The sequence below is a fragment of the Euphorbia lathyris genome, chromosome 9 (assembly GCF_963576675.1).
Source record: "Euphorbia lathyris chromosome 9, ddEupLath1.1, whole genome shotgun sequence".
NCBI classification, from domain to species: domain Eukaryota; kingdom Viridiplantae; phylum Streptophyta; class Magnoliopsida; order Malpighiales; family Euphorbiaceae; genus Euphorbia; species Euphorbia lathyris.
Window position 1 is genome coordinate 74721822 of NC_088918.1, and position 72089 is coordinate 74793910.

Here is a 72089-nt window from a genome sequence, read left to right on the forward strand (position 1 = left end):
ACGAGTATACTTCGGAGTTCTTAAGGCTTTCGGTAAGGGCTAACTTGTCGGAAACCGAAAGCCAAAAGACTTCAAGGTATCTAGAGGGGCTACTGTATAATATTCAAGACAGAATTGGGACACAAATGGTAATTCGAATTCAAGATGCAAGGAACCTAGCTTTGAAGGCCGAGTCTCAATTGAATGTTAAGGCAAGTGACGGATACCGGAGGCCGAGAATTGAGGAAGTTTGTGAAGAGGGGGAAGATTCCAAAGAGGTGGGCAAGGATAAGAATGGTGCTAGTTCTAGTGGAACCAAGATTTTGAGTGGGGGAAAATCACCTAGCGGAGATATGCGACCCTTTAGGACAGCCGCCCTTCCTAAGGGCAACAACCCGTACATAAAACCGGCTCCGTTTAAGTGTTTCCGATGCAACGAACAGGGCCATCGTTTGAATGAGTGTCCAAGGAGGAGGAGCGCTAATATGGTTGAGCGATGTGATGATGGTGATTATGGAGGTAATGATGAGTTGTATTGTGAGCCCATTGATAGTGGATCCTCCGGGGATGAGCGGAAGGTCCATGTAGTGAAGAGGGTACTGATGTCGGTTGAACAAGAGCATGACCCGAGGCACCAATTGTTTAGAACTAGAGGTCTAATCCACGGATTGAAATGTGAATTGATTGTTGACAGTGGAAGCCAAGAGAACATCCTTAGTAAAGCCGCTTTGAGCAAATTTGGCTTAGTACCCGAGCCACACCCGAAGCCATACCGAGTGGGCTGGATCAAAGAGGGGGAGAAGCTCAATGTCACTCACCGGTGCAAGGTTCCTATTTCTATTGGGGCCTACCACGATGAGGTTATGTGTGATGTGGCTGATATGGATGTGTATCACTTGCTTCTTGGGAGGCCTTGGCAATTCGACCGTGATGCCTCACATGCGGGACGGGACAACACGTACACCGTTTTCAAAGATGGGGTCAAGTATATTCTCATACCGTTGACGGGTCCTACTAAGGGAGAAAAGAAAGCGGCTTTGATTGCGTACCCTAGTCGGGAACCGACGCCGCTAGAAGAGACCTGCGTTGAGCAGCCCATCGGGTTGTTAGGTGTGGGTGAGCCAACCCAAGAGACGAGCATTGCTAGTGGGGAGAGCGGAGCATCAACCTTGGGGGAGAGTCATCCTTGTACTAACATTGAGTTGGGGTCCAACTCCTCTAAAGAAGGAGAGTATGATGAGGACATCCGGTCCCTAAAGGTTGAACCGGAGTGGAAGGATGGGACCCGTAGAAAGCTAACCGAGAGGGAGGAAGGAAAGAGCGAAGAACAGAGCACGCGGGGCGTGTCCGCTGGGACGCGAGGCGTGAAGGACTCGAAGTCGTGGGAACAACCCAAGAGGTCATACACGCAGGGCGTGTATGGCGAGGCGCGGGACGTGGAGCCAGCCTCGGATGAGAGTTCAGATCGGGAGGTCGAGTACGCGGGGCATAGGTCGCAAGACGCGGGGCGTAATCTTGACGCAGGGCGTAATCTACTGGGCGCATCGCGTCTTGAGTTCGAGCCAGCAACCCCAAGTTCAGGAACACATCCACGCGAGGCGTGAGGGAGGCCACGCGGGGCGTATCGGACTTGGAGAATACTTCCTCCCCAAGTTCTTCTTGTTGAGGACAAGATCTGCCACCTTCTTTATTATTGTTTTGCCACTCTACTATTTACCTCTTTGCCATTGAGCTTATTTACCCTAATATCTATCCTTATGCATTTCCTATTTTACCCCTAGGGCTCCTTAGTTGTTGGTAACCCTAGGGGTGACCTTTTAGTCTTTATCTTTTATTTAGAAGGAGTATATATTCTCCATCTTTTGTAATGTTGAGTAACTTTGATGAATATTATATTTTGAAGCCTCCATTGGAGCAAGAATTCATTCCTTTTGGGTTTATTCAACCTTCAAGTTAAGCTTGAGAAGTTTGTAATCTTTATTGGTTTACGATTAAAACCTTCAGATCGATTTAATCTACATCATTTTATCTTATATTTAAATTATATTTATTTAATTTTTTTGAGAAAATTTAAATTATATCTTTAATAGTTGAAAATTTAGTCATGTTTTATATAGAAAAATTATAATTTTTTTTTATTTCAAGTATAAAACAAAATAAAAAAATTCACACATAGAAAAAATGTCATTGAACTAAGCTTGATTTCCATAACTAGTTAACAATCATTTCATTGGAAGGGTATGTATAACTATTTTAATTAGTTGGATGTATTTTTTTTTAATATAGTAAAATTTATTGGTTATTACGTATAATGGAGACGTGAAATTTCTGTTCACTGCCTAGCAGTTGGTTTCCAACTGTATCGAGACCGGTCCCCTAAAAACATTCTGACAGTCGAGTAGAGATTATAAAGAATGACAATTAACGAGTGAGTGAGTGAGAAAGAGACAGTTCAAAATCTTTTACCATAAATGAGATTTTACTATTTATAGGGGTTGTGCATTTGTTCTAACGTCCATAGTACCATTGGGCTTTGGCCAAGAGGGTCTATTTCCTATTGGGCTTGCCCTTTGGACCCATATTCTTCATCATTTAGCCCCCAATAACATGTGGCGGCCGAACCACTTGATGTGGAGTCCTGAAGGGAGAACAGAGTGTAGTTGTTGATGTCGTTAACAAGGGTGCACCCAATGTGGTGCCTGGTTATGAGTAGTTTGTGTGTTTTCAGCGTTAAAGTTTATGGTTACTAGGTGATGAGGCATGCTTGTAGAACGCATGCGTCATTAAGAGGAAAAAATAACTGATGTGGTAGAGAGACACGAAAAAATTCATTATTGCTAGATCCTCTACTGAGAGCGAATACGAAGCAGTTGCTAATACCACCAAAGAACTGCTATAGATTCGTTCTCTCCTACATGATATACAATATTCGATACCTTCTCCAATTTAATTGTTGTGTAACAATATTAACGTTATTAGTCTCTATGTCAATCCACTATTTCATGCTCGAGCCAAACTATTGAATTGAATTATTATTTTGTTCCGAAAAAGGTGGTTTGTAGTTTTCTACAGATTCGGATAATTCCTATTGAGGATCAGATGGCTGATGTTTTAACCAAACCGTTACCGAGTACACGTTTCTCTTAACTTTGTAGTCGTCTCTCGATGTGTTCTCGATAATAACTTGAGGGTGTAGTTAGAGTTACTATCTGTCTCAACCTCTTTGTAATTATCTTGTTGGTTATAACTCTTATCCTCATCTCACAATCTTTGTATTCTTCTCGGTTTTCTTTTTGTATTAGAGTTTATATACATAAGATTTAAGAGAACCTTTTACTTTACAACTTGTAATGATTACATTCAATATAATAACCCTAATTATACAAAACATATACAACACAGATTCATCTTACCATGTGTTGAAATTTAATCACCAAATGAGGTTGTCGTGATCTGAACCATCCACCACTTGGTCTAAGAGGCTATAATAACATGTCAAGAAACTAATTGAACGAAAAGTTTAGGGCTCAAGAACACTTTTATTATTATATCTAATTACAACCAACACATCCGATCACCTTAATTATAACCAAAGACGCATACAAACTTCAAAAGTAGAAGGTACAAATTTGAACACCGACAATCCCCTTTTATGAAGATCGGGGAGTTTAACCATCCCTCGCAGAAGTGGTTTTCAAATGGATCTACTCCCACAACCAAGCACCTATTTAACCGAGTTTTGATCGAACTAAACTCACAGCTTACAAACTACCCTGACTTATTAACACCTCTGTCTATGACACTCCGCACCCAAACCTCCTATCGAGCCGAGCTTTGTCCAAACAAAACTTGAACAGTTTACGAACTACCTTGAGTCATTAAGACCTCTATACGTGACACTCCGCACCTAAACCCCATATCAAGCTGAACTTTATCCGAACGAAACTCGAACAGTTTACGACCTACCCTGATTCATTAACACATCTGCCAGTGACACTTTGCACCCCAATTAGCCCTTATAAAGCCGAGCTTTGACCTAACGAAATTTGGACAATTTACGAACTACCTTGACTCATAAACACCTCTCTCCGTGACACTCCGAATCTAAGCCCCATATCAAGCTGAACGTTAACCGAACGAAACTCGAACAGTTTACGACCTACCCTGATTCATTAACACATTTGCCCATGACACTTCACACCCAATTAGCCCTTATAAAGCCGAGTTTTAACCAAACTAAACTCAAACAGTTTACGAACTATCTAACTCATTAACACCTCTGTCCTTAAGACTCCACACCCAAAACCCCCTATCAACCCGACCTTTGACCGAACAAAACTCGAACAATTCTCAAACTACCCTCCCCCATTAACACCTCTATCCGTGACACTCCGCACCCAAACCCCTATCCGGTCACAACCGAGCCAAACACTTATAGAGGTCATCATGATCACCCATTTAAATAAACAATTTAAAACGCAATGAGCACATTATATATACTACAAACAAAACGCATTTAATTCATCACCAACCATTGAGATTCGATGCCGTTTCATAGTTTTTCTCCCTCCTATACAAAACCCAACTCACTCCTCTCTGTCAACACAACACACTAAAACCCCTAATTTCTCTCTCCTCTTTCTCTCTCTACCTCTCTTCACTTCTCCACACCATGATCAGAATCTTCATTCCAACATGTTGTTTTCTGATTCTCCTTTTCCCCCAAATCGTTTTGAGCGAATGCACCTGTGAAATCGATTCAGACAACAACATAGACAGCAACGAATTCTCCTCAGTTTCTAAGTACAAGGTAAGTTCAATTGCTGCAATTCTAATCTGTGGTGCAGTCGGTGTTAGTCTCCCATTATTTGGGAACAAAATCGAAGCTTTGAGACCTGAAAATGACATCTTTTTCATGATCAAAGCTTTTGCTGCTGGTGTTATTCTTGCGACGAGTTTCATCCACATACTTCCTGAAGCTTTTGATCATCTTACTTCACCTTGTCTGGATCAAAATCCGTGGCGGAATTTCCCTTTTGCGGGGTTTATTGCTATGGTTTCTTCGATTGGGACTTTGATGGTTGATTCTTTCGCGACGGGGTTTTATAAGCGGCAACATCGTAAGCAGGTTGTTGCAGACGATGTTGATGTTGAAAGAAGTAGTAGTGTTGTTGATGATCATTCACATTCACATGTTCATCTTCATCCTCATGCTTCTGCTGCTTCTCTTGATAATCAAGATTTGAGCTCTTCGGAACTAATACGACGTCGTATTATCTCACAAGTAAGATTTTTTTTTTTCTTGACAAAGGGTATTTTTGTCGGGTAACTTTGCACTCGTTAATATCAGTGGCCACTCAATGTTTTGAAACGATGGTTGATAGTTTTAAAATAAAAAATTCAAATATGTAATGATATTCTAAGAAACTTTAATTCTTATAAATTTTTCGTTTTGAGGTCATATAAGTGTTATTTGATCAGGAAATCGAGTGAATATTTAGAGAAAAAAAGCTCCAAAAAATGATTTTGAAAAATAAAAAAGTGATTTCATAATAAATGTCTTTTTGAACAACTTTAATTCTTAAATATTTTCATTTTGAGATCTTTAACGATCATTTTAAGGAGTTAGTTAAAATTGCGTAGCTATCAATGTGAAAAAGTGCAAAGTTCAATATTAAGAATTGAAATTCAATAACCCTAACTACAATATTAAAAAAATAAAATTCAATGGCAAGTAAGTAATTTATCATTTTTCTTCTAAACTTGACTTTTACTTAGAGATGTCGTCATTTCTAACGTAATCTATCAGATAAGTTTTTGAAAAATAAAACATATACAGTATTATTAATTTTTTATACGTGTAAAAATTTAATACTAGCACAGGTAATTAGTATTGACAGTCAGAAAAATTTGGACAATATACTCCAAAAGTCACAAAAGTTTAATAATTTTAAAGATAATAACTACTATTATTTATATTTTATTTTAAAATATTAGTTAAATAAAATTAATATTCTGATCTAAAATTTCATCTCTTTATCATTTTACGTCATTTCTTCAAATAAATTTATTGATGAATATTATTTTTTAATAATAAAACACAGTATCAATTTTCACATTAGTTTCATCTCATTTCTTCAAATAAATTTATTGATGAATAATATTTTTTAATAATAAAACACAATATCTACTTTCACATTAGTTAGTAATTAAATATTACATTAGCAATTTCGGCGAAAAGATAATCGAAAAACATAGTAACGAATGGTTTGGTGAAGTGCAGGTGTTGGAGTTGGGAATATTGGTACATTCATTGATAATAGGAATATCTTTAGGTGCTTCAAACAGTGTTCAAGTTATAAAGCCTCTCTTAGTTGCTTTGTCTTTTCACCAGTTTTTTGAAGGCATGGGTCTTGGTGGCTGCATTGCTCAGGTAATTAATAGTTTAATTTAATTTAATTAAGTAATTGCATGTTTATTTTAGATTAAACTATAATTTTTTTTTGAAAATATCATACTGTATAAATTAATTCATAAAGTTTCAAAAAATTCATTTTAGCCATCATTTTATTTATTTATAGTTATTTTCCTACATGTATAAGAATATAGTAATAAATTAAATGCTAATTTTATTTATAATGTTAAATATGAGATTAATTTAGTTGGGAAAGTAAAAGGACATGCCACATAAAAAATGACAAAATTGACCATGAATTAACTAACTATTTTTTTTGCCAACTTTATGTCTAATTTTACTATATTTCTCCATTTTAAGATATAAAGTAATATTTAATTAAAAAATTATTTATATAAGACTTTTTTATTTATATATATAAGACTTTTAAATTATTGGGAATCCCTACCAAAAAATTATTGAAATCATGTCAACATATATAGATCTATTGATACATATAAATAATAAAGTAAATATATAAACAAACAAGGCATAGATTAGAATGTTGGAATATGTTGACATAATGACAACATCCCTTCCTTAATTATGTTTTAATTTGCCAACCTAACTTTATTTTAAAAAGGATAACTACAACTTTTCAGGTATCAATTTTACCTTTATTTAACCAAAAAATAAAAATAAAACTAATTAAATCTATTTGATATACCATTTAATTGTCATATCAAATATAAAAAATATAAAAAATATTTATGTTATTAGCACATTTATAAATAATATATTAAAATGTCAATATTTAAGTTGTGGTGCCTTCTATAGTTACTTTGTTTTTGACAAAGTACCATTACTTGGTGTGTTTTCACCATTGGATGGTGGAACATAAAATTAATCCAATGGTAAAATACACGAAATATTTACTATGTTATTGAAATTTTTATAAATAATTTGTCAAAATACACGAAATTATTTTAGTTTATTGACAATTTATTTGGAAGATCCTATGTTGAGTCGAATAACTATCAAATAAATAGGTTCAAATTTTATGCTTAATAAGGTAAATTGATGTTGCTTGGTAATATTAGAATTGAAATTGTACAATTTCATATGTTAGAGGTAACGGACAGTTTTTAAAAAAACGATAAATATAAATTTAGATCATATCACTTTAGAAAATAAAAAATAAAAACTCATTTATCCAAAAATAAATTGTTTTTTTTAAAGCATCTGTAAATAAAAATATGAACTTTTGGGCTTTCAATACATGTTTTTGGGTAAATTATAGGGAAAATTACACAAAAATTCATCTTTTAACAACTATTTATAAGCATGTCAAGTCATAATTTTTCCTTAAATCAAACTAGTAAAATCAGTATTTGTAATATATTTTAAGGATTATAATTTATAAATTAGAAGTCTCGAATATATTTTCTAGGATTTATAATTTATAAATTGCAGTCTGGAATTTTTAAATTGTGGTATAAAATTATAATATATAGAGAATAATAACATATTAAGAATTAAGTTTTGATGATATGACTTAGTTGTAATTTTGTGCTTAATTATGATATTCATGTATTTAATCCTAAATTATACATGACCATTGAGTTTTACTCATGTTCACGGCATGACCACTAAATTTTAAAACATAACAAAAAAATTATTTAACTTTACCCTTTCTAATATTATGGTTATTAAGTTTCAATCAATACTTCAAATTGACCGTTCACAGCCTCAAACTAATTTTTTTTTCAAGAATTTATGTTCTAAGCAACTTTAATTCTTGAAAATTCTCATTTTAAAGTCATTTAAGTATTAATATGAAATTCGGTTAACCTGATATTGTTCATTCTATCTGTGTTTGGAATATACATTTTTAACAGTTTGAAAATAATTTTTTTATACGTTTGTTTATAGAAAAACCGTAAAAAATCTTATGTCAAACCGTAAAACATATAGTTTCAGACACAAACGAAATGAATAACGCTCTGTTAACCGAGTTTTATGTGTATAACGTGAAATCTACTATGATCTCAGTTTATTGAACCTTACCAATTGAAATATGACAAGTGTACGTTTTTCCCATTTCTTTTTTCACTGCATCCTGTCTACTGTAGAACTTCTTACGATAAAAATGAAATAATTTTTGTTGGTATTTTCAGGCAAAATTCAAATCAAAATCAACAGCAATGATGGCAATATTTTTCTCCCTGACAACACCAATAGGGATTGGAATTGGAATGGCAATATCAAGAATATATAAGGAAAACAGCCCAACAGCTTTAATAGTTGAAGGAAGTTTGAATTCAACTTCATCTGGAATATTAATATATATGGCACTTGTTGATCTTTTAGCTGCTGATTTTATGAACCCTAAATTGCTCAACAATTTCAGAATTTTATTAGGTGCTAATGTTTCTCTTCTTCTTGGGGCTGGTTGTATGTCTGTTTTAGCTAAATGGGCCTAATTCAACTCATTTCACATCAAAATAAAATATTATTCTGCTCTTTCGGTTTCGGTTTTGGTTTCGGTTTTTACTAAACTAAAGTATCTAATAGTTAGTCCCGATGTAATAATAAAATGGTGAGTATCGAGTATCGAAAGATATACAAGATAACACTCGTTTTATTCCTAAAATACATAGAAATTGATGTAGATACGGATTGAGAGAAAGATTGTGAATGTTTTATGTTGGAATTAGATCCACAAACACAACTAGAAAACCGTGATAAGACGTTTGGTATGAGGGATAAATGAGGTGGGATAGGGATAAAAAAAATCCAAGAATTAATTATTTCACATTTGTTTTAGCGATAGAGCAATGAGATAAAGAAGGGATAACTTATCCCTCAAATTTTATATTTGGGAGGGGTGAGATAAGCCCTGCAATTTTAATGAGATGGAAAAATCCATTTTAACCCTAAAATCTTATTTAGATTAAGTAGGGGTAATATAGTAAAATATATTATTTTTATCTCTATCACATCTCTATCCCACAAAACAAAATGGAATAATAATTCTCAACTATTTTTTTTATTATTATTATCTTATCTCTATGTTTTATCCTTATGTGTATTCCAACATTTATCCTTGTCCCTATCCCCATCAAATACCAAACTTCCTCTAAATTCATGTTAATTTATCGAGATCAAAAGTGGAAATGTACCTGAATCTATAGCGCAACAGATTGAACATAATCGAAAACGCTTTTGTTGATTAGTCTTCTAATACTAGAAGCAACTAGCACATCTATAATTTGATGGAGGGACACTGTAAATATGGAATGTTTTTGCCCTAGGAACCACAACTCTCAATTTATAGATGAAACATAATTGGTGCAGTTACTAATCTGTCCATCCTAAAATTAGTATGTTACAACTCAGTATCTACTTATAATACCTAGACATGTTTGTGGGCTGGATCGGGCCAGGTTCGAACCGAGCATAATCAGGTTTGATATATATTTACTTTATCCAAGCCCAATACAACAACTATATTCATATCGGGCTGGGTTGAGTTAAAGATTCTAATTCCTAAACCTAGTCTAGTCGGCCCAACTAATTTATAAGTTAAAAATAAAATTAATTATAATTATAAAAGATAAAAATGCAACTAAAATTATTATAAATTAATAAAGGTGAAAATTAGAGTTTTACGTAAAACCTTTGAACTTTGCGTAAATCTTTTATTTTTAGATATAATTTACGTATAGTTTGACTAAATTTACGTAACTTTTTTATTTTAGGAGAAAAAAATTCACAAACCTTGTGAAAATAGAGTTTTACGTAAAACCTATGGATTTTACGTAAATCTTTTATTTTTAGACATCATTTACGTAAGGTTTGACTAAATTTGCGTAACCCTTTTACTTTAGGAGTTGTGAAAATTAGAGTTTTACGTAAAACCTTTGAACTTTATGTAAATCTTTTATTTTTAGATATAATTCACATATAGTTTGACTAAATTTACGTAGCATTTTTATTTTAGGAGAAAAAAATTCACAAACGTTGTGAAAAATAGAGTTTTACATAAAAAAAAATTTGAACTTTAAGTAAATCTTTGATTTTTAGACATAATTTACGTAGAGTTTGACTAAATTTACGTAATCTTCTTACTTTAGGAGATCAAATCCAGAAACCTTGTGAAAAATAGAGTTTTACGTAAAATATTTGAACTTTACGTAAATCTTTTATTTTTAGACATAATATAGGTAAAGTTTGACTAAATTGACGTAACCTTGTTATTTTAGAAGACAAAATCCACAAACCTTGTGAAAAAAAGAGTTTTACGTAAAACCTTGAAACTTTTTGTAAATTTTTTATTTGTAGATATAATTTACTTAGATTTGGTTTAAATTTACGCAACATTGTTATTTTAGGAGTTAAAATCCACAAACTTTGTGGAAAATAGGGTCTTACGTAAAACCTTTAAACTTTATGTAAATCTTTTTATTTTTAGATATAATTTACGTAAAGTTTGATTAAATTTACATAACGTTATTTCGGAGATAAAATCTAGAAATCTTGTGAAAAATAGAGTTTTACGTAAAACATTTGAACTTTACGTAAATCTTTTATTTTTAGACATAACTTACGTAAAGTTGGACTAAATTTACGTAACTTTGTTACTTTAGGAGATAAAATACAAAAACCTTGTGAAATATAGAGTTTTCTGTAAAACCTTTGAATTTTACGTAAATCTTTTATTTTTAGATATAATTTACACAAGGTTTGACTAAATTTACGTAACTCTTTTACTTTACGTGAAAAATCCACAAATCTTGTGAAAAATAAAGTTTTACGTAAAACCTTTAAACTTTACGTAAATCTTTTATTTTTAGATATAATTTACGTATACTTTGGCTAAATTTATGTAACCTTTTTATTTTAGAAGAAAAAAATTCACAAACCTTGTGAAAATAGATTTTAAGTAAAACCTATGAATTTTACGTAAAGTTGGACATAATTTATGTAACCTTGTTATTTTAGGAGAAAAAATCCACAAACTTGTGAAAATTAGAGTTTTACGTAAAACCTTTGAACTTTACGTAAATTTTTTATTTTTAGTTATAATTTACGTATAGTTTGACTAAATTTAAGTAACCTTTTTATCATAGGAGAAAAAAAATTCACAAACCTTGTGAAAATAGAGTTTTACGTAAAACCTATAAATATTACATAAATCTTTTATTTTTTGACATAAATTACGTAAAGTTGGACATAATTTACGTAACCTTGTTATTTTAGAATGAAAAATCTACAAACCTTATGAAAATTAGAGTTTTACGTAAAACCTTTGAACTTTATGTAAATCTTTTATTTTTAGATATAATTTACGTATAGTTTGACTAAATTTACGTAACCTTTATATTTTAGGAGAAAAAAATTCACAAAACTTGTGAAAATAGAGTTTTACGTAAAACCTATGAATTTTACGTAAATCTTTTATTTTTAAACATAATTTACGTAAGGTTTGACTAAATTTACGTAACCCTTTTACTTTAGGAGAAAAATCCACAAACCTTGTGAAAATTAGAGTTTTACGTAAAACCTTTGAACTTTACGTAAATTTTTTGTTTTTAGATATAATTCACATATAGTTTGACTAAATTTACGTAACCTTTTTCTTTTAGGAGAAAAAATGCACAAACCTTGTGAAAATAGAGTTTTACGTAAAGCCTTTGAATTTTACGTAAATCTTTTATTTTTAGACATAATTTACGTAAGATTTGACTAAATTTATATAACCTTGTTATTTTAGGAGAAAAAACCCAGAAATCTTGTGAAAATTAGAGTTTTACGTAAAACCTTTGAACTTTATGTAAATCTTTTATTTTTAGACATAATATAGGTAAAGTTTGACTAAATTTACGTAACCTTTTTATTTTATGAGAAAAAATTTCACAAACCTTGTGAAATATAGAGTTTTCTGTAAAACCTTTGAATTTTACGTAAATCTTTTATTTTTAGATATAATTTACGTATACTTTGACTAAATTTACGTAACCTTTTTATTTTAGGAGAAAAAAAAATCACAAACCTTGTGAAAATAGATTTTAAGTAAAACCTATGAATTTTACGTAAAGTTGGACATAATTTATGTACCATTTTTATTTTAGGAGAAAAAATCCACAAACCTTGTGAAAATTAGAGTTTTACGTAAAACCTTTGAACTTTACGTAAATCTTTTATTTTTAGATATAATTTACGTATATTTTGACTAAATTTACGTAACCTTTTTATTTTAGGAGAAAAAAATTCACAAATCTTGTGAAAATAGAGTTTTACGTAAAACCTATAAATATTACATAAATCTTTTATTTTTTGACATAAATTACGTACAGTTGGACATAATTTACGTAACCTTGTTATTTTAGGATAAAAAAATCTACAAACCTTGTGAAAATTAGAGTTTTACGTAAAACCTTTGAACTTTACGTAAATCTTTTATTTTTAGATATAATTTACGTATAGTTTGACTAAATTCACGTAACCTTTATATTTTAGGAGAAAAAAATTCACAAACCTTGTGAAAATAGAGTTTTACGTAAAACTTATGAATTTTACTTAAATCTTTTATAACCTTTTTACTTTAGGAGAAAAACCCACAAACCTTGTGAAAATTAGAGTTACGTAAAACCTTTGAATTTTATATAAATCTTTTATTTTTAGATATAATTTACGTATAGTTTGACTAAATTTACGTAACATTTTTATTTTATGAGAAAAAAATTCATAAACCTTAGGAAAATAGAGTTTTACGTAAAACCTACGAATTTTATGTAAATCTTTTATTTTATCAGTCTCTATGTTAAATATCTAACATATTGTTTAATTCTCGTATTTTGATAATATATTGTTTAGTTCTTATTTTTTATTTTGATCTACGGTTTTGTCACTTAAATTTTTAAATTATTGAACAGATTAGTCCCTCTATAAGGGACTAAACTGTTGAATTGAGCTAAAATTAAGGACTGAATAGTGTATTATTAATATATAATGACTAAATAGTGATTAGATTAAAATATAGGGACTCATATATTATTTACCTTGTAATTAATAATCTTTAAAATTTTCATAATTAAATATTACCTGCTATAGCAGGTTACCCTTTTTATTAATTTTAATTAACATTATTTTTATTAACACATGTCCAATTACTATTGGATACTAAAATAAAGTATGATTACTTTTTTTGTTTTCCAACAAAGTAACCATAGAATTTACCAAGTCTATATACATGTGAATAAAGAAATAGAAAATAAGAATATTTAGTAACTACTAGCCTATTTATTATAAGTCAAAGAAGAAACAGAAAATCAAAATATTTATTAACTACCAATGCTTACGAACAAGGCCATCTGGACTGTCTAGCCACTCAAAATTGAAAATCCATTTCAATTTTCCTTGTCTAGACCCCTTAGGCGTTTTTTTGGCCGATTTGAGACTGTCTTGGCAGTTATTAAAACAAAAAAAAAAGTTTTTCATTATAATTCACTTTTAAACATTGTGACATTATTTTTTATTAATTGTGTTTATTATTTTTGGATGTTTTTGTTTAATTGCGTTCTTTACTTGTTTTCATGGTATGGTTGAAGAGTTTAAGGACACTATTTCATAGTTTTCGCGTCTTTATATTTTTTTTTCCATTTTTAGTGTTTTCATGTTTTATGAGTTTTCCAGGTTTTTCAATTTTTCGTGTTTATATCATTTTAACCGTTTTTGCTTTTTAATCGTTTTTTCCGTTTTTCCTTTTTTTACCTTTGTACATTTTTCTTTAAATAATATATATTAAATGTTTAAATAATTAATGATAATAATTAAAATTTAAAACAAATAAGAAATTATATTTGAGGGTAAAGTTCTTTTTTTACTATAAACTAGTTATTTCATCAACCAAATATATAAATAAGTATTTCTAAAAAATACATATTATATACTCTCATATTCTATTACTTGATAATACGTATTCTATTCCATTTCATTAATCAAACTAGGATGTCTCAAAGTTTTTTTTTTGTAAATTATTTGTTGATTTTCTTTAAAATAAAAAATAGTCATTGTTTTCTCAATCATATTGAAACATCTTTATTTTACTTTTTGAAGCTAAATGTACAATAACTACAAAAAAGAAGAACCAAACAAACACTAAAACCGTCAAATTTAACTTTTTCTCTCTCTAACTACTCTCTTCTTCACACTATGATTTATAATTTTGAATCAACTTTCTTCGTAATCTTGAAAACATATCTTGTTGTAACTCTTCGTCGCTTCCCCCAAATCATATCCAGCGAATACACTCGTGAAATTGATCCAGACAACAACATAGACAGAAACAAAGCCGCAATAAGCTGCAGTTTCTAAGTACAAAGTAAGCTCAATTGCTCCAGTTCTCGTCTATGTTGCAATTATTGTTAAACTGTCATTATTTGGTAACACAATCCCAACTTTAAAGCCCGAAAATGATATCATTTTCATAATCAAAGCTTTTGTTGTTGGTATTATTCTTGCAATCATATACTTCCATGAGGCTTTCATGATCTTACATTGCAAAAACTGTCAAGAAGCAAAAAATCATTCAAGAGTCAATTAAATATCTTGTAGCTAAAGAAATTTGACTCTGGACCGAGACTAGTATTAGTTCATTCACTCAGATAATGCTACAGTAGCAGTTGGAATGACGAGGTATCATCTGAGCAGAAGAGACTAGTACTGGTCTCGGTCTATAGTAGAAATTTTCCTTACAAAGAAAAAATACTTACAAAATTTTCCAAGACTTCCAATTCTACGAACAATGCTATAAAATTTATAGCATTTGGATCTTCCTTTTCTTCAGATTCCATAGCTATAGCAAAAAGGCCTAGCAAATTTTTTTTAGTGTTTTAGTGAAGAAGAGAAGGATGGAATGTTATGCATTGAAGATTGTTTGAAGGCCAATTTATACAACACAAGAAACAAAGGTATGAAGGAAAAATGACAACATTTGGTTGAAAGCTTATAGCAGGTCTGTTTGGTTTATCTGCTGTTTGTTGTTTGCTGTTACGGTTTGCAACTGTTTTTCTAAAAAGTAGAGGTTTCCTGCTTTTGTAAAAAAACTGCTTTTCAGTTATGAAAGACAAACAGAAGGTGTCTAATCGAACGCTTAAAAGGCAAACAAGAGCAAAAAATGGAGTAACCAAATACCCCTTAGTTATCTCATATTTGATATGATATATTTACATCTAGTGGTAGTAGAGTCAGCTTTGAAGGTTAGGGGTGCAATTTTTTTTTTTTTTTTTTTTTTTGCCAACATGTCTGTTTATATTTTTCATCGTTTGGGATGTATGACAATAATCGGGAAAGGTGGTTTCAATAATCGGGAATACAATGACACCTCATACCCCATCCCATTTTACAGAGATGAAAAGAAGATTGTCAATTATAAAAGAAAGAAAATAGCATATTAAAATTATTTTTGGATATATGAGAAACTAACATGTACAGGTGTATATCGGTTTAAAACCGATTTGAATTAATAATTAAATATCTTAATACTAAAATAATTAACATCAACACTACCAACCGAATAGCGTGTATAGACGAAGTAAAACTATATATGTATATCAGTTTAGTTTATTTTTCCTCTAAAAACTGGACCGAAGTATACTTAAAAGTAAAACCGATTCTCAATCGACAACGAAATAAAAACCCGAATTGAGTTAGTTCGGTTCGGTTGGATAAATCCCTAATTCATGGAATATATTGAAACTGGAGATGAAGACATGATTACAAGATGTTGTTGGTGTTGAAGTAGCTTCTCATTCTCATGATGCCACAAAAATCGAATATGTTGCTTTTGAAAATTCACATTTGTATGCTTGCACAAGTATCAAACTTGGACTTCCACTCAATTTATACAATTTATATAATCACCCCTCAATTATTGCCTTACTAACATTATCATCCCTAAAAATCATTAAATTACAGAGCTACTATTAAAAAAAATTGATTCTAAATATATTATTATTTTCTGAACGTCATAAATAAATAAATAAAGTATATTTTTATATCCTAATTTATAAATTCTAAACTTAAATTCATAAATTATAAATTCTAAAAAATATATCCTAAACTTATAAATTATAAACCATAATCTTTAAAATAATGATTTTTTTAATTTTATATAATTAAAATTATTGATATAATTGTACATAATTTTTAAAACTTGTATTTTCATGTAAATTTCCTTTTTTAAGTCACTCGATAATATCTCTATTTTAAGGTGTCCATACTCTTAAAAAGCCCAAATTTATTTGCATAAATACCAGCTGGGCTTAAGCCCATGTGGACAATCTATTATGTCCATTAATATATTTACAGGATTTATAGGGAATTAGGTGATATTTTCTTTTTTAAGAAAATATAGAAAATATAAACTAATTTTTTTATTTTCCATTTTTTATTTTTCTTTTGAGCATAGGTGTAAAAAGCAAGTCAGAGATAAACAAATAAATATGAACTGTAATTCTCTGTATTTTATTGAGCTTCAACTGATGGCTATAAATAGCCTTTACAGAACAGAAAAGAGAAGAAATAGCAAGCCACGTAAATAGCTAACAGCAAAATAAAACAAAACAACTCAATCTGTAGTTCCCTTAAGAATAGGACAACTCAGACTAAGTAAACCTTATTAAACTGAAATTCCTAAAAAACAGGATACTAAACTTATTAAACCCTCCCTTAAACTAAACAATATTGCTTAGTTTACTTCTGGCATTTCGCATACACCTAGCAGACTTCTAAGTCTCTGAAACTGCTCCAACTTGAGAGGCTTTGTCAGGATATTCGTCAATTGATCTTATGACCTGCAATGCACTAGCTGAACCGCATTCTGTTTTGATAGATCACGTAGAAAGTGATAACGCACATGAATGTGTTTGCTCCTTGATGGGTGTCGAATCCACCAAAGATAAATATAACTTTACTTGACGGAAATATGGATTTGTAACAAGGGTAAGCAAAGGTCGAACCCAAGGGAATATTACTGACTCAAAACAATAATGACTTGATAAATAAACAAAGTGAATAAACATGGGGTATTGATTTGGAGAGTTAACCAATTGTGAAGAGAATTTCAAATAAAATAAAATCAGCAAGAGTAAATATGTAAACAATGTTTGGAGAAATCCGGTCATGGGGGTTCACAGGTAGGTAATTCACTCAGTATCGATCACAGACAGATAAAATAGACTCTTATACATCGGTTTGGAGTATTCTTCCTTAATATTAAACTGGTCAAGCACGCGCGAATAACCAGTTCCTAATCAATAAATAATCTTGCCTCAGCGGTCAAGATTTAATCTATTGACAGCCTGATGAATTAGAAAAACCCGACCTTAGCCAACCGACACTCAGCGTAGACGATTCAAAAACTAAATTACTTGTTCATTCGACTGAAATAAACCTAATTAATTTTGTATTAATGTCACATGAAAGACAATCTCAGGTTGTCAAATCTGAATCTATTCTTTCAAATACAAAACTAACCTAATTTATATCATTGATTTCTACTATGATTGGTTCATTTAGGTGAAACTCTAACTTTACCAATTCAGCCGTATGACAATCCAATTCAAAGAACGACTTGCAGTTATCATTCGAAGATTGAATAATCAATTGAGAATAAATCCCTAAATGCAATGAACAAATAAACGGTACATTAATAAGAATAATTAAAGCACAACGGTCTCACGATAATGAAGAAAACCTCCTTTGAATTAACCCTTAACCGAATATAGAAGTTTAGCTACAAATAGCCATGGAAGAACACATGTTTCTGTTTCAAAAAGAGAACAAAATGATACTGAAAAATAAAACCTAAAAAGAACCTTTTTTCCAAGAACGTAAATCAGACCTTTTGTAGAGAAAAGCCTCTCCTAAAAATTAGCTAACAAAAAGATAGTTTTTGTTTTTTAAAATACAATCAATATCTTTTCTAATCTATCATATCTCCTAATTTCGTGCATGCTTAGTCATTCCCAACTGTCCAGGTTCATTCTTGATAGAATAAGGGAGAGTCCTGAACAATTCTGGAATCTACAATTCCCAAAATCCTTAGTCTTGGGCAAGACTAACTTTATCTTCGTTTCAGCTCTTCCGAATCAGCTCCAAATTCCCTTCTGGTCCAAATTTGCTTCAATTAAGTCCAATTCTGCTCCTTTTAATCGTTTGAGTCATGTGGAGGCAAATCAAACCAAAACAAGCAATAATATCCAAAATAACACCAAATTAATTAAATAACCTAGCACTAAAGTGGATATTTGAACGTTGAATTGGACACTTATCACTCCTCCCATGTAAAACCAAGTTTCTTGAAAGCTTCATTGTTGAACTGCTGTCACAGAATATTATTGTGCATTCATTGCCTTTACTGCCAAGTATCTCAAGAACTCTCTTCATCCATATCGCTTGACAAGCACAAGCAGCAGTAGCTACGTATTCAGCTTCGGTAGAGGATAAAGCAACAATTGGTTGTTTTCTGGAAGACTATGCCACTGCCCCAAAACTTATCATGAATGCATATCCTGGAGTTGATTTTCTGTCATCCACACAACCAACAAAATCACTATCTGTATATGTAACCATTCCTTCGCTGCTCTTCTTCTTGTATAAGATGCCATATCCTATGGTTCCCTTAACATACCTCAACACTCTCTTGGCTGCCATCAAATGAGATTCAGTAGGTTGTGACATATATCTGCTAATGAGACTCACTGCATACATTAAATCCGGACGTGTAGTAGTCAAATACATTAGGCTACCAACCAGCTGCCTGTAGTAAGTGCTGCCAACTTCAGTTCCACGCTCAATTTTGAAACATGGAACTATTGGATTAAGAACCTCATTACACTCCTCTATACTAAACCTTTTAAGTACATCTCTTGCATATTTTTTTGACAAACAAAAATTCCATCTTCTAATTTTTGCACTTCTAGCCCAAGAAAATATTTCATGGTTCCAAAATCTGACATCTCAAACTCCTTCACCATCGAACTTTTGAAATCTTTCATCATTAACTCACCACTTCCAGTAAAAATAAAATCGTCGACATATAAGCTAACAATTAAAAGTTTACCTTCACCATTTGATTTCACAAAGAGAGTCTGCTCACCGTGACATTTTTGATATCCCTCCCTTGAGAAGTAGCCCTCTATTCGACTGTACCAAGTGCGAGGAGCTTGTCTCAGTCCGTATAGAGCTTTTTGTAATTTGTAAACTTTGTGGGGCTGCTCCTTTTTCTCGAATCCCTTGGGTTGTTCAACATAGACATCTTCCGCCAATTCTCCATGTAAAAATACTGATTTGACGTCTATTTGATAGATTTTCCATGCTTTTGCAGCAACTAAAGCAAGGATAATTCACACCTTATCCATTCTCGCTACTGGTGCAAAAAAACTCAGAATAATCAATTCCATATTCCTGGACATATCTGTTGAAACACCTTTCCACAAGATTTTGATTTGACAAAATCATCCATGATTAAGAGACAATTAAATTTAAGTGCTTTATTTTAATTGTACTAATCCGTTTGTTCAATGTTGAGTATAAATATAAATAAAGATAAATATAAAAAGCAAGACAGGACGAAGTCAGCATGAGATGAACAAATCAAGCTAAGTGGAATGAAGGTCAGCATAGTATCAAGCTGAGTGGAATCAAACTTAGCATCAAAAGACTAAGACATAAAAGCCCAACAAAGAGAAGCGAAATAAAGCTCAGCATAAGAAGCCGCAATAACAATTGTCTTACGAAGCTGAGCTGACTAAAAATATACTCAGCTTGGAAATTGCCGAAGACAAAGACTTACGCAGTAGAAGCTGAGTGATTCCTCAAGATAGCATGAAAGAGTCGTTCGCTACAAGACAAAGATTGCCAACCCTCTGCACCAATAATTGAAACCTTGGAATTACACAAAAGATACATTCCGAGATGTATGGGTCAATGGATTATTGGTAAAAGACAACTGGCACAAAAAGACAAGTCTGATGCAAGAAGACAACTCTGACGTCTGAAGGAAAACAGAGGAAGGGAATGGCCAGAACAGTCTGAAGCTAACCAGAAGCTGTCCCCTAAAAGAGCCGTTTTAACATCAACGGCTAAATCATTTCAAAATGATCCAACACAGATTTTCCCCTATATAAGGACAATCAAAATCCTTGGATCAATTGCCGATTGAAAAAAAAACAAAAGTACAAGAGAGAAAAGATAGAAAAGAAAGCACTTAGATACAAAAAGAGATCTTACACCCATCTTCCATTCTTTGTGTAAATGCTAGAGTGATTACCTGTAATCTTTTAAAGTGTTCTTTATTTGAAAAGGAACAAGTGATTATCAATTGTAACATTGAGAGCGTTGTGCTGAGTGTTTGGTTGTAAACATTCAGTGGTAGAGAAATCTAGGTGCTGGGTTGTAGCACTTAGTAGGAGTTGAGTAGACGAATAGAGGAAGGTACTCTTGCATATTCAACTGCCTTGTAATCGGTTTGTGCTCTACCGTTAAAGAGCTCAGTATTGGATTCAAAAAGCCCGGAGGACTCTGGGGACTGGACGTAGGCAGAGAGGCCGAACCAAGATAAGTGATACTGAGTAATCTCTAAACTCTCTCTCAAAATATATATATACATTGCATGTGTTGTTTGACATATTTACTCAGCATATAAATTGCCTAAACTGGCCCTGAGTAAATTAAGGTGCTGAGTTAGAAGTTGACCCCTTAAAGCGTCAATTCCTAACTCACAAGCTTGATAGCCTTAGTCAACATCTGACTAAAGCTGTTTGGCACTAAGCTCGCCCAAGCTGACCAAAAGCTGAGTTGACCAATTCATCTAAAACATACAAGTCAACATAAATAATTAACGAAAAAGATATATTAGTTCCTAACCCCCCCTTGGAACTAATTACACGGGACCAACAAGTGGTATCAGAGGCCAAGCTCACTACTCAAAGATCTAACAATCTTGAGCTGATCCCGAAAAATGGGTGAGAATAGCACTCGTTTCCTTCCAGGAAACCAAGCAACACAGATACTCCCTGAGGGATTATCAATCACTAGACCTCCCTTATTCTTTGGGTCTAATTATACATTCTGAAAGAATAGAATGAAGAACTTTATTCAAGCCACAAACATGATGGCTTGCAATTGTTCAAGGTCCACATGTGCCGTACAAAACTGTTAACAATGAGAAAGTTGTTAAGAGTGAAGCTGAGTGGAAAGAGGATGATCTTAAAAAATTACAAAATAATGCTTCGGCTATAAATATGCTTCACTGTGCGTTAGATGCTGCAGAATACAATAAGATTTCAGGTTGTGAGTCAGCACAGGAGATTTGGAAAAAGCTTGAAGTGACCTATGAAGGCACTAGTAAAGTTAAGGAGTCCAAAGTCAATCAGCATATGAGACTCTACGAGCTGTTCGAGATGAACGAGAACGAAGACATCTCTGAAATGAACTCAAGATTCACAAATATTATAAATGAGCTTAAAAGGCTTGGAAAGAACTTCACTGAAGAAGAACAAGTGAAGAAGATCTTGAGAAGTTTACCTAAGAGTTGGCAAGCAAAGGAAACAGCTGTAGAAGAAGCTCAGGACTTGACTACTTACAAATATGATGAGCTGATCGGATCCCTGCTGACCCATGAGATCTCTATGAAAAATTTTGAGGCAAAAGAAAAATCTGAAGATAAGAAACAGAAATCTTTAGTGATGAAAGCTGACTCCACAGAAGCTGAGTCAACTGATGATGAGGAAATAGCTATGTTCACTAGAAAGATGAAGAAGTTGTTCAGAAGAAATGACAAAAACGGTAAAAGGCCATTCAGAAGAAGTGACAGGTACAAAGCTGAGTCCAGCGACAAATACAAGAAGGACAGCTCCAAGTCTGTCACTTGCTTTGAGTGCCATCAAACTGGGCATATCAAGTCAAGCTGTCCCAACCTCAAGAAAGAAAATAAGGGAAGCAAAAAGGCTATGGTAGCAACATGGAGTGATAGTGATGAGTCAACCTCATCTGAAGCTGATGCAAATGAAACAGCCAACATATGCTTCATGGCTGATGATGCTGACCACTCTCAATCTGAGCAAGCTGACCTCTCTTATGAAACTGGCCAGGAGGTACACAACAATGAGGTAACACCCTTACACTTGTTTAGAAATGAGATGGTAAATGCCCTGAGTGATTTATATAAGCTGACTAAAAAATGCAACAACAAAATAAAATCACTCAGCAAGCGATGTGACGAGATTGAAGAGGTCAAGCTGAGTGACCTCCGATATCTCCTCCAGGACAACTCAGATTTACATACCAACATGCAAATAATGCATAAGCTTATCACGGAGGTTCAATCTGAGTCAAAGAAACTTAGAAAGGATCTCACAATCTTACAGAGTCAAATAAAAGGCTCAAAAAGAAATAAACCACATGCTGAGTATGCAAGTACTAGTCAGCATATGCAGTTCACTCAATGTGAATGTTGTGGAAAAAGGGGACACACAAAAGAGGTGTGTTGGTTCAACAAGCGGATTGTCCAATGTGACTTCTGTGGAAGAAAAGGACATACCACTAAGGTATGTTGGCACGCTCAGCATAACAATGCTGACCACACTCAGTATCACCCTCAAAGGGTAACTTTCTGTGACTTCTGTGGTAAATTAGGCCACACTATAAAAGTATGTCGTCTCAAGTTAAACTATGATTTTGCACCTGTTTACACTAACAAGAAAGGACCCAAAAAGAATTGGGTACCTAAAAATGAATAGTTTAAAATGCAGGTCGTCTTGACATGCGTGGAGAAGTCAAAGCTTTGGTATATAGACAGCGCATGCTCAAGACACATGACAGGTGATGAAACTCAATTCATCACACTAGAACTTAAACGAGGGGGAAGTGTAAGTTTCGGAGACAATAAGAAGGGTAAGATAGTCGGCTCAGGTACTATCGGAGGTAACCCAACTATTGAGTCTGTCTCCTTAGTCAAAGGTCTCAAATACAATCTACTGAGTGTAGCTCAGCTTTGCAAGAGCGGCAGAAAGATTATATTTGATGATACTAAGTGTCAAATACTCGAGGGAAATACAAACGAATTGATATTAATTGCTCCTCGTGTAGAAAATGTATACATGCTGAGTCTGGAAAAACAGTTTTCTAAAAATATATGCTTGGTGTCTAAAGAGGATAACTCCTGGCTATTGCATAGAAGACTTGGTCATGTCTGTTGAAACACCTTTCCACAAGATTTTGATTTGACAAAATCATCCATGATTAAGAGGCAATTAAATGTAAATGCTTTGATTTAATAGTACTAATGTGTTTATTCAATATTGAGTGCAAATATATATATAAAGTTAAACAGGACAAAAGTCAGCATAAGCCAAGCTGAGTGGAATGGAACTCAGCATGAAAGAATAGAAGCTGAGTGGAGTAGAACTCAGTCTCAGAAGTCTTTTTCAAAGTTGCTAGAACGAAGCTGACTAAATTAGAAGACTCCTTCAGAATTGAATAAACAGAACGGAGCTGACTAAGAAGGAACTCAGTATGGAAGTTGAACATTCGAAGATAACGAGTGAAGCTGAGTGACAGTCAGGACAGCATGAAGGATCCGTTCACTAAAGGACAAAGTCTGCCAATCTTCTGCACCAATAATTGAATCCTCGAAAATACACAGAAGACTAATTCCAAGAAACATGGGTCAATGGATTATTGGTAAAAGACAACTGCACAAAAAGACAAGTCTGACGCAAGAAGACAAAGCCTGACGCCTGAAGAAAACAGAGGAAGGGAATGGCCTGTACAGTCTGAAGCTGACCAGAAGATGTTCCCTAAAAGAGCCGTTTTGGTGTTAACGGCTAAAACAATTCAAATGATCCATCTGCAGATTTCCATCTATAAAAGGACAATAAAGAACCTTGGATCATTGCCGAATCACAAAAAGAAAAATCCAAGAGAGAAATCTTCAAAGCACTCAAATACAAAGATCTTACACCAAATCTTCCATTCTCTGTGTAAATGCTAGAGTGATTCTGTGTAATCTTCTAAAGTGTTCTTTACTGAAAAGAGAACAAGTGTTTTATCAATTGTTATATTGAGAGTGTATGCTGAGTGCTTGGTTGTAAGCTTTCAGTGGTAGAAAAATCTAAGTGCTGGGTTGTAGTACTTAGTAGGAGCTGAGTAGACGAATAGAGGACATACTCTTGCATACTCACTGCCTTGTAAAGGGTTTGTGCTCTACCTTGAAAGAGCTCAGTATTGGATTGAAAATCCCAGGAGGAACTAGGGACTGGACGTAGGCAGAGAGGCCGAACCAGGATAAGTCATGATGAGTAACCTCTAAACTCCTTCTCTCAATATATATATATATATATATATATATATATATATATATATGTGTGTGTGTGTGTGTGTGTGTGTGTGTGTGTGTGCATGTGTTGCTTGTGATATTTACTCAGCTTATAAATTGTTAAAACTGAAACTAAGTAAATCTGAGTGCTGAGTTGGAAGCTGACCTCCCAAGCGTCAATTCCCAACTCTCAAGTCAAGCAGTCTTAGTCAGCCTAGTACTAAAACTGTCTGACTAATCAATCGGCCGTGCTGACCAACATACTGAGTTAACAAACTCTTAAAATAACATTAAGTCAGCATAATTAAAAGCGAAAAAGTTACATTAGTTCCTATCCCTCCTTTGGAACTAATTACTAGGGACCAACAAGTGGTATCAGAGCCTAAGCTCACTACTCAAAGATCTAACAATCTTGAGCTGATCCCGAAAAATGGGTGAGAATAGCACTCGTTTCCTTCCAGGAAACCAAACAACACAGATACTCCCTGAGGGATTATCAATCACTAGACCTCCCCTATTCTTTAGGTCAAATTATACATTCTGGAAGAATAGGATGAAGAACTTTATACAAGCCACAAACATGAGTGCATGGCTTGCAATTGTTCAAGGTCCACATGTGCCATACATAACTGTTAACAATGAGAAAATTGTTAAAAGTGAAGCTGAGTGGACAGAGGATGACCTCAGAAAATTACAAAATAATGCTTCGGCTATCAATATGCTTCACTGTGCTCTAGATGCTGCAGAATACAATAAGATTTCAGGTTGTGAGTCAGCACAGGAGATCTGGAAAAAGCTGGAAGTGACATATGAAGGCACCAGCAAGGTCAAGGAATCCAAAGTGAACCAACACATGCGATTGTATGAGCTGTTCGAGATGACTGACCAATGATAATCTGTCGAAACTTTCACAAGGTATTCTGCAGGCCATGCGCATCGACAATGCTCAACGCATCTTCTATGACTCTCCCCTACTAAAGATGTATCACCAATCCTTTGCTCAGGTTACCAGCTCTCTTACTTGGCTTAGTAAGTCCCATGAGTGCATTATCAGCCTGATCACTGGGTCAATACCAGTTCCTCAACACGTTCGAGATGATTGTGTTCCGGTGATTGATGGCTTGAGTGAAAGAACGAAGTGATTACAGTGCTACTCAAATGTTCTATCCTCTGCTGCGAGAAATAACACCTTTATCTATACCCCCGATGCTGGCAAAACGGGGGAGAAAACTCAAGATGGAACTCAACAAAGGGCAGGCACATCAGGGAGCAAAGAGAAAGGAAAGGGTAAGGCTGTGCATGAAGCACAAGTGAATCTAAAGAAGAGAGACTAGTGAAACTTAAGATTTTCTATTCTGTAGGCACAAACATTTTGTATGTCTCATTATCTATCCAATGAACTTTGTCTTTCATTCTGTCCAAATACCATGTTTATCAATGCACATTAACATAAGCAAATTGAACAAACAAATACTCAGTATACATAATAATGAATAAATCAAACTGAGTATTCAAGCATTTCTGAAAGCGGACCTAGACTCAAAATAAATTAGAACTGAATCTAGTCAGTACACACATTCTTAGTTTGTCTCAAATAAATCTTGGAAGGTTTAGAGGTAAATTAACAGATGCAACCCTTACGGGGGAGCAATTTCAGAAATATGAAAAATAAATCAATCATGGGGAATTTCAAAACTGAGTTCCATAATTATGCATTTTGCCAACATCAAAATGGGGGAGTTTGTTGAAACACCTTTCCACAAGATTTTGATTTGACAAAATCATCCATGATTAAGAGACAATTAAATTTAAGTGCTTTATTTTAATTGTACTAATCCGTTTGTTCAATGTTGAGTATAAATATAAATAAAGATAAATATAAAAAGCAAGACAGGACGAAGTCAGCATGAGAGGAACAAAACAAGCTAAGTAGAATGAAGGTCAGCATAGTATCAAGCTGAGTGGAATCAAACTTAGCATCAAAAGACTAAGACATAAAAGCCCAACAAAGAGAAGCGAAATAAAGCTCAGCATAAGAAGCCGCAATAACAATTGTCTTACGAAGCTGAGCTGACTAAAAATATACTCAGCTTGGAAATTGCCGAAGATAAAGACTTACGCAGTAGAAGCTGAGTGATTCCTCAAGATAGCATGAAAGAGTCGTTCGCTACAAGACAAAGATTGCCAACCCTCTGCACCAATAATTGAAACCTTGAAATTACACAAAAGACACATTCCGAGATGTATGGGTCAATGGATTATTGGTAAAAGACAACTGGCACAAAAAGACGAGTCTGACGCAAGAAGACAAGCCTGACGTCTGAAGGAAAACAGAGGAAGGGAATGGCTGGAACAGTCTGAAGCTGACCAGAAGCTGTCCCCTAAAAGAGCCATTTTAACATCAACGGCTAAATCATTTCAAAATGATCCAACACAGATTTTCCCCTATATAAGGACAATCAAAATCCTTGGATCAATTGCCGATTGAAAAAAAAAACAAAAGTACAAGAGAGAAAAGATAGAAAAGAAAGCACTTAGATACAAAAAGAGATCTTACACCCATCTTCCATTCTTTGTGTAAATGCTAGAGTGATTACCTGTAATCTTCTAAAGTGTTCTTTATTTGAAAAGGAACAAGTGATTATCAATTGTAACATTGAGAGCGTTGTGCTGAGTGTTTGGTTGTAAACATTCAGTGGTAGAGAAATCTAGGTGCTGGGTTGTAGCACTTAGTAGGAGTTGAGTAGACGAATAGAGGAAGATACTCTTACATATTCAACTGCCTTGTAATCGGTTTGTGCTCTACTGTTAAAGAGCTCAGTATTGGATTCAAAAAGCCCGGAGGACTCTGGGGACTGGACGTAGGCAGAGAGGCCGAACCAGGATAAGTGATACTCAGTAATCTCTAAACTCTCTCTCAAAATATATATATACATTGCATGTGTTGTTTGACATATTTACTCAGCATATAAATTGCCTAAACTGGCCCTGAGTAAATTAAGGTGCTGAGTTAGAAGTTGACCCCTTAAAGCGTCAATTCCTAATTCACAAGCTTGATAGCCTTAGTCAACATCTGACTAAAGCTGTTTGGCACTAAGCTCGCCCAAGCTGACCAAAAGCTGAGTTGACCAATTCATCTAAAACATACAAGTCAGCATAAATAATTAACGAAAAAGGTATATTAGTTCCTAACCCCCCCTAGAACTAATTACACGAGACCAACAATATCCTTTTGCAACAAGTCGGGCCTTGAACTTTTCAATTTCACCGCGTTCATTCAGCTTGGTCTTATAAACCCATTCGACTCCTATTTTCTTTGCTCCTGCTGGAAGATTAGTGAGTTCCCAAGTTCCATTTTTCTCAACGGACTTCATTTCAGTTTCCATAGCTTGCTTCCATTCATCATGTTTTACAGCTTCCTCAAAGCTTACAGGATCTGTATTCACAAGAAAAACATGGTTAGAAAAATTTATGATCTCTTCTTCTTCTTCTGACAATCCTTCACCACTTTCATAGTCATTCAACCAGCTTGGTGCCCTTCTTGTTCATGCTACCACAACTGTTGATCCTTCATTATTGTTTTCTGCAATTGCTTCTACTTCTTCTTCTTCTTGACCATTTTCAGCTTTTGCATCCTCATAATCACTTTCACTTTGAAATTCCTCTTCTTCACTTCCTTCCCATTCTAAAACAGCAGCTATCTCTGGCTCATTCTTTTTATCCCAGTCCCACTTTTTCTTTTCTTCAAAGACAACGTCTCTGCTGGTTGTTATTTTCTTGGTTATAGGATCATAAATCCTATAACCTTTTGATTGACCACTGATTCCCAAGAACACTCCACTCTTACTTTTATCTTCCAACTTTATTCTCAAAGCATTCGGTACATGTCTGTGGCACACACACCCAAAAACTTTGATATGTCCTACAGATGGCTTCATTCCACTCCAAGCCTCTTCTGGTGTTGTGTTTTTTAAAGAAATTGTAGGACATCGATTGAGCACATAAACTGCCCATTTAACTGCTTCAGGCCAAAACGTCTTTGGAACCCCTTTTTCAGAAAGCATGCTTCTCACTAAATTCATCAGTGTGTGATTCTTCCTCTCGGCAACACCGTTTTGTTATGGGGTGTATGCCATTGTCAGCTGCCTTTTGATTCCATTTTCTCTGCAGAAGTTGTTAAATTCGTTGGAAGTAAATTCTCCCCCTCGATCTGTTCGAAGTCCTTTGATAACTAGACCAGTTTCTTTCTCAACAAAAATCTTTATCAATAAGAAAATAAGACCAAGCTTTCCGACTATAATCATCAATTAAGCACAACACGTATTTCTTGCCATTATTTGACATATGAGATATTAGACCACATAAGTCAGCATGAATGAGTTCTAACCTTTGAGTTGCTCTCCACAGGCTTTTCTTTGGAATAGGTTCATGATGTTGTTTACCTTTCAAGCAATCAACGCATACTTCTTTTGAAATTGTCAATTAAGGAAGGCCATGTACCAGATTGTTCCGCTGCAAGGCTTGAAGAGTTGTGTTGCTAATGTGACCAAGTCGACAATGCGAGAGTTGAGATAAATCTTGTATTTCAGTGTTGAAGCAGATTTCTTCCCTTGTTTGATCCGAGAATGGTAGCCTTTTAGTTACTAAGATGAACATTCGATTTGCAGTTATCTCGGTTTGAATGATCAGACCCTTCGTAGGATGATATATTCTGCACCTTCCGGACCCTATAAGAATGTTGAGACCTTTCTCTTGAAGTTGCCCTAAACTCAGAAGATTATTTCTAAGCTCTGGTATAAAATATACATCTTTGACAATACAAGTAAGACTATCTACCTCCATTCTGATACTCCCTTTTCCAAACACCTGCACCTGTGTGTTGTTTCCAAGTTTAACTGAAGTTCTAAAGTTTTCATTCAATTCAGAAAACATAGTCTTATTGCTGCACATATGGTTGCTGCAACCTGAATCCAAGAACCAAATATCTTCTTTTGGCTCACCAATTTCACCAACATAGGCCATCAGCAACATCTCATTCCTCCCCATCTAGCTCCGCATAATTGACTCGTTTCTCCAAAGTGGGATATTCATATGCAAAGTGACCAAGTTGATGACAACGATAACATTCTAATGTAGCTTTGTTTAGAGGTGATCTTCCTCTTCCTCGACCTCTGCCTCTGAAGCTTCTTCCTGCACCTCTACCCCCTTCCACTTTCAACCTTCAGAACGTGTTTTTCACCAGAAAACTTCTTCTGAAATTTCTGTTCATGAACCAAAAGAGAACTCCACAACTGATTCAGCGAAAGACTACTGATACCTTTTGACTCTTCAATAGAACATACAACAAAGTTCCAACTTTCAGGTAATGTACGCAATATCTTCTCCACAATCCTGGCATCCTCCATAATTTCTCCTAGATTACTCATGTTATTGCATACCGTCACCACTCTAGAGAAATAATCAGAGATGGACTCACCATTTTTCATCTCAGGGATCTCAAATTCTCTTCGAAGAGCCTGCAGCTGTGCATTGCGTACCCTCGCATCTCCTTGGAATCTCGTCTTCATAGAATCCCACAGCTGTTTGGATGTGGCTTTCTCAGTGATAGTCTTCAAGGTTGTCTTGTCAATGGCTTGGAAAAGGTAATTCTTTACATTTAAATCTTTAAGCTTCAGATCTGCTAGTTCAGCTCTCTGAGGCCCATTCAGAATCTCGCCTCTCCCTGGTCCGGTGTAGCCTGTCTCCACCAGATTCCACCACTCCTTTGAACGTAACAAATTTTCCATAAGCATGGACCAGTGCTCATAATCCCCATCAAATTTGGGAATTGTTAACATGCTATGTCCCTCTCCTTCCATTGACAACCTCTCGTGTTTCACTCTGCTCTCACAGGTGTTTCACTCTCACACAATCAGATGTTTGCTCTGATACCAAATGTAAAATCAAGTCAGAGATAAACAAATAAATATGGACTGTAATTCTCTGTATTTTATTGAGCTTCAACTGATGGCTATAAATAGCCTTTACAGAACAGAAAAGAGAAGAAATAGCAAGCCACGTAAATAGCTAACAACAAAATAACTCAATCTGCAGTTCCCTTAAGAATAGGACAACTCAGACTAAGTAAACCTTATTAAACTGAAACTCCTAAAAAACAGGATACTAAACTTATTAGTAGGGAGCCAATTTTTACATAATAGAAATTGGAAATCAAGCAAATGTGGAATTTATCATTTTATTTGTTTTTTGGTAACAAATTCACAACAATTCTTTGCATTAAACTACCTCCAAATTAAAGTGACAACAAATACATAATTTATCGATCTATTATAGATATGTAATAAATCGATAATATTCACCGAATGAATTTGATCAGTCACTGTTAAATATAGATTTATTAGACCAATTAAAGTTAAATTGAGTGGTTAAGGGTTTCAAGTCATTTTAGCTAGATCTTGAGTTGAAGTCCAAGCATATACAGAAAGTTTTAATTGGGAGAGAATTCATCTAAAGGGTGTCTGATGAGCCTTGAACCAAAAACTAGACTTATTAAAATTCTAGAAAGAGAAATTAATGAATCCTATAGTGGAATTCTGACAAGTCTATATCTAATTTTGATTAACCAAACTCAAATATTGTTAAAATAACAATTTTGATTTGTTAGTTTTTGTCAACTTTAGGTTTAAATATATAATAGATAAATAGAGTTTTGAATAACTTGAAATATGTCAACATATTCTATGTCATGCGATCTTTTTAACGGTATATCGTAAGCTCAAAACAGACAAATAATTAATGAGAAATTTATACTCAAAATAAACCACTTGAAATGGTTTTGAATAGGATAAAAAAAAATTAAGATTCCTCATCCCACGTATATAAGAAATGAGAATTTCCACTAGTTTATAAGTAAAGAGTTTTTACAAGCATTTAACCAATTACTAGAGATAATACTCTCTCATGCGCACGGGGTGTAGTCGAAGCACCATCGTATTAGAGGTGCACCCATATGACGTGGGCGACGCGAATGGTTCACCGAAATAGAGGTCCTTGGGATGGCTTACTTCTACTTCAGCAACAGTTACCTTTGTTGCTAAACATTTGTCTTTATTCATGAATAATCGTGTTCGTTCGAGTTCTATATATACAAATTTCTCTGAAATTTTATATTGTTTAATTTTTTTTTCCAAAGAGCACATACTTAGAAAAGATTGTTGTTTTTTATTATTCTTACTGACGAGGTGGACAATGGAATTTTTTTTTCATGCCAGATATCTAACATCTGGACCGATATCATATAGATATCGTCTGTTTTGGCCTAAATCCAACACATTGGGCCTCACGGTTTTAAATCGCTTCTGAATGTATTGGATTCTCATCTTACTAATAAGCCCCAGTCATTATTTCTCTATTTTCGATGTGGGATTCAGTTCATTCATGCATCCATCTTCCCTTAGGGTCGCTCCTTGCTCAAACCTTCTACCTCAGTGCCACCCATTCCGGACCAGGTCGTTACAAGATAAGCATTTTTGTGTCTCTTGTACTGAGTAGTTGCTCCTTCTTCGAGTTCAGCCACGAACGTCTCCTAAGATTCGAGGACTTCTTGATCCTCTATATTTATTATTTACTTAATTCAACTGATTGAACCAGTCACGTGATAGAAAATGAGAATTCAGTAACTTTTTTATAAAAGACTTCAAACTATGTAATTTATCCCAAAATTTTGATAGACATTTAAGTGCATGGTACTTTAACAGTAGTTTAATGGGGGTTGAAATCCAACATTTTGAAGGATTCTTCTGTGGATTGCTATTCTTCGCCCCTATTTTTCTTACCGTCGCCTCCTGTTTGACATTTTTGCCCTTTTCATTTTTCATTCAAAAAAATGAAATTCTCTCAACCCCGAAGAACAAAACGAAGAAAAATCATGCCTCCAAAACAATGAAAAATACTTGAACATCTAAGTTTCGTATTAACCAATAATCTGAAATATAACGAATTGAACTTGAAACGAACTTTTTTTTTCGTTGAATTTACTCTAAACAGGTAGCCCATACGGTCCGATCCATGGACCGACCGTATGAACTACCAGTTTTGCCTAGGCAAAATCGGATAGCATACCCCTTTTTGCCTAGGTAAAAAGGGGTATGCTACCCGATTTTGCCTAGGCAAAACTGGTAGGCTGCCCGTTTTCCTTTAGAAAAACGGATTTTTTTTAATTATAATAAATATTAAAAATTAATTGGACGCCTCAATACGTATTTTTTATTTCCAATTTATCTATACGTTTTTCTATCCAATCAATACATAATTTATCAATAATTGAATTTACGTTCTAAAAGATAAATAAATATAAATTAACAAATAAAAATTAATTGCACGCGTTATTACGTATTTTTTTATTTCCAATCAATAATTTATATATACGTTTTTTCTATCCAGTCAATACATAATTTACGTATAATTAAATTTACGTTCTAAAAGGTAAATAAATATAATTTACCAAATAAAAATTAATTGGACACTTTAATACCGTATTTTTTATTTCCAATCAATAATTTATCTATACGTTTTTTCTATCAAATCAATAAATAATTAATTAATTTTTAATATTTATTATAATTAAAAAAAAAATAAATCCGTTTTTCTAAAGGAAAACGGGTAGCCTACCAGTTTTGCCTAGGTAAAATCGGGTAGCCTACCCCTTTTTACCTAGGCAAAACGGGTAGCAAAATCGGGTAGCCTACCTGTTTTGCCTAGGTAAAAATGGGTATGCTACCCGATTTTGCCTAGGGAAAACTGGTAGTTCATACGGTCGGTCCATGGACCGGACCGTATAGGCTACCCGTTTAGAGTAAATTCAACGGAAAAAAAAAGTTCGTTTCAAGTTCAATTCGTTAAATTTCAGATTATTGGTTAATACGAAACTTAGATGTTCAAGTATTTTTCATTGTTTTGGAGGCATGATTTTTCTTCGTTTTGTTCTTCGGGGTTGAGAGAATTTCATTTTTTGAATGAAAAATGAAAAGGGCAAAAATGTCAAACAGGAGGCGACGGTAAGGAAAATAGGGGCGATGAATAGCAAAACCCTTCTTCTAAGACATAGTTAACTAGTTAAGAAAAGATTTGTCATGGATATGTGTGTCCATGTAAGACAGAGAGAGTCTTGTTTGAGTGGAAAGCAAGCAATTCAAAAGGACCTCAAACATATACTAACACTTGGATTTTTCCCAATTTCAAGGCAAGGCATATATGCCATCTATTTTCACCATGCATATTATTATATTAATATATCATAATTACCTAAATTTGTATTTTAATTCAATTATATTATAGTTTTTATGAACCAAACCGGTATACTTATCATTTGCAGAAATATATTTCTTAATGGATGAAAAAAAAATCATTTTCTTTTTGGATTTAAAACACAAATATTATTGAGATAATTTTTATCAAAATCTAATTTTTTTTATATTAATGTATATAGGAGTGTTTGTTTATAGCCTTTACCTTTTCGATGTCTTCTATGGTTACTTTGTTTTTGACAAAGTACCATTACTTGTTATGTTTTCACCATTGGATGATGGAGCATAAAATTAATCCAATGGTGAAAACACACAAAGTAAGACTTACTTTGTCAAAAACAAAGTAACCATAGCCTTTACATTTTCTTCATATTTACTTTTTTTTATATTAAAAATAAGAGTTTTAGATGTTTGGTTAATGAATCATTGTTTGCCTTTTACATTTGAAAAATAGTTTTTCCCAACAGTAAGTAATCTCTGTTTATTTGAAAAAACATGACAAATATCAAACTGTAAGAGTAAACATCAAACATCATGTAAACCAAACCGACCCTTAGTAACAATCCAATTTGAGATGTTTTCTCACAAATTTGGTGCCGGTTTGTTTCCATTTTTCAGAACTACTTCTTATCTTTTAATTCTAAACATAAGATAAAAAAAAAATTAGTAAAATTTCAAAACAAGTGTTTTTAATAGAAAAAAATAGCTAATATTTACTATCTATCAGTAACAACTAACAACAATCAGCAAATATAGATAAATAAACCAAACAGACTTTTAATCTACATCTATAGAGTTCACACCCTAGCTTAATGGTTTTTTTTATGGAAGATCTGTATTTTAACAAGACTTAGGCCCTGTTTGATAACTCGTTTCAGCACTAAAATTAATACATTAAGTGTTTATTTGGTTTAAGATTGTTTGATAACACGACTTAAATATTTCAGTTAAGTTACAAAATCACTTATTCTCGTAAGTTAAAAGATTTAACTTAAAATTTTATGTTGAACATTAATAACTAATATTTTTAAATCCAGTATTTATTTTTAGTATTTATCAAACAATTATATCATTTAATATGTTCAACATTTATAATATTCCGTACTTATTTTTTCAGCACTTAATTTTAAGTTTTATCAAACGTCACCTTAGTATATTAAGAGATCATAAATTTGATTGATCTCTGAATTTATAATATTAGTTCCTGAACAAATGATATAATAACTCTATAAATTCACGTTGCAGAATAAACAAATTCGAGAAGACATAATATATTGATATAAGCCAGTTTAGAAGGTGATATGTTATTATAAACAAATTCGGATAATTGAATTTAAATTAAATTTAAAGAGTTAACGAATATTTGGACTATAATATATGACTAAAAAATAAAAAAACTATCAAAATAAATAAATAAAAAACCAATTATATGTACCTTTTAGTCCTTTTTCCAGAATTTCTTCAAGATCACATTTGTAAGTAAAGTGGCAGTGTGTAGCAAAGTGAGAACTCATAAAGCATCAATCTTTATACCCAATCAACCTACCCACTTTTCCATTCACACCCTTCCCCTTTCAACTACACATTCCATCTCCACCTTGTCCTTTCCTGTCATTTTCCCCTCTCTATATATATATCTAATTTCCCCCTCTTTACTCTCATCTTTGTTTGTGTTTTTTTAGGTATCCTTACATTACACTTTCATTCAAATTTTCTTCCTTAATTTTTCTTTTTCTTGCCCAAAACTATGCATCCCACCAGATTTTTCCTCCTCCTCGTACTCGTAATTAGCATTTCCGCTTACTCAGGTACGTAATTAAGTGCCCGTTTGGTTTTCCTGTCTACAGTTTTTTTTAATTTTAAAGTGTTTGATTAGAATTGAGAAACGACTGTTTAGGGGTAATTGGGAGTTGGAAGGGGAAATGTGAGTGATTAAGTAATTAATCAAAAAGATTAATGATAGTGTGGCCAATTTATGTTGCTTAGGGTTTAAGTATGCAATCAAAACTCTTATTAAATATTTATTTCATTATATACGGAGTCATGATCATACTGTGCTATTAATGGAATCTTCCCTTTTGCTTTTTTTTTTTGGGCCATTGAATATTCAACATTATTGCTTGTATTTAATGGAAAATAATTAAGATATGAACTATTAATGATCAAAGCATTAATTAGGCAAATGATATAGATAAGGTGGAAGTAGCAATTTAGAAACCTTAAGGAATTTCATGTATTTAAACAATTAAGTATTTTATATTTTTTTCCAGCGTTTGGTAAATGCAAAACTGTTTTTTTTTTTAATTGGAAAGTTTGGAACGCTGCTTTCAAGAAAAACTACAATTTGTAATTTTTGGAAAAGTAGTTTTCACAACTTATCCAGAAAAACGGATATATTATTTTAACAAAACTGGCCCTAACTTTTAATATAACATCATATTTTTTTCCTTGATTTATAATTTTTTTATCATGTACTTATCAAATATTTATTAGCTTTTTTCACGTCACCTCACATCACTATTTCTCACAGCGTGTACTTTTAGTCAAAGCAATGTCAAACTTACCCTCGTTTTTATAGTTGGATAATAAGATCAATTTAATCTATAATAAAATTTTAAGTACCAATTTAGTATTGGGTAAATTACACAATAGCGAGAATTGATAAATTATTTACAAGTCTCTCATACCTTTAAATAAATTTATTTAAATGTTAAATCTGATGGGTTTTTTAAAACGTTATTCCCCTATAATTTACTAACTGAAAATTTGAAAAAAAAACAAAAGTAAAGTTATGATATTATAATATTTTAAGATTTAAAATCATATAATATTTAAAAACGATTTTGATAAATGTAAATAAAAATTAAAATCTGATTTTTGATATAATTTCCTCTTTAGTATTTATACTCAAATCAATCTAAAAAACACAATATTTGATTGATGTATGTTATTTTCTTATATTGACACGAGTCATTTTGGACTGATTTGGTCTCAATTGTAAGTAAAAAGGATAAAATTGATCATACTAGCCAATTTTAAAGAATAAATTGAATAAATTTGACATATGTTATCATATGATTCGTGGTAGCTTTTGACGCATCAATTTTCTTATACTCTAATATACAATGTATGTTTGGGAGAAATTATTAGAAGCACGCAAGTTTGGGCTAATTTTAATTTAATAAAAATATTAAATTAATACCAAAAATTTACTTTATTTTATTTTATTTTGCAGAAGCCAGAAAATCATTTAGGAGCCCAAAGAAAACAAGTACAATAATCCAAGAAATAAAGAAATTAAAAGTGACAAAGCATTTTGATTTAGCTTCATTACTTCTTCAAAGAGAAACTATGAATCCATCAAATAGTGACCCTTACGTTAATTCACCATTTTCTTTCCCACCTTATCAAAATGCCCCTCCACTTTGTGATTATCCCCCAAATACCCCTCAATCTCCTTCACCCTTCTCCGACTCACCGCCTTTTCCGTTTCCAACCCCACCTCCCGCCTCATCCGGCGGAGTATCAAGCCCGCCTCAACCCCCGTCTGGTGAAGTCATGACTCCGCCCGAGATCATCCCCTACCCAAACCCGCCTGAAATAGTCCCAAACCCACCCATTCTCTTTCCAAGCCCACCCGTAATCATTCCAAGCCCGCCCGAAGCAATTCCTCCTAGCCCAATCACTTATATTCCAAGCCCACCAAGTTACATCCCAAGCCCACCATATAACGAGCCAAGCCCACCAAGCTACATCCCAAGCCCACCGATTTTTGTCCCGTCACCGACAGGGTATATTCCGAGCCCAACAATTTTCCTACCGCCAATAGTGTTTCCTCCCCCGACGGTTCCACCGCCTCCGAGCACAGCCGCACCGCAAGCATTGTGGTGCGTGGCGAAGCCGTCGGTGCCGGACCCGATTATTCAAGAGGCGATGAACTATGCGTGTGGATCGGGGGCGGATTGTGACTCAATTCAGCCCAGTGGGTCATGTTTTGAGCCCAATACATTGTTTGCACATGCTTCCTTTGCTTTTAATAGCTACTGGCAGAGGACAAAAGTGGCTGGTGGAACTTGCTCTTTTGGAGGAACTGCCATGCTTGTTACTGTGGATCCAAGTAAGTTTTCATATACCACATTTATCTAGCTTTTTATTTTATTTCTTACTCTTTTTTTATGAAAGAATTTTATTTTATTTTATTTATTACTCCTAATTAAATATATTGGAAGAAAAAAAAAATTATATTTGAAAAAAAAACTTTGACACTTTTATTAGTTAAATTGAATTTCACATGTTATTGAAGGATAAAAATGTCAATAATTCGTGTCAAATGGATTATATTTAAAAATTGTATTTGAAAAGCTTATTTACAACCACAACAAAATGCATAATTTGGTTTATGTTTTGTCTTAATTATGCCTATATATATATATATATATATTTTTTATAAATTCTCCTCTTATATTTTTATCACAACAAATTTTTATCATCTTGTTTCTCATTTGGTATATATATAATTTATTCGAATACTTAAAAGGGTGGAGTCAGCCCAGGTTTCAGGGGGCTGGACTGCTGGCTCCACCTTGAATAGTATTGGTTCTACATTTTCTTAATCTTTTTGAACTATTTTTTTTTGTTCTAAATCAAATTTTTAACTTTTAGTATTAAAAAAAATTGAATTAAATTTTATCCTAAGGAAATTATAAGAAATTCATGATTTTAAAAAAAAATTGTATAATTTTTTTAAAAAAATTAGTGTTGAATTTATAAAACATTAAATATAGGCTTAACACTTTTAAATTTTTAATATTGAACACACCAAAACGACGAAATTTTAGGGTGTTAGAGGTAAAAAAAAATGCAAAAAAAAAAAAAAAACAAAAACAAAATTAAGCTAATTAAGCCAAATTGGGTCTCGTAATTAAAAACAATTACGTTTTAAATTGTAATTTTGGTAGATAATGGCCCAGTTTGGGAATAGCTGTTAGCTGATAGCTTATTACATTAGCTGATTTGACTAGCTGTTTGTGTAGACCTGTTTGGTAAAAAATAGCTGATTGATAATAGCGGTTTGTGCAAAAAGACGAATAAGGGCATTAATTTTGGTGCAGGAGAAGAGGGAGTCTATCTATTAGGGTTAAAGAAGTCCATTAATTTTAATATTGCAAAACGCTAATTGGAAAAGCTCCTTTTAAGAGCTTTTTCTAAATTAGAGTTTTTATCCTAAAAATCTCTCTCCCAAACCTCTTTCCACCAAACACTCCAATCAGCGGTTTCAGTGGTCAAACCTTTAAAGTTGGTCAAAACCGCTCTTTTTATCCCAAAACGCTCTTTACCAAACAAGGCCAATATATTTATAATTTTATTTTTATGAAAAAATACAGGTTACGATGGTTGTCATTTTGTGTACTTCTGAAGATATGATGGCAAGGTTCTCTCCGCCAGATACATGAAGAATCAACAAGTAGTTTAAGCAAAGCAAAGGATCTCTTTTTTATTTTTTTAATGAATTAATAAGTGAGATAGAATTAATTCGAAGGTATAATCAATCAACAAAATCATAAAATTTTGTAATTAAAAAAAATATACTTAGATTTTGCTTGGTGGGTCATAGATATATTAGAGCTTTAATTTTATTTAAGTTTAGTTTTAATTTTTCTTTTGTATATTGGACCTACCATTAATTCTCTCATTCTTTGTTTATTTTATATAATAACTTGTTTATAATTTGTTGGAAAATACTCCTGTTATAAGAGTAATTTTATTTTTAATGTCGTAATGATATAATTGAAGGTTTGATATTGACAAATTAAGGGTCCGTTTGTTTTACCTACTGTTTGTTCTTGCTGTTTGCATTAAAGTTTGACATTGTCATTATTTGATTCGAGCATTATGTCTTCATCTTCAGATGAAGTGGTATATAAGCTTTTTCCTTTTTCAACCTAACTAAAATGGTGTTATTTTGATTGGGCAAGACCAAAATAAATATTAAGCCCAATCAAACCCATATAATCTGAGTTAACAGTTGATTGTCATTATTTAGTTTCAAAAGGCTTTTTAAGTCCGCCGTCAAATCCCAGGGCTCAACCCTGGACAGGCGGTGGAAACAGAGGAAATTAAGTGAAGTACACCAGATACAAAGTATGGAAAGGTGTCGAGAACTTCCCCACCAGGACCTACCCCCCAACCTAGAGTAGCTAGGTGGGGAAGTAAAATTAATCCTTGTTCATACATTGGTTTCTCCGGTACAAAATGTGCGTAATCTTAGCATTCAATTTGTATTCCTGAATAATCTCATTTTTCAATTATTCAACCATTTCATTTTACCAAGTTCAATGTTAGTCAGATTAGTCAAAATTGTTTGATGTTAAAAATATTGATAGTAAAATTTTAGTTGTACTTTCCAAAGAAACGTTGATATGAAATTTGAATCTTATGCCATTAAAGTCTTCATAAAAAAACATAAAAGTTTCTGAAAACAGATCTTTCACATAATAAAAATGTGTATTCCATTATATTCATTCAACTATTATCTACGGAACTATTCCAGAGTATAATTATTAACGTATAACACTTGAATAATCCGAACGTAACACTAAAATGATTGTATACTGCACTGGACTCAATAGTATGGATAATAACTTCTGATACGATAACACGAATTATAAAGACAAACCGATTAACACGATTACAAATTTTTTTAATCTCATTGGTCAAAGACCAATTGATTCTGAATTACGGTATACAACACTCAAATAATTGTATAATTCATTAGACTCTATAGTAGGGAATAACAATTTCTGATACCATACAGCAATTACAAAGACAACCGTTACCATTTTTTTTTTTTCACTTATATCACGATTTTGCATAATAAACCAAATTGCCACCCCTACTCCATATGCATCCAACACCAAACAACTTAACTTGCATTTAATCTTTGTTCTCTTCCTTATTTTCTCTCCGGTCAGAGTTTCAATTATCATTTCAACACGTAAATTAAAGTCCTAATGGCAAAACACTAAACAATGGCTTTTCTCATTTGCAAAATTGAATAATTACATAAAAATGACTGTTCTTTACAAAAGAATGAATTCCCAATAATAGGCCTATATACTAATCGAAAATTGAAAAAATTGCTAGATCTGTTTTAAACTTCTAATAACAAGTTCTCTGAAATCTTGGCGTGGATATGGGGAAGAGAATGTGTGCAACTCCTCCTTCCTTCATTATTGGGAATATGATTCTCGATGCGCCCTGGGAAAACAACAATTACAAATACATACGACTATCAATTTATGACACAACACAATTTAAAGATACAACCTGTTTGACACGATTATCCTTCTTGTTCTATTTTCTTTATCATATATAATCATGTGGAGTATATAGAGATAACATAACACGATTATGATGAATTTTGACACTCCCACAAATACATATGCCTTAATAGACAAACTAACTTGAAAAATGGAAACCGAAAGTGATAAAGAAAAATTGAAGTTATTGGTGTGATGAAGAAAGATGCATACCCAAATCAATTTTGCTCCAGTCAGAAAGCTTTTAGGTGAAGGAAATGGAAGTATCAAACGCCCAACTCCATAAATTGCTACAGCAAAGAAATGCATCACTAGATTCAAAGGGCAAGGATTTAGTCCTGGGAGCAGAGAAATAGGTCCATCTGAAAATGCACCACCAAGTCTCAAATAATCGTTTCTCAGACGATGCAGAGAAGAGCTTGTAAAGAGCACCTGCTAATGTATTTATGGTAGATGCCATTGGCTGCACAAATACAACAAATTAAAGAACTCTGAGTTATTCACACTTACTTGTAGTGCCAAAACATACGTATATATAAAGTTAAGTCACCTTTCGAAGAGAATAAAAGGACTGAAGGTATGTGCAAAGGGTAGACGTATCATTCAGGCTGCGTAAGGGTTTAAGAAGGTCTCTCAATAGAACTATATCGGAAAGGGCAACAGTCATTCCTCCTCCAGTTAATGGATGTCTCATGTTGAATGCATCCCCTAATAGCAATGCACCTGGAGTCGGATGAGGAGATGCTGGCATACTTCTATTTGGCATTGTTCTTATGTTTCCTTTCTCAATCGCGGCTATGAAAGCATTGTATAGCTCAGCGGGAAGCTGAAAGCAATGTAAAACCATATGTCAAATGGACTTCTTTGATTTTAGTTATAGAGAAGATATCAAGCAAATTCAGAACATATACCTGCTGTGCTACCTTGCTTTTCAGATATTGAGCTAAATCACCATTAGAAATGGTTGGCCAGGTGTATCAACTAAGCAGCGGACCTCCGTGCTACTAATAGGATAACACAAGATGGGTGATGGATCTGCCAGAATTACATGTCCATGATTTGCATATGGAAGTTCACACTTCTCTAGCACCAATGCCACGAAACAAGAGGGAATATCAACCTGTAGGGAATATCAACCTGTAGAGTTTGTCATAAGTCCTAGTTTTCGTTAATCTCAATTGTAAAGAAAGAATGTAAATAATGTAACAATATAATCTTCCGTAATTGCATACTTAATTACCTTAGGATTGTACATTAAACTTAAAAATTGGTTATTGACCACTCAAATTAGAATACGAATATATACAAAAATGAACGCGCACACCCAAAAATGTTATTTATAAAAACTTAGGCATAGAGAAATATATAAATATTAAAAATATAAGAATATATAGATAAATATTAAAAAGTACAATAAGAAAATGGGCACGTGTACTCTTAGGAATAGTTAGAAATTATCATCAATCCTAAGAACCAAAAATGTGTTTTTTATTTTTTATATTTACAGAAATGCATCCTGAAAGGTGCCATACTCGTTTTCAGGAGTTTCCGTACAACATAGCTTATATCTCACACATTTAAATTTATAATTTTTGTTGTTTGACATCGTGAACTTATCAATTTGGACTTTTAGATTTGTTACACTTCAAATTTGGTAAAGTAGATTTCATCTAGAGTTGGTCATATGAACAAATAAGGACATCAGAGTTCTAAATAAGGACATCAGAGTTCTAAAATGACAAGTTGAGGATGTTAAACTGTAAGAAAGTAGTGTATGTGTGATAGATCCAAGTATAATTATAGAAATGTTTCGGCAAAACATTACATGTTTAGATGTACAATTAGAACATACCAGAAATTGGAGAAGGAATTTGTTTATCTTGGTCAGTTGGTCCAGTTTCAGCAGCACCTTCTGATTGAGCTCTAGAACATGGTTGAAGCTTGAACAGATGTTTATGCTTTGGGATTACAAAGTGAGAAGAAGCTGCACTGAAATTTAAGGCCATGGATGAATTTCTGTGAGCATTTAATAGATGCAGTGGTCTGCTTAACTTTTTAAATACAAATTTGACTTACTTTTTAATAAAATCCAATTGCTTCAATTATGATGTGTAATTGATAACATAATGCTACCAGAATCAGAAAGCAAGTCACTTCTCCTTGACATGAATGTTCGATATCAATATGGAGGTTTTCTCATCTGAGTGATGATACTATTTCCACCTCATTGTGTGCAGTGATTGTTTAGTTCAGGCTGAACAGTTTCAGTGTAAGTCACTTTACTTCAAAAGGCAGGATTAACAGATAAACATCAACTAAAAACCCGAACTAAACAATCACCGCACACAATGAGGTAGAAATAGTATCATCACTCAGATGAGAAAACTTTCATATGGATATAGAACATTCACGTCAAGGAGAAGTGACTTGCTTTCTGATTCTGGTAGACCGCCTAACCGGAGTAAGAAACTCTTCCTCTGCATTTCCCTACATAACCACAAACAATTAATCATTAAACTTAGTTTCTGTACATGGTTTAAAGTATAGCAGAATAAAAAAAAAAAATGCACACATACATGTTTGATTTGGACTTTTTGGTATGTTGTGAAACTTCCATAAGAAGATGATCCCATTGAACAATCTGATGAAGCCATGGATTCTCTCCTTGTATTGCTTCTAGACCTTCTCCCTTGGCTCTGAGCTTCACTCGAACCCCTCTGTTCTTCCTTGCTATAAGATGAGCTGTAGCGGGAACTGCTCATTTCTGATGGGCAACACGACTCTTCAAGCGTATGAACATCCGTCTGCTGAAATGTGTTTCCTGTCCTCATTGACAAGGGACTGTGATCAGCTTTCTTAGCACTTAGCACTTGATCTACTGCAAATGCTGCATTTGGTGGTGCCATGGATATTCGATTCTTCATAAAAATGAAAGCAATAACAGCAAGTAGAGTTGAAACAGTCAAGGAGATAGTCCCCAACACGGCCTGTCCTAAAAATAGGTTCTTAATCCTATCAACTGTCATGTCCACTGATCCCGTTCTCTGTGTCTCAATTGTTGGAGCATCTGAATCTGAGCTTTCTGTTTCAAAATCAGGCACTGTGGACTCAGTTTCAACTGGACTAAAAACAAATTCAGCTAAAGGATGGGCGACGTCTGGCTCAGCATTGAGGATTGCAACCCACTCCTCTGCAACATCTGCGTTGCTTGGCAGCCCAAATAACGCTTCAATTTCAACTCTAGATAGGGTCAATTCTGCTGCTAAAATACTATGAGCATTCGCCTCATCAGTCGTCGTCGTGGTCATACTTTCTTCATCTGATTCAGGAACAATAATAATCCCTGACGCTTCAACAAAGCTATAAGGTACCACTATTGCTTCTTGGTACTCAGATCCTTGACCCTTGTCATCTGAAACTTCCTCACTGCTTTCATCAGCTGCAGTCTTATATCCTCCTTCTACATCTTCTTCAATAAGCTCATCAAATTCAACTCTCTCTTCATCTTCAATTTCTGGACCACCTTCATCTTTCTCATGGGCTTCAATTGGTGTAGCATCCACTTCTCCTTTTTCTTTATGCATGAATTCTGCTACAAAAGTACTGTGCTCCCCCATCAGGTAGTTATCAATCGAGCATTCCTCAAGCAAGATGGTCATGTTAGGAAACTGCAAGCGACCAGGTTTGTGCCATTCTGTGAAACTGCTTACCAGATTATGAATATAAGACAATGATTCATATAACCATTGCCTGAACTTCTGAGCTAGGCCTTCTAAGTTCTCTCTGGTAAACTGAGAAATCTCAGGTGGTACATACAGATTAGGGAAGTTTAGATTATTAAGCACAGAAGGGTCCATGATTGGTGAGTTACTAACTGAGGCCCATAATCCGGCTAGAGCCAGAACAAATAACAAAGCAGTGAACTTTGGTCTCGTTAGGAGATGTCGTTTAGACACCTTTCTTCCTTCAATAGCCCCCTCAAATGTGGCGATCGAATTTGGTTCAGATTCTTCCTCCTCTTCCTCTTCTTCTGGCACCACATCACCCGAAGCAGCAACTTCAGAGTCTTTCTGTGAATCCAAATAACTTTCATCACTTTCTTGTTCACTAAATTCGGAATCAGAAGAACTCTCAGACTCAAAACTCTCCTCAAGCTGCTTTCCATCTCTTTGCTTGAGATACAGCTCAAGTCGGGGGTTAGGCTTGTAAAGACGAAACTTAGGCCTTGGTGCCAAGTAATTCGTCTTTGGATCATAAGGAAGCATTAAAGGATCAGCATCAAGGGGTGCCAAAGCAGGACTCGACACAGAGTCAAGATCTTGATAACTGGTCATGATTTCCTCTTCCTTATCCTCCAAATAAGTGACTGTTGGATTAAATGAGACCTCCTTCTTGATCAAACCTTTTTCCGGCTTGAAGTCTGAATCTTCATTACTATTAACAGAGGTGCGAACTGACTCATTCCTCTCCATCAGGAGTTTCTTCCTTGGAGCTGCATTGATTTTCGAGGCTGCAGAAATTGTTGGAGACATGAAGTGCTTTGTGCCCTTCAAAGAGGAAGGGGGTGGTGATTTAACATTGACATCTTTACTGTTTTCCTTGTTCTCACTGTCAATAGACTTTCTCAGCGGATAATCTGCTAGTTAAGAGAAGAACAACGAGTAAGAAAGTATTTAAAACAATAAACTCTTGTATTATTGCTTGAACATTAACGTGATTGTACACCAGTATATATACACAATACACAGAAAAGTTCTAGTTGTTATGCACAATATAAATCCTAATGATATTAACTACTGTAAGTGGCGATAGGGTTAGTAAATCAAATTGAGACTGATAAAGAACCGAAATCTAAATTCAATTCATAACACTTTTTGTGACTTTCTCCAAGTTTCTCATCGATCAAACAATTAAACAATCGATAATTTAAAAGAAAAACAGAACAGCGAAGGAAGAAAGAAAGAAAGAAAAAGAGGAAGGAGAAAAAACCTGAAGGCCTATTAGCAGGAGTGTTAGGGTTAAACCCAGATCTTGGGTTTGGAACAATCGAAGGCTGCTTTTTGGCAAAAGGATTGCCGGTGAAACTTCTCCTCACCTGGTTACTGATCTCTGAATATCTTGGAGTAGTTGGCTTGCTCGGTGACGGCGATGAAGAAGAAATGCTCTTGCTTTGAGGTGCAGCCATGATAGCGAGAGTTTCTCTTTCTTTGAAATGGAATCAAATCAAATAGATTTTGAATTAATAGAATCGGAGGGATTTTGAAAGGAATTGAGGAGTGGAAATAGCATTCGCCAACGGCTAGTTTTGGAAAGGAATTGCTAGATTTTAATGCGTAGGTTCTTCTGACCTTTGAATGAGAATTTTTTGAAAGAGTAATTTGGGGAAAGAGTATTTTTTATTTAATTTAGGGTTAAGGTGCAAAAATACCCCTACCATTTTGGGTCAGAAGCAATTTTACTCCTAACGTTTAAAATGGTAAAATTTTACTCCTAACATTTGTAGCCAAGGGTAATTTTACCCATAATGTTGATAATTTTGATCAATTTCAGACACTATTATAAAACACGGATATTTTTGTTTCTTATTTTGCACCAATTTTATATCAATTCGTTCTAAAAAAATGATTTCATGTTTTTTTGTAATTTAATAATAGAATTGAAGATTAATATTTATAAATTCGGTGAATTTTTTGAATTTTTTTGTCTAATTTATACTAAAGACATTATATTTTTTTTTATTTTTTTCACATCCCAACATATATTTGTGATTTGTTAGTGTTAAAATAACACACATGTGAAGTGTAGATGACAAGATTCATGACTGAGCATACAGTTTGATGAATTATTTCTGAAAGGCAAAAAGCATATTTAAGCCCTTGAACTTTACCTGTTTTAAGGATCAAGCCCCTGATCAATTATTTTTCCACATTGAGCCCCTGAACATTGATTTTGTTATGGTTTCGGCCCTTATTTCACTTTTTTGTCGAGTGTAGGAGATGAGAAAATCTATTTGGCGATTTTAATGTTGAAAATCACAAAATGAGAGAGAAGAAAATCGAGTTTGGAAGAAATATACTGAAAATTAATTACTATAATTTCATTTTAATTTTTTATTTTTATCTCTCCTAGTCAATGAATTCTTTTTTTTATTTGTCCATGTCAACAAGCCGAATCGCCCTAACGATGTATCCAGTCCAAACTGGACAAAAAAAGTTAAATAAGGGCCAAATCCATAACAAAATCAATGATCAGGGGTTCAATGTGGAAAAATAATTGATCAGGGGCTTGATCCTTAAAACAGGTAAAGTTCAAGGGCTTAAATATGCTTTTTGCCTTTCTGAAATAGACCCAAATTATCAACGTTATGGGTAAAATTGGTCTTGGCTAAAAACGTTAGGGGTAAAATTGCACCATTTTAGACGTTAGAGGTAAAATTGCTCCTAACTCAAAACGTTAGGGGCATTTTTACACCTTAACCCTTTAATTTATGGTAAGATTTGTCCTTTTATTTTGAAAAAAAAATCAGACTAAATATTTTTGGAAAGTGCAAATTTTATACATAAATTTAATTTTAACATTTTCAAATATGATTAATTTTGATTTTATGTTATTAAAATTTGGGTAAAGTTCAAATAAAACCCTTGTGGTTTCACTAATTTTCAGATAAAGGACTGTGGTTTACTTTTTATCAAAACGAGGACTGAGGTTTCACACTTTTAATAATGCTATTAAAACTATCTTTAACGACCCGAAAATGAAAATTTTCAAGAATTAAAGTTGTTCAGTGCCATATTTTCTATGACACTACATTTTCGATTTTAGAAAATCATCTTTTTTGGAACTTTCTCTCTCTAAACATTAACTTTCTCTCTCTTTACCAAATATCATCTAAATAATCTCGAAATAAAAAAGTTGAAGAATTAAAGTTGTTTAAAATATTAGTAGTTTTTAAAATATGTCATTTTTGAAGTCGTCAATGGTGATTTTAATAGTATCAATCGAAAAAGTCCTTATTTTGCTAAATTTGAAAACCTCAGTCCTCGTTTTGACAAAAAGTAAACCACAGTCCTTTATCTGAAAATTAGTGAAACCACAGGGGTTTTATTTGAACTTTACCCTTAAAATTTTAAAAATATTAGTTTGATTTTTATTTAATTATCAGATCGGATCTATCAAATAAATTTATCGATAAATTGAATCAATTTTATAAAAAAAATTATTAGTTATTTATAATTATATTAGTAATACATTAAACATTTTAGACACTTAAAAAATATATATAATTCTTCAAACAAAAAAAATATATATAATTAATTTATAGGTAGCATATTTTAAACATATATATACATTATGTTTAGTGTGTACTCATCAAAACATGTACATAAAATAAAATAGATGGAATTTGAAATTTATTTTAAAAAACCCAACTCAATCTAGTCTGCCATATATATAAAATATTTTTTTAACTAGATTAAAAAAAATTAGTATTTTGTAAAAAAAAAATAGATTAATATCTAATAAAACAAAGCAACTATAGTCTTTACCATATATATGTTATGAGTAAATAGGACTGAGCAAAAAGTCCAAAAACCAAAAATCGAACCAATAACCAGACTGAAATCTTTATTTGGTTTGGTTATTTTAAAATTATGGTTTGGTCGTGACCTCTGTGTGATAGCGATAATTTGGGTAGCTCGTTCCCTGCTAGTAAAGAGAGTCCATGAAATGGATCAAAGCTAGTAAAGTAAATAAAGAGGAGCGAATCAGCTCAATTAGTAGTAAATAGTTCCGTGATTTTGTTTAAGTGATTCGGTTTTCAATTTTGTTTTTATTTGGTATTTAGTTATCGGTTCGATTATTTCGTAAAAAAAAATGGTTTAACCGAAACCAAACAAAAATTATTTATAAATATAAAAAATATAATTTTAAATTTTACTTATATTATAAGCAAATTACACAGAAAAGCACATTCTATAAAAAACAATTATGGTTATGTTAAATTTTATTTTGAATTTTGTCATTCGGGAAGTTATCAATAACTAATTATTTTTAAAAGGATTAAAAAAAGTGGTTACCTTTTGTTTTAGACATTTCTAAAAATAAAAATGAGCTAATATAATATAATATAAATAAAAATTATCAATTTAATTAAAGCCCAAAATATTATTATTGTGATGCTCATGTAAAAAACCTAAGTAAATTGTACATAAAGATAAAGCTCATATAAATGTTAGAGCCCATATAAGCCCAATGATTTCGTAAAAGGGAAAATTACACAAATTCATCCTTTAAAAACTATTTATAACTATATCAAATCATAATTTTAGATTATATCTTAGAATTTATAAAATAGAAGTCTAGAATATATTTTCTAGGGTTTATGATTTATGAATTGGAGTCTAGAATTTTTAAACTATGGTGTAAAATCATAATATGTAGTGACATATTAAGAATTAAGTTTGATGATATGACTTAATTGTAATTTTATACTTAATTATGATATTTAACCCTTCCTAAAAACCTACCTAATTATTAAGCAAAGCCCATATTTTGATACTTATTAATTAATTTGTACAAATTGAGTAGATGTGGCAATGGGGAGGGGATTATCCAAAAATTATGGGTATCTGAACCGACGGAATGGAGAATAACCGTAAAAATTGGAAATGGGGATGGGGATGGAAAATATTTTTTTCCCCGAAACCTAAATGGAGATGCGGATTGCTATATCCACCATGTGGGGATCCCCGCCCTGTTATCGTGTAAATTCTCGTAGGGATCCCCATATAAAATTATTAATTTTAATTTCTAACCATTATTTTTTATATAAAAAAAATGTATATGGACAATATAACCAGCTTGTTGTTGGTTATATTATCTGTAACCAATAATTGATGGTTACAAATTAAAGAGTAACCAGAAAAAATCTTTGAATCATTTAATAGGGATTCTTTGAAATCATCTCGTAAATATTTGAAGATGGAGTTATAAATGCATACCCATCTCCGTCCCGGACCGTTGCCACCCCTAAAATTGAGAAACTCTTGTTTATATATTCATCATATATGTACACTTCCTTCTTCATTTGTGTGGCTAATAGCATATATATTTTCATTTGTTATCTTTAGAGGTGGCAATGGGGCGAGACAAAACCGAAAACCGTAGGGATCCGAACCGACGGGGCTGAGGAAAAACGAAATTTCTAGATGCGGGACTAGAGGTGGGGGAAATTTTAGCCCGAACATTAAAATTAGGCGGAGTAAGTGTTACTATCCCCGAACCGTGGGGATCCGCAAACCGCTTTCGAAAACTGCCCGCAAAAACCGCCCCTGAAAGTCTGCTGGTATAAACTAGTGTTACGTTTATACTAAAACTAATATTAAGTTGTGATTTTTTTTATAAAAATGTTAATTCTATATAAATTTTTAAATTTTATTTGGGGATTGGGGATTCCCTCTTACCCGCAGGAAACCGTGCGGGTGAGTGTAGGTGCCAAAAAATCTCCGAACATTTTTTTGGGGATTCTCCGAAAATATTGCAAACCCCCCCCCCCCCCCCCCCACCTTGTTGCCACACTAGTTCTCTTCTTCTCTTCCATTTCCGTCTATAGAGTTGTTGCCAAGTTTCTCCTCAGTCGGTCTGTCTGGTTCATCGCATCTTATTTACTGCAAATCCAAAGTTTCTCCTCCATCGGTTTGTCAGCTTCATCGCATCTTATTTACTACAATCAAAATTTTCTCGTTTGGTTTTTTCGATTGATAATTAATTAATTCAGTCCAGTGAGTGGATATTGTTTTATTGGACTTGGTGAGTCAATTTCAGTCAAACAATACTTGTGGTTTAGTTAATTTACAAAATAAGACAGTATTTTACGCAATTGACTAAATTAGTCTCTATAATTGCTCCAAATCGCGTTTTTTTATAAATAGTCACGATAATAATTTTATGTGGAATGACTAAGTGTGTGAACTACACAAAACATAGAACCTAGGTTTGAAAAAAAAAATATAGAAATTTGCAAATTTTTAAACTTCTATCTTTACCAATCTATCAAAATATCAATTTTTCCAATAAAATAGTTATATTATTTCAGTATATTACTTATATTGTTCCAACATAATAAATCAGTTTACCAATTGTTCCAAATCAGTTTACCAAAAATTCCGATGAGCGGAAGCCGGGTGGACGTTTTCAGGTGAGAGAAAACATGCCCAGAAAATTCTCCAAAAATTCTAGAAAATGTAAAACATTATTCTAAGAAACTTTAATTCTTGGATTGAAACGGGATTTTTTACGGTTTAATCCAAATAAAACTTTTTCCTTAATTTTATCTATTTTACATGCTTCAACAATTTGTTGGGTTAAAACCGTAAAGAATCGTTAATCCCAATAAAACTTTTTCCTTAATTTTATCTATTTTTATGCTTTGAGTCAAGAATTAAAGTTTCTTAAAATGATGTTTTACATGTTTTGGAATTTTTTAATAATTTTTTGGATACGTTTTTTTGTCCTACTTACATTGTTAAGACAGTGTAAAAAATTGTTCCAAATCAGTCTACCATTTGTTCCAACATAATACTTATATTGTTCCAACATGATAAATCAGCATACCAATTTTTCCAACAAAATGATTATATTATTCCAGCATAATACTTATATTATTCCAACATAATAAATCAGTTTACCAATTGTTCCAAATCAATTTTATTATCTATTTAATAGTATTTAATATAGTATCTTTAATTTTATTTTTGTTTTTTAGTATTTAATATAGTATCTTCAAATTTATGTTAGTTATATTATTTAGAAAATAATTTTAATTCTTATATTCTTCCACCAGAATAAATCTGTGTATCAATTGTTTCAAATCAGTGTACCAATTTTTTCAATAGAATATTTATATTGTTAAAACAGAATATTTACATTGTTCCAACAGAATTGTTATATTGTTCTAACAAAATATTCTAACACATAATGTTGAAAGGTATGACCAAAAATTATTCAAAAAATTATCAAAAAATTTCAAAACATGTAAAATATTATTTTAAGAAACTTTAATTCATGGCTCAAAATGAGATTCCTTACGGTTTTGACCCAATAAATTGTTGAAGTATGTAAAATAGATAAAATTAAGGAAAATTTTTTATTGGGGCTAAACCATAAGAAATCCTACTTCGACCCAAGAATTAAATTTTCTCCGAATAATATTTTACATGTTTTGGAATTTTTTGAGATTTTTTTGGGCACTTTCTGTTTTATCACTGAAAAACGCCTATATAATCGCCGGATTCCGTTGATTTGGGACTAAACCGTAAGGAATCTCACTTTGAGTCAAGAATTAAAGTTTCTCAGAATGATATTTTACATTTTTTGGAATTTTTTAAAAAGTTTCTAGGCATTTTGTTTCTCACGGAAAAACAGATCGTCGGATTCTGTTCACCAGAATTTTTTTTACCTGAGCTTCCTGGATCTTAAAATGACCGTCTAATTAAGACGAGTCCAACAGTATTAAAGTTTTTGAAAAAAGAGGTTGGAAAAGTTGAGAAAATTCATTTCAAAGAAAAGAAATAAAACAATTTTCTTTTTCATTTTATTTACAAATTTGCCACATCACCATGGTTAATTATAAAATTGGTCTTTATTATACCATAAGACTTGTCACAGCAAAATAAATCTGTCACACCGGATCTCTCTCTCTCTATATATATATATTATGCTAAAAATTAGGGTACTTTTATAATAAAAAATTAATATCGACTTTTCTAGATAAGTTGTGAAACTACTTTCTCAAAAAGCTACAAATTTTAGTTTTTCCTTAAAGCAATTTTCTTAACTTTCCTTAAAAGCCAACTTTTAAGAAAAACACTTTTGCATTTACCAAACGATGCTTTTAGCTGAAATGCTGGAAAAGCTGATTCTAAGGTGCTGTTTGATAAAACTGAAAATTAAGTGCTGGAAAAATAAGTACTGAATTTTAAGTGCTGAATATTATAAGTGCTGAAAATATTGAATGATTTAATTTATATAAAAATATTAGTTGATAATATTTAACTTAAAATATTAAGTTAAATATTTTGACTTATCAAAATAAGTGGTTTTTAACTTAATTAACTAATTTAAGTGGTGGAGAAACAACCGTAATCAAACGCACTTAAATTAAATAAGTGCTTAACATTTTAATTTAAGCAATTAAGTGGTTTATCAAACAAGGCCTAAATCTAAGAAAGCAATGTCTTAAACCGCTATCTGATCTATTATTTAGTCAATTTTGTCTCCTTGCTTAGTAAAAAATGCTTGTTTTTTTGCTTCTAACATATTACTTGGTAACATTTGTCCATAACCTATCAAAATTGGTGAAATCTCAACGAGTGTAGACGATAAATTACTGGTTGAGATTCACCAATTGATAGGTTATGAGGCAAGTGTTACCAAATAACATGTTAGAGATAAAGATTAACATTTTGGATAAATAGGAGAGAAAATGTTATAAGATAATAGAACGGGAAGAAAAAAAAATCAATATTTTAGATGAATCGGGAGGCAAATACTACTTTAATATCATATTTTAACCGTTGGGATAAATAAATAAAAATGTGAATAACGTATAAAATTGTTTCAACGTTGGCTATCAAATATCAATTTTACTTTTTACATAAAAATTGTACAATTTTAACTCTCATGTTTTCAAAGTTAATCAGTTTTACTCTTAGCGTTTGAAAAATAGTGCAACTTTCAATCATTATTAGCTGAGCACTCTATATGGTCATTAATCTCGTTATCTTTATTCCATCAGTATGTCATATTATCAGTCACTAATAACAAATCAAAAGCATATGTATATACGTGAAAAAAAATAAAAAATAAAAAATAAAAGAAATTATCTTGTGCTCTGCATAAATCAAAGATATGTGTATCGCATTTTTTTTTTAATGTTCTTTTATTTATATTTTCATGTGTATACACATCTCTTTGATATTCTGCTGATGAGTGATAATATAATGCATAAGTAAATTTAAATAACGAAAATCATTGTTGTATGTATCAAATATAATTATATTTACAGTAAAATTGGTCCAATTTGTAAACAGTGAAAATATAGTTGTATCATTTATAATGTTAGAGGCAAAACCGCTCTTAACTATCAAGACTGGACGTATTTTTCTACTTTACCCTTAAAAAATAGGGTATAAAAAAAAACTATATGCTTTCATCAAACAGGCACATGTGAATTTTTATTTATTTAAACAGTGATTGGGGTATTTTTTTTGCTTAGGAGATGACTGTTGTTTTTGCTAAAAACAAGGACCTCAAAATTAAAATGAGTATACGATTTCAAAATTGAAAAATTCAAAGATTTATAATATTTTAAAGGCTTAATGCACATTTACACCCTTAAAATTGACAAGTTTTACCTATTGACACCGTGAACTTTTTAAATAACATATCGCACACTTATAGTCTTTAAAAACCTATCGCACATCTATAGTTGACATTAAAAACCTACCACACACCAAAAATTGACTCATTCGGACCTCCTGCACACAAAATCACCGATCTATCATCTTTGACATGTGAGCTGACATACAAAACAAACTAATACATTTTTGTTTTTTCTATAGCACTCACATACGACTTCGTCTGTCAAAGATGACAGGCCAATAATTTTGTGTGAAAGAGGTCTGAATGAGCCAACTTTATGTATGTTATAAGTTTTTAATGTCAACTATAGATGTGTAATAAGTTTTTAATACCAACTATAAGTGTGTGATAGGTTATTTAAAAAATTCAGGATGTCAATAGACAAAACTTGCTAATTTTAAAGATGCAAATATATATTAAACTTATTTCAAATGATTTTAATTTTTTAATTTTTAAAATTATTTAGATATTATTTGATAAGAAGAGATGTCGTGAATATTCGCAAATGCATGCATCTTCTAAATCGCAACCACTGTTGAATTAAACGTTGTCTATTAGTTAATATTTATATTTATTTTATATTGATTTGTGTTCTGATGTTGCTATCCTTGTTGGAAACAACTTCATAATTGCTAGTAATAAATAATTGTGGATAAACTGATGATGTTCTATATCTTTATCCTCAGCCTATAATATGTATTTCAATATATGTATACTAATAAATCTCCACCTCAGCATTTTTATATTACCAAATTCATGTGGTTTTTATATTACTAAATTCACGTAGTTATCAGGATCTACGTGAACGTTACTCTATCAAATAAAAGTTGAAACTAAAATTTATAAACTTTGCCCAGAATTACAGTTATTGAATTCATTGAGTAAAAGTTTACACCATTTTTCATCGTGGAAACATGTGAAGTTTAAGAGAATAACTAGTTTTTGGTTCGTGCGATGCACGGATTCATCTTAATATATAAATATTAATAAAAATATAATCTAATAATTACAATTAATGATATAAAGGTGTTATATAAATTAAATATTATTATTTTATTTTCACATTTACTTTAAATAATCTTTTTATAGATAAATATAAGGGTTAAGGTGCACAAACACCCCTAATATTTTGGGTTAGGAGCAATTTTACCCCTAACGTCTAAAATGATGCAATTTTACCCCTAACGTTGGAAGTGAAGAGCAATTTTACTCCTAACGTTATAAATTGGGTCAATTTGTCTTCTTGGTCATGAATCTTCTCATCTATACTTCATACATGTGTCATTTTATCAGTAACAAATCACAAACATACGTTGGGATATGAAAAAAAGTAAAAAAATAAAAAAAAAATATTATGTCTTTTTTTAGGAATTAGACAAAAAATTTACCGAATTTATAAATATTAATCTCAAATTCCATTATTAAATTATAAAAAACATGAAATCATTTTTTTAGAACGAATTTTTATGCAATTGGTGCAGAATAAGGAAAAAAATAATCTATGTTTTATAATAGTGCTTGAAATTGACCCAATTTATTAACTTTAGGGGTAAAATTGCTCCTAACCTAAAACATTAAGGGTATTTTTGCACATTAACCCTAAATATAATAATAGAATTAAAACTAATATATTATATATTATATTATATTTTTTATCAGTAAAAAATGGGGAAGTAACACAACTCAGTTCCATCGTTACTGTTTTATATTCTATATAGATATGTAGAAAATTAGAGAGATTTTAGGGATTAATTTAAATTCTGTAGAACTTTTAGATATATTACGGATAAAATAATCTTTTTATAGATAAATATAATAATAGAATTAAAACTAATATATTATATATTATATTATATTTTTTATCAGTAAAAAAGGAGGAAGTGACACCTCAGTTCCATCGTTATTGTTTTATATTATATATAGATATAGATACTAACTTATTATACGAGTAATCAAATTATTTAAGAAAAATACATGTATTATTATTATTACACAAAGTTCTAGATTTATGTAGAAATTCCCGTCCAAGTTAAAGTCGGATTCGAGTGGAATTCAAATTGGATTCAAATCTTTATCTAATTAAGAAGGCTTAATAGGTACCTAACCCTCTAAACTTGTAACTTTTTTTTCACATGACCTCCTCAATTTAAGAGACAACCTCTCAACCCCCTCAACTCTCCAAAAACATCACATACAACCCCTTACACCATTATGTTCGGTCAAAATATTGATCCGTATAGAAAATGCGCTTGATTGTTGACCACACCAATGCCACGTGTCATTTTTGTAACAATCACTTGAATATATTTCACCTCGACGACCACTATCGCCAACCTCAGTACCTCGATAAGGCTGCGACAACAAAAAACGACAGCACCTCGCACGAATATGGAAAAATTTAATAAAAAAATAACACGTGATATTGATGGGGTCAACAGTCGAGCGTGTTTTCTACATGAGTCAATATTTTGACCGAACATAGTGGTGTAAATGTGATGTTTTTGGAGAGTTGAGGGGGCTGAGAGGTTATCCCCTAAGTTGAGAGGACCAGGTGAAAAAAAGTTACAAGTTTAAGGGGTTGGGTGCCTATTAAGCCAATTAAGAAATTAGATAATTAGAAATTTTAGTTGAATTAATTCTATCAAAGGAATACTAATCTAATCAAGAATTAGAATCAGTATCTAAATATGAACTAATTATTGTCTAAATCATTGAAGGACAAGAAAGCTTAATTTATAAATAGAGGGTTAGGTTAGGGCATAATAAAAAAAATCAATTAAAATCAGAGAAAACACTCTCTCTCCTCTCCTTAATTCTCCTCACTCAGCAAGACATCGTTCTTAGATCATGGATTAATCATTCTTCATCCCAAATAATTTTGGTATAAGAAAAGCGTGACTATACAAATTCGTGGTTCTAAAAGATTATTCCGCTACCTACTCAAGATTAATCAAAGCTTCAAAATGTGAGCTTCAAATCCGTATTTGAGTCCGTTTTATTATTTGGGTAGTAAAAAATTCCATTAGTACAAGGGCCTTAGAACTTGTGTTCTAGTTAATTAATTCAAAAGTAATAGTTGAAACAATAATTATATTCATATAAAAATTGATTAATATTATTAGCGATATTTTGCGAATATTGCTAATTTCAACTTTGTGATGTGTGGTTTGGGTGCAAGCGTGCCAGAGAAATTAGTTCTCAATTAAATCTGGTTAAGTTTATGGAGTTTGTGTGCTTAAATTTGAAATCTAATCGAAGCGGTTGGTGGGAGATGCAAGGATAGAAAAAATCTCTCTTGGATATCTAACGCCGTTATAAAACTTTACTAGATAATTAATATTTTTAAATTATTACGGATAAATAAAGAACGAGTAAGTAAAGAAAAATGAAGATGCGAAATGGATACGAGATTTTGTAAAAAAATTGCATTTATTGATATAAATATGGGTTTGAATACATGTGTTCAAGGCAAATAATTAAAATAATTACAATTGAAATAGTTCTATATCAATATATCAATTGTATTCACATGAACCTTAATGACCACTTGAATTTGGTCATTCATTGTTAGATCTAGACTGATTAAAATATTAAGGTGGTAATTTAAAACATCCTAAGATTTAGATTTAATCAGCCTAGATCTAACGGTGAATGACCAAATTCGTGTGGTCATCAGGGTTCATGTGAATGCAATTGATCAACATATAGCTAAACCAATTGAATTGAATGTAACATGAAAACGAATTGAATTACAATAATCACAATAAAGGAAATGAAATTGAAAATTCAAATGACAAACTCGGAATCACAATTACTATCTCCGCAAAGCGTTGAATTGATGCCGATTTTGGATATACTAGCACTTTGAGCGATCGGCACAAAGCAGGGCTGATTTTGTCTACATGTTTCTGACTCAAACATTATTGAATGAATTGGCAATGTGATGAGTAATTACAACTGGGCAGATCCGGCAGAATTTAGTCTGACTTAGGATGGCTTGTACACACGAGTTTTCAGGTACGGGGTGAGGCAAAACGAAAGGCTAAAGTCAAGTTTAAGATGTTGGGAACAAGCATGTATAAGAATCGAGAACAGAAACAGACTTTAAAGGATCAGAAATGTAAAAACAAAACATGTGGACATATTGTATAAAAGTTGGACAAATTGTGTAAAACAATTTGGGGTGCAAAGAATAGCTTGTAAAACGAGTTTCCGAACACGAAATGAGGCAAAATAAAATCCTAAAATCAAGTTTAGAGTGTTAGAACAACTTGGTGAAAAGGCAAGGATAGAAACGAGACATAAGAGGTCCGAAATAACAACAACAACAACAAAGCCTTAGTCCCGAAATGATTCGGGGTCGGCTAACATGAACCATCATATATAACCGTGAAATCAAGTTGTGTCAGCTACACAAATTCGCTCCCTCCACTCCTTCCTATCCACTACCATATTTTCCTCAATTCCCAGTTCCCAATAAACTCATATCACTCTCGATCACCCTCCTCCAAGTTTGCTTAGGTCTTCCCCTACCCCTCACCACTACATCCCTTTGCCACTCTTCAGTTCTCCTAACCGGCGCATCAAGCGCTCTACGTCTCACATGGCCAAACCACCTTAGTAGGTTTTCTCTCATTTTATTCTCAATAGATGTGACCCCTACTTTTGTCCTAATTATTTCATTACTCACCCGATCCTTTCTCATATAACCACACATCCATCTCAACATACACATCTCCGCCACCGACATCTTATGGATGTGGCAATGTTTCACTGCCCAACACTCCGTACCATATAACAATGTTGGTCTAATTGTCGTCCGGTAGAATTTTCCCTTCAATCTATTAGGCATGCCGGGGTCATAAAGGAAACCCGTAGCACTCTTCCACTTCGACCAACCAGCATAACGTATAAAAAGTTGGGCAGGTTGTCTAAAAGAATTTGAGGTGCAAAGATTAGCTCGTAAAATGGGATTTCGGATATGGAATCAGGTAAAACGAAAGGCTAAATTGAAGTTCGGGAAGTTAGGAGCGAGTATGCATAAAATTCAAGAGCAGAAATGGAATTTAGATGGTCGGAAACGGGACACAAAGTAACTAGGAAGAAAGTGTAAAATATAGACAATATATGAGTTTAATGAGCTTTGATCTATGAAATTGTTGACTTTTGAATTTGGGATTTGACAGTTGAGCGTAAAAAATTTAAACGGGTTGTTTAAGAATTGAATTAAGGCTAAAAAGAGTTTATGGACTGAAAATATGGCTGGAAATTATGAAGAACAAGGCTAGAAATATAAGAAGAATGTGACAATGTATAAGTGTTTTTAGGGATTGTTGGTTGGGGTTTGAGATGAAAGCTTGAAATCTTATTTACAGTATTTGAGATGGTTACATATTGACCACTCATCTTTTATCCACTAACTTGAAATCATCCCACTTTTCCTAATTTTGCTCCCACTACTTGCCATTTCACCCCACTACTACTAACTTCACTCCCAATCTTCCTAACTTCATGGCTTAGTAGGTGGTGGGTAGTGAATGACCTTTTTGCACATGTGTAAATGAAGTGTCAAACTTGAGTGGTTAGTCCTTAGTCCGATTACTGGTTCATTACGGTGTTATAGTGTCCCAAATCCCCGAATTGTGCTTAAGTCTCGTTGCTGATTTTTTATTCTAAATGACGTGTGGATTAAGCCACACGTCATGCAACTTCTTTTACATACTCATTTCTTGCCATTTTAATGTCTCACACATCGTGTGAATTAAATCTTTTATAGGCAGAGACTTTTCTTCGCCTCCACATGGAGTATGGCAGCCCAACACGTCGTGTGGGACATTTGTAATGTCTTGTTGGCACATCTTGCAACTTACACGGTGTGTGAACTAAATCACACGATGCGTGACTTACTATTTTCTGTACTTTATTCTAAGTTTACCATATTATATAAAATTAAAAATAATTTTTTTATTTTGTGTGCCAACATGTTAGGGTTAATTTTTATATGATTAGAGTACATTTTATAGATAGTTTTTATGTTAAAATAGATTGAAAATCACAATATACAGTGTGCATGTGATATTGAGTCTATTTTTCTGCTTTAAAGCACTATTTCAGTCCCAAACAAAGCATGCGATGTCTATATCTAAAATTCGGCTTGTTGTTTTGAAATTTTTGACCTCATTAATGTGACTAGAGACTCCAGAAACTCTAAAATGGAATAAATTCAGGGACGAATCGGAGTTAGAAAGGTGACATGTGAGCCACACGTGCTACCTCGCTGCCCACGTTCAAGATTGGTTCGTGAGTTCCATGCGGCCCAATCACGTGGTGCCATATAGCAACGCATGACCTACACGCGTCGACGTCCTAAGTGGTGCGTGTGTCGAGTATGATGCCTTATGGAGGTGTTTTTTCCTTTGGTTTTTAAGCCCCCGATTATTAATCGGTAATATAAATAACTAGATCTACTTAGAGCAATGAGAATGAAGATGTTCTTCCTTTTTCCTCCACCCATCTATGTTTCTATTCCCACATTTTTAGTGTTTTTCTGCTTTTTATCAATTTTTTTTTCCGTTTGATTTGCATTTGTCAACTATAACTCTTTCATCTACATTTTTCGGATTCAGTAAGAGCGGAAGCGTAATACAAAGATCTATGAGTTGTGCCAATAGAAAGGACTCAAATCCGATTGGTCGGAAGAAACTAAATGATGACGATTAGTTTGTAATTGCTTTTACGCGGATTAGGAATAAAGAGAAGTATGCGATTTGTCGTCTTTTTATTTTATTTCATTCGTAGATCTTGCATTAGGCTTTAGCTTATACTTATATAAGGTTTATTCCTTGTTATTTTCATGCTGAACTAATGAAATAAAAGGTTAGTTTGGTTTACTTTTGTTTATTGTTGTTGGAAAAATTTCCAAAAATCAGAGATTTTTTGTTTTTATAAAAATCTAATTTTTAACTATTAAAAACAAACCAGAAATATCTAACCAAACACGTAAAACATGAGAAAAAAAAAGAAATACACTACGATACACATCATCATGCAATTGATTTCAATTTATAGGATAGAGACCAACCCTCTTTTTCCACTTTTATATAAAGAAAAAATCTGTTTTTTTTAAGAGAACAATTTCTAAATGAGTTTTGCCTTATCCACCTGTTCAAAATTCAATCCCTATCAAAATCTCAAACAATCAAACTTCAAAGTACACCTTTTAGGACATTGAACTTAAATGGAATAGGAACTCACGCGGGACCAGCCAGCATATTCCCGTTACCAAACAACCAACTATCTTATCAAAAATCTCTCTTTTTTTACTTCCCTCCACATTTTTAATTTGTACTCTCTTCCCTGTAAAACCCTAGTTCCCTCCAACCCCACCGTCATTAAACCAATTAATTGCGGCGCCACCACCACTTTCTCACCGGACCAACAATGACTGTAGAATTCGAAGACGGTTTCCCGGCGGAGAAGCTCTTTAATCAGGGCTACTCCTACACCTACGACGATGTTATCTTTCTTCCTCACTACATCGACTTCCCAGCTGATGCTGTCTCTCTTTCTACTAAGCTTTCACGGAATGTTCCTCTTTCAATTCCGTGTGTCTCTTCCCCGATGGATACTGTAACTGAATCTTACATGGCTGCTGCTATGGCTGCTTTGGGTGGCATAGGGATTATTCATTCTAATATGATTCCTTCTGAACAAGCTGATATGGTCAGATCTGTTAAGTCCCGTCGTGTTCCTATTTTATGTAATCCGGTTTTCAAGTCTCCTGATTCTCGTATATTGAATCAGTTTGAGGATGATTCTGTTCCTTGTGTTTTGGTTACTGAATCAGGTACTGCAATTTTGAAACTTATTGGTTTATGGTTTTACAGTGTGTATGTTTTGTTTGCCTACTTCAATTCATAGTTGATTTATTAGGATTGAATTGAATCAGGTACTGCGAAGTCTAAGGTTGTAGGCTATGTATTCAAGTCTGATTGGGTGGCTCAAAGTGATAAAGAAGCAAAGTTAGCAGATTATATGCGTCCTGTTGATTCAAAAATCTGCGTCCCTTGGAGTTATGAATTGGCTGAGATTGATTCGTATCTAAAACAAGAAGACAATAATTTTGTGCTACTGGAGAAGGAGCAGGGAGAGGTTGTGGATTTTATAACCAAAGAAGAGGTGGAGAGGGTTAAGGGATATCCCAAGTTTGGGAAGGGGACAGTGGGGAGTGATGGGAGATGGATGGTCGGGGCTGCTATTGGGACTAGGGATTCTGACAAGGAGAGGTTGGAGCATTTAGTCAAAGCAGGGATAAATGCGGTGGTGTTAGATAGCTCGCAGGGAAACTCTAGTTATCAGATTGAAATGATCAAATATATAAAGAAAACGTATCCGGAATTGGATGTGATTGGTGGAAATGTTGTGACAATGAATCAGGCACAGAATCTGATTAATGCAGGTGTTGATGGATTGAGAGTTGGTATGGGATCTGGATCTATTTGTACCACACAGGAGGTTTGTGCAGTTGGGCGAGGACAGGTAGTTCCTTCTTTTAAAAAAAATAGTTTTGCCATTATGTCTTATTATTGGATATAAGGTTGGGTATCTTGTATACTTGGAAAATTTTGAAACTTTCTGATACATTGAACTGTTTTTCCTTGATTTCTCAGAAAGCCGTTGAACATTGTCAATTTATTACTGATGTGAAAAGGGTAGTTACTAGGTAGTCTGCTATTAACAGGGGAAAAGTATGCCTTCTAGAGTAAATATTCAATCATTTATTGCGACAAAGTTATCTTTTCAAGAATATGAAAGATGATTACCCCATGAAGTAGGGTTTAAGCTCAACTTGTTTCTAGACTAGGAATTATTTTCACAGAGCATCAATCTAATCTGCAAGATGACAATAGGTAAAACTTTTTAGCTCTGTTCTTTTTTAATAGTACTCAGTTCTTTGGTGGTCTCTAAATTTTGCAGGCAACTGCTGTTTACAAGGTTTCTTCTGTTGCTGCGCAAAGTGGTGTTCCTGTCATTGCAGATGGTGGCATCTCAAACTCTGGACGAATTGTAAAAGCTTTGACATTGGGGGCATCTACTGTAATGATGGGAGGCTTTTTAGCAGGAAGTGTTGAAGCTCCTGGGACTTATATGTATAAGGTATTTAAAGCGCCATGTCAAATGGCACCGAATTATGAACCCTCGTATTTTTGTTTAGCATCTTGATCTGTTCTATTGAATGGATATCATCCTATGCATAACCAATGTTTTCTGTGTATGCATAACCAATGTTTTCTGTGTTACTTGGATAAGAGGCTTATATGAGAATCCGTTGCTAGATATATTCTAATAATGTTCTCAAATTGGTGTTACTGAAATTGTTTGGTTGGGAACGTATTAGATAATTTAGATATTTCATGGAACTTGTTTGGATGTTCTTATGGTCAAATTGTTCAAATGTTCAGAGAACTTTGCATGAATTGATCATAAAAGCTCATGTATTGTCTTTAGCAATATGATTGTTTTAACATTGTTGCAATTATACTTTTTTGGATATTATTGTGCTAATAAAGTCATCAAAATTGTTTGAAACTATGAGTCATGATGTATGTGTTCTATGGTTTTCTAACAGTCATATGCCACTTTGGTCTGAAATATATTCACAAACTATCAAATGATTAGTTCTTTTAGACTTTCAATTGAGTGCTAACAAGTTTCTATACCAGGATGGTTGTCGGATTAAAAAGTACCGTGGCATGGGATCTCTAGAAGCAATGACTAAAGGGAGTGATCAAAGATACTTGGGAGATACAGCTAAGCTAAAGATTGCACAAGGTGTTGTTGGAGCAGTTGCTGATAAAGGTTCTGTTTTGAGGTTTGTACCTTATACAATGCAAGCGGTCAAACAAGGGTTCCAGGATCTTGGAGCTTCCTCTCTACAGTCTGCTCATGATTTGTTGAAATCAAAGACTCTCAGGCTTGAGGTATGGCCTGCCTTCTGATTTCCTCTTTTGTTTACATCTTTTTATCCTAATTTAATTTCAGCCATAGATGATATAGATAGGGAATGATTGAGATTAGAACAACCACTTTTTAACTTGGAACCTGAAAAAACATTATTTGCTTTATAAAATTGCGCCTAGGCGTGCGCGCTCAGGGGAGTGCCACTTGAACAGAGTATCACCTTTTAGCTCATCAGGCAACATGTCTAGAATCTTTTGTGCCTGAGGCGCGTCTTTGATAACTAAGGGTTTAAGTTTTATCTTCATTTAACTTGTTTGTTCCGGTTATGACATGGTATTTTCTTGGGTTTGTTCGGTTGAAGGTTCGAACTGGTGCTGCGCAAGTCGAAGGTGGAGTTCACGGGCTGCTTTCTTACGAGAAGAAAGCCTTTTGAATTAAATTAACAAAGAACAATTAGAAAATATTCCTACTGCTGAGGATTGGTTTCTGCATTTGGAATCCAGTCGAGATTCGAAGATAACTGTGCGGAGTTTGAAGGGAGGAATCTGCCATGGCAAGTTGTCATCAGTCTTTTCTTTCAATTCCAGCTTCAGCATTCATTCAGGCCAAGGAAGAGAGACCAGAATCAATATCTGGTGATTATGGAGTATGATTCTGCTCTATCAATTTTGTGATTTAATTGTAAGAGTAATTTATTATTAGAACAATAAAAAGATTCCGAAATAAACTTTTTCTCTATATTTACTTATTTTAATGAGAAGAGAATAAAATTTTAAGATTCTATTCTAGAAGGTAACCCTTGCCTAAAATCAGAATTGGACAATCATGTTAGGAGTATTTTTATTTTTATTTTTATTTATTTTTCACTAGAAAGAAGTGACCACTTTGTCTGAAATTTTACAAATTCATTAATCTATATATGAATTTGTTATCTTTAAATAAAGTTATAATCAAATAGGAAATTGATGTGCAAGTTGCCATAGTTTAGAAAGACTAATGGAGAAAGCATTAGTGTGCTACAGTTTCATAAATTGGATAATAAATAAAGTCAACGTTGCAATTCAGTTTGGTTCCTAATGAAAAAGCCAATGGTTCAACCTGGTTTTAGATTTTTTTTTCTAGGTATTCGGTCCGGTTTTAAAATCTTCAATATATTTACTTGTAATGTTAGAAATTTAAAAATCGTTAAAATTATAGCTAATTAAGCTAATGGTACAATTCAGTTCGGCTCTAAAGAAAAAATTAACGGTTCAATTCAATTCTAGATCTTTGTATTCGAATATTTAGTCCTTTTAAGAATCTTTAAGATCCATATTCATACGCAATAAAAAATAAAGATCCATATTCATACTGTTCAAAATCCTAAATCCAAAAAGAAAAGAAAAAATGTATTTGTGTTTGTTTGGGCGACGAATAACATGAAAATACGATTTAAAAAAGAATCGCTTAACATTATCCATTTAAACACAATTCCCAGTATTTTAGAAATATCTAAGGCTTCTTTCAAATTTTTTTTTTTTACAAATCTAAATTTAATTAATTCTTTAACTTTCGGTACAAATTTTTGGAAAGAATGAAACAATTAACAATTATATTATTATAGGACATGATATAAATTTAACCGTATGATAATTGGAGAAGCATATATTTAGCGGGTGGGTTATTTATATCCATGTCTTTCAAGTATAACTGTATTAGGAATGAAACACTAATATAATGAAACTTATTTTTCAACATTAAAATCATTTTTTTTTACTAAACATCAAAATCATTTAACTTTACATGTGTAGTATTAGTATTGCTTTCTGATATTTAGGGACAATAGGTGTAATCAATCTCATATTTAGTCTACACATATACATACAAAATAGTGAAATTTTAAATCTAATGCTTATTAGATAGTGTAATTTTAAGCCTTTTTAATGAAAAATGAGTTTTTTAGATGTAATTTTATGTTCTGGCTACCTTTTAAACTATCGTGTTCTAACCATCTAATAGGATTTGAAATTACACATCTTCTTTTAATGTAAAATAATAATAAAAAAACTCATTTTCCATTAATGAGGTTATCTTCCGTTAGTGAGGTATGAAATTACACTGTCTGATAAATATTAGGTTTAAAATTATATTATTTTGTATGTAAAGGATAAATCGACTCTCCTTCAATAACCATATTACTAAAGTTATAATTTAGTCGTGTCTCCCAGCAGGTTTTTTTGGTATTGGTAGTGCTACGTGATTTTTATTGGAATTCCTACAGTGCTTTCACGTGTAGGAATATTAGAACTCTTTTGCTAAGGGAAGACGAAGCTATTAGTATTTGTGAATGGTATGACTTATGCTGTAGTTCAAACTAGGGGTGGGTACGGTTCGGTTAACCGGTCCATTAGGTGATTTTATTAACCAAACCGTACCTATCGGTTTTTCATCTATTAAAACCAAAACCGGTCCAGTAATATCGGTTAACCGTGTCAATGGTTAACCACTATTTTCGGTTAGGTTTTTCGATTAACGGTTTTTAACCATTTTCTAGACGGTTAAGAATAAAACAACTGTTAACCATTATCCAAGTATGGTAATAAAAATAAACGGTTAACCGTTATTATCCAAACATGTTTATCTAGATTTTGTCCATAAAAATCATCTCTGTTGATCATCCCTAACTATATAGCCAATCCATAAAGTATAATGGCAAAATAAATATGATCATACAAAGCACTAAGGATAACATATATGTTAAAAATTAAAAACATGAGTTACTAATTTTGAAACAGGTAAAGCTGGATTTAAAATTAAAAGAAAAAGAAAGGTCAATGAGAGGTTTTTTCTCTTTGAAATCAGATTTGGGTTTTAAGGATTTAGGAGGCGTAAAAGGGATTTAGGAACACTTCCCATCGCAGAAGAGGTTTTTTCTCTTTGAAATCAGATTTGGGTTTTTTCTACTTCTCTTCTGCTGCTTCTCTTCTGCGATGGGAAGTGTCCTCTGCTCCTCTACTTCTCTTCTGCGATACGATATTCTTATGTGCTTCGAAAGAGATTGAGATCTACTTTGTGTTGTCGGTAGCGATGCGATTAGCATGGAGGAGAAGTGAGACTATGGGTGCGTAATCTAGATGCTAATGTCTAGTGAAAAATCGAAAGAGATGTGTGAGGATGGTGGGTGTTTGGTGGTGTGAAAAATCGAAAGAGATGTGTGAGGATGGTGGGTGTTTGGTGGTGGCTGCTGAAGAACAAATGAGATGATTTTACATCTAGGGTTTGTTGGTTTAAGTTTGATGTAATATATATATTAATTATATATATATATATATATATATATCGGTTCGGTTAACCGAAACCGACGGTTTTTTATATTCAAATCCGAAACCGAAATCGAAAACTGAAAAAATCTGTTTTTATAAACCTAAACCGAAACCGTCGGTTCGGTTAACCGAATTTTTCGGTTCAGTTTTTCGGTTTCCAGTTCGGTTACCGGTTTAATCGGGTTTTTTGCCCACCCCTAGTTCAAACAAGTCTTCTTTTATTGAAATTCTCGAAGTGGATTACTATTCCTCCAAATTTTATTATTCAATCTTTGTACTCGGATTTTCATTAATGAATTTGTTTTTTTTTAAACAATATTATACTTAGTTTCCTAAAAGAAAAAAAAAATAGATGAAGAAGTCATACGAGATGCGTATGTTGAGATGGATGTGTGGTCATACGAGAAAGGACCGGGTGCGTAATGAAATAATTAGGACAAAAGTAGGGGTCACATCTATTGAGAATAAAATGAGAAAAAACCGACTAAGGTGGTTTGGCCATGTGAGACGTAGAGCGCTTGATGCGCCGGTTAGGAGAACCGAAGAGTGGCAAAATGATGTAGTGGTGAGGGGTAGCTGAAGACCTAAGCAAACTTGGAGGAGAGTGATCGAGAGTGATATGAGTTTAGTGGGAATTGAGGAAAATATGGTAGTGGATAGGACGGAGTGGAGGGAGCGAATTTGTGTCGCTGACATGACTTGATTTCACGGTTTGTTGTAGATGAAGAAGTCATCAGGTAATTACACCCACCACTGAACTTTATCTATTTTAACATTGTGACTACTGAATTTCAATTTTTAACAGTATGACCACTGAACTTCACATTTTTAACACATGTTCCCACTTAGCTTTAACTAACTCCTCAAATGACAGTTAACGATTTCAAAATAAAAATATTCAAGAATTAAAGTTGTTCAGAACGACATTTATCATGAAACCACATTTTTTTATTTTCTAAAATCATATTTTTGGAGCTTTGTCTCTCTAAAAATTCAATATCTCTCATAACCAAACAACACCTAAATGACATCAAAACGAGAATTTTCAAGAATTAAAGTTCCTAGAATATTATTAACTCTTCGAACTTTTTATTTTGAGAACGGTCGTTTTGAAACGTTGAGTGACCACCTGTATTAAAAAAGTGTAAAGTTCAGTACCGTACTTTTTAGAATTGAAGTTAAATTGCCACAATGTTACAATGGTTAAAGTTCAGTGACCATAGTTGTAATTTAACCGAAGTCATCGTTGTCTTCTTGGAGCTTTCTCTCTCTAAAAATTCACCATCTCTCATAACCAAACAACACCTAAATGACCCCAAAACGAAAATTTTAAAAAATTAAAGTTCCTTAGAATATCATTAACTCTTCAAATTTTTTTATTTTGAGACCGTCAATGATCGTTTTGAGGCATTGAGTGGCCATCTGTATTAACAAGTGTAAAGTTCAGTGACCATACCGTTAAGAATTGAATTTCAGTAGCCACGATGTTACAATGGCTAAAGTTCAGTGACCATAGTTATAATTTACCCGAAGTCATCGTTGCACAATGGTGAAAGCTAAGCTTTTCTGCTCAACGTTTCGACTTAGCTTCAATCGACTGCTCTTGAATTGAAGTTGAAGAATCTGTGTATTTATGATGAATGCGCTATGGAAAAGAAAGCTGCTTACGAACCCTAAATCATTCCCTTCTTTCCTTATTCGATCCATTTTCCACCAATATTTTCTTCACCATTATCACACAAAATCTCCTCATCCTCGCGCTCGTAAAAACGAGGACAAAATCAGAATTGCAGAGAAAGATCCTGACAAAAATTTGTATCTAAACAAAAGCAAAGGCCAACATCTCCTCACAAATCCACGAATTCTCGATGCAATTGTTCGAAAATCAGCAATTAATCCCACTGATACAGTTCTTGAGATTGGACCAGGCACAGGTAATCTCACTCTCAGACTTCTTGAGGTTGCTAAAAAGGTTGTTGCTGTTGAAATTGATAAACGAATGGTAGAGATTCTAGATAAACGGGTATCAGAACATGGTTTTCGAGATAAACTAGATGTAAGTTAAATTGTACTCAACAACTGTTTGTCGAAATGCCTGAAAGAAGTTTATTTTTGAATTTGCGGGTTTTGTTTTGTTTGGCATTGCAGATTATATCTGAAGATGCATTGAAGACTAAGTTTCCCCAATTTGATCTTGTTGTGGCAAATATTCCGTATGGAATTTCATCTCCACTTGTGATTAAATTGGTTTATGGAGCAAATAGTTTCAGGAGTATCACACTTTTGCTTCAGAAAGAGTTTGCTCGGCGATTAGTGGCGAAACCTGGTGAATCTGAATACAATAGATTGGCTGTAAATGTGAAGTTAGTAGCAGAAGTAGAGTTCGTGATGGATGTAAGCAAGAGAGATTTTGTTCCATGTCCGAAAGTTGATTCTTCTGTGGTGATAATCCGACCCAAATCTGAAATCCCCAATGTGAATTTGGATGAATGGAGGGCTTTCACAAGGACATGTTTTGGGCAGAAAAATAAGACATTGGGTGCAATTTTTAAGCAGAAGAAGAAAGTGTTGGAGCTATTGAGATTATCTAAGATAAAAATGAGATCAGAAAGTGAACATTTGGTTAGTGATTGTGCCATGGAAGAAGATGATGATGAAGAAGATGAAGAAGAAAGCATGCCAATTCCAATTCCAAAGGGTTGCTGCTCAGAAGAAGAAGTGAATTTGGAGAAGGAAAGGATTATTGAAGTTTTGAAAGCTAATGATTATGAAGGTAAGAGACCTTTTAAATTGTGTCATGAGGAATTAGTGAAACTGCTCTGTTTGTTAAATCAAGCTGGAGTATACTTTCATGGTTCACCGGACTTCAAAGGGTAACATAAAAATCATCTAACTTTACGCTTTCTAATATTATAGTAATTAAACTTTAATCAAGCGCTTCAAAATGACGTTGATGACCTCAAAATATTACAAAAATCGATAATATTCTAAGGAACTTTAATTTTTCAAATTTTTTGCTTTAAGGTAATTTAGGTTCAGGTGTTGTTTGGTTACGAGAGAACGTGATTTTTAGAAAGAGAATGCACAAGAATTGTGATTTTGAAAAATAAAAAATGTAGTTTCATGGTAAATGTAGTTCTAATCAACTTCAATTTTTAAACATTTCTGTTTTGAGATTGTTAACAGTCATTTTGAGGCATTAGTTAAACTTTAGCGGTCATAAAGTTAGAAAATGTAGAGTTGGTTGATTTTTATATAATTTTTTGAAGTTTAGTGATAATACCGTGAGAATGAGTAAAGTTTAGTGGCAATCAGTGTAATCAAAGGCGGAGTGTAATAAGGGGCGGATTGAAACTATGACTAAGGGGGCTTTAGCCTTCGGCCAACCCAATGAGTAAAGTCCAGTGACAATCCGTGTAACCACGGGCAGAGTGTAATAGGAACGGACTAACATTATGGTTAGGAACGAACCGACATTATGGTTAAGGGGGCTTTATCCTCGGCTAGCCTAAAAATACATTTTAATATAGCGGTGGAAAGATTTTTGTCCTCGCTAAAATCCCGAGTTGATCCTCCAACTCAACTAGCAAATCCCTTTGAAATTTTCATCCTTACCCCAATTTTGATGTAATTATTGCTTGTTCTACATTTACAATGAGATAAACTTGGCAAGGATCTACAATGTAATTTGACAAAGAGTGAACTAGTGTCATTAATATTATTTGGTTGAAATATAATATTTGATTTCCGAGTAAAATACACTCACGGTGCTTGAACTTTACTCTTACTTTAATTATGGCTCATGAATTTCAAAATCGAACAATATAACTTCTAAACTTTGCACTTTACTAATGTAATGGACTATGAATTTTAAACTCGAATGTTATCGCTTCTGAACTTTCTACTTTACTAACATAAGAACTCTTTTTAACTTTGATCAAAATTATCTGATAGAGAATGCTCTAGCCATTAGTAGGAATGTTGTGGAAGGGGTGAGTCGTAGGGAATAAGCTGTTTGGCAAATGT

The 72089-nt window shown here is 33.1% G+C and overlaps 5 protein-coding genes across 9 annotated transcripts in view; 4 read left to right on the top strand and 1 right to left on the bottom strand.

Moving 5' to 3' along the window:
* Positions 1-4519: 4519 nt before the first annotated feature.
* On the top strand, positions 4520-8943 carry LOC136205274 (zinc transporter 1). The gene is made up of 3 exons (XM_065995800.1): positions 4520-5263; positions 6263-6412; positions 8551-8943. Exons 1-3 carry the CDS (start codon positions 4652-4654, stop codon positions 8854-8856), a joined length of 1068 nt encoding a protein of 355 aa, XP_065851872.1. The 5' UTR covers positions 4520-4651; the 3' UTR covers positions 8857-8943.
* A 26792-nt stretch (positions 8944-35735) lies between these two features.
* LOC136206762 (extensin) lies at positions 35736-39847 on the top strand. The gene is made up of 3 exons (XM_065997925.1): positions 35736-35871; positions 37299-38180; positions 39448-39847. The coding sequence occupies exons 1-3, from the start codon at positions 35811-35813 to the stop codon at positions 39477-39479; spliced, it is 975 nt and encodes a 324-aa protein (XP_065853997.1). The 5' UTR covers positions 35736-35810; the 3' UTR covers positions 39480-39847.
* A 2224-nt stretch (positions 39848-42071) lies between these two features.
* Positions 42072-46743, bottom strand: LOC136206967 (uncharacterized). 4 transcript variants are annotated; one of them, XM_065998176.1, is made up of 6 exons: positions 46372-46743; positions 43959-46018; positions 43459-43869; positions 43235-43371; positions 42294-42519; positions 42072-42208 (listed from the first exon to the last, which is right to left on the bottom strand). In XM_065998176.1, exons 1-3 carry the CDS (start codon positions 46565-46567, stop codon positions 43795-43797), a joined length of 2331 nt encoding a protein of 776 aa, XP_065854248.1. In that variant the 5' UTR covers positions 46568-46743; the 3' UTR covers positions 42072-42208; positions 42294-42519; positions 43235-43371; positions 43459-43794. The 4 variants fall into 4 exon arrangements, with proteins under 4 accessions (XP_065854248.1, XP_065854246.1, XP_065854247.1 ...); XM_065998174.1 differs by having other exon boundaries at positions 43235-43366; positions 43959-46021; XM_065998175.1 differs by having other exon boundaries at positions 42294-42502; positions 43959-46021.
* A 15255-nt stretch (positions 46744-61998) lies between these two features.
* Positions 61999-65542, top strand: LOC136206046 (inosine-5'-monophosphate dehydrogenase 2-like). The gene is made up of 5 exons (XM_065996958.1): positions 61999-62647; positions 62750-63339; positions 63778-63957; positions 64524-64781; positions 65123-65542. The coding sequence occupies exons 1-5, from the start codon at positions 62242-62244 to the stop codon at positions 65192-65194; spliced, it is 1506 nt and encodes a 501-aa protein (XP_065853030.1). The 5' UTR covers positions 61999-62241; the 3' UTR covers positions 65195-65542.
* Positions 65543-69611: 4069 nt separating this feature from the next.
* LOC136205291 (ribosomal RNA small subunit methyltransferase, mitochondrial) overlaps positions 69612-72089 on the top strand; it is a 4847-nt gene continuing 2369 nt past the window's right edge. For both annotated transcript variants that reach the window (XM_065995820.1, XM_065995821.1), the window contains exons 1-2: positions 69612-70119; positions 70212-70836. In XM_065995820.1, the coding sequence (XP_065851892.1) occupies positions 69697-70119; positions 70212-70836 (1048 nt within the window). In that variant the 5' untranslated portion in view covers positions 69612-69696. The remainder of the gene's footprint in view (positions 70120-70211; positions 70837-72089) is intronic.

What these genes read in the sequence shown, in the direction of transcription:
- LOC136205274 (XM_065995800.1), top strand. Translation starts at nt 4,652, where the DNA reads ATGATCAGAATCTTCATTCCAACATGTTGTTTTCTGATTCTCCTTTTC. An exon ending in GACGTCGTATTATCTCACAA is followed by an intron (nt 5,264 to 6,262) that starts GTAAGATTTTTT and finishes GGTGAAGTGCAG; the next exon opens with GTGTTGGAGTTGGGAATATT. An exon ending in TTGGTGGCTGCATTGCTCAG is followed by an intron (nt 6,413 to 8,550) that starts GTAATTAATAGT and finishes TGGTATTTTCAG; the next exon opens with GCAAAATTCAAATCAAAATC.
- LOC136206762 (XM_065997925.1), top strand. Translation starts at nt 35,811, where the DNA reads ATGCATCCCACCAGATTTTTCCTCCTCCTCGTACTCGTAATTAGCATT. An exon ending in TAGCATTTCCGCTTACTCAG is followed by an intron (nt 35,872 to 37,298) that starts GTACGTAATTAA and finishes TTTATTTTGCAG; the next exon opens with AAGCCAGAAAATCATTTAGG. An exon ending in GCTTGTTACTGTGGATCCAA is followed by an intron (nt 38,181 to 39,447) that starts GTAAGTTTTCAT and finishes GAAAAAATACAG; the next exon opens with GTTACGATGGTTGTCATTTT.
- LOC136206967 (XM_065998174.1), bottom strand. Translation starts at nt 46,567, where the DNA reads ATGGCTGCACCTCAAAGCAAGAGCATTTCTTCTTCATCGCCGTCACCG. An exon ending in TCCTGCTAATAGGCCTTCAG is followed by an intron (nt 46,022 to 46,371) that starts GTTTTTTCTCCT and finishes TCTCTTAACTAG; the next exon opens with CAGATTATCCGCTGAGAAAG. An exon ending in AAAAAGTCCAAATCAAACAT is followed by an intron (nt 43,870 to 43,958) that starts GTATGTGTGCAT and finishes GTGGTTATGTAG; the next exon opens with GGAAATGCAGAGGAAGAGTT.
- LOC136206046 (XM_065996958.1), top strand. Translation starts at nt 62,242, where the DNA reads ATGACTGTAGAATTCGAAGACGGTTTCCCGGCGGAGAAGCTCTTTAAT. An exon ending in TGTTTTGGTTACTGAATCAG is followed by an intron (nt 62,648 to 62,749) that starts GTACTGCAATTT and finishes GAATTGAATCAG; the next exon opens with GTACTGCGAAGTCTAAGGTT. An exon ending in GTGCAGTTGGGCGAGGACAG is followed by an intron (nt 63,340 to 63,777) that starts GTAGTTCCTTCT and finishes TAAATTTTGCAG; the next exon opens with GCAACTGCTGTTTACAAGGT.